At 33.1% G+C, this 53,158-nt stretch overlaps 1 protein-coding gene across 2 annotated transcripts; it reads left to right on the top strand.

The window, feature by feature from the left end:
* Positions 1-402: 402 nt before the first annotated feature.
* On the top strand, positions 403-51,748 carry LOC110995955 (AT-rich interactive domain-containing protein 5B-like). 2 transcript variants are annotated; one of them, XM_022263413.2, is made up of 13 exons: positions 403-681; positions 8,429-8,570; positions 12,825-12,934; positions 38,535-38,739; positions 39,189-39,364; positions 39,921-40,103; positions 40,630-40,783; positions 41,527-41,653; positions 42,186-42,598; positions 42,889-43,031; positions 43,841-43,922; positions 44,523-44,659; positions 49,363-51,748. In XM_022263413.2, exons 1-13 carry the CDS (start codon positions 661-663, stop codon positions 50,452-50,454), a joined length of 2,985 nt encoding a protein of 994 aa, XP_022119105.2. In that variant the 5' UTR covers positions 403-660; the 3' UTR covers positions 50,455-51,748. The 2 variants fall into 2 exon arrangements, with proteins under 2 accessions (XP_022119105.2, XP_045489556.1); XM_045633600.1 differs by having other exon boundaries at positions 38,535-38,730.
* Positions 51,749-53,158: the final 1,410 nt, after the last annotated feature.

The following is a 53,158-nucleotide window of genomic DNA, read 5'->3' on the forward strand; positions in this document are numbered from 1 at the left end:
TATTTTCATAATAATTTAAGTATAAACTACATTTTATATTGTCACACTTAAAATTTTGTACAACAATCTTTAAATCGAATCTTATCTTATAATATACAACGGAATTACAACTATTTAAGATTAACAAGGAAAAACCTCAATAACAAGTGTTAGGTTAGCTAATATGTGTATGACAATTAGTAAATGATATTTAATGATAATAACTGATTTGTAAACATAAATATGGAACGCAATGGTTTCTTAACAAAGTTAACGACACATCTTAAGTATTTCGAAACTATTTTTGATTATTAATAGTAAGTAATCAATAAATAATAATAATTGGTTATTAAAATTAAATAATTTCAACCCTAGAGTCTCCGCGTGTGAGCGAATAAGGTATACAATGGCACACAGATGCGGTCCTGCCGTCCGTTGAGGTGGCCGCGTTACGTTTTCAAAAATGTATACGCATTCGAAATTTGAATTATTATTTTTAAACGCCATATTGTTTTTATAACCGATAACGATTCGTCGCCGCGATTCTGTGATGTGTTTTTGTTTTAATTACGTCAAGTGACAAGTGAAAAAGTGCGCGTATAATATCTGTTAAAAATAGACAGTTAACAATGCAGCAAATTTTTCGTTGCATTCTGTGATTTGTGATTTGGATTACCGATTATGGAAAAGCCATCGTATAAGGTACATGTTTTTTTATGTCTCTGAGCTATTTTAAAATAGAAACCATGTGGTCATTAATAATACGGAATTTTAATAGACATGCCATTGTTCTTCAGTCTTATTCTTACACGTAATTGTCAATTATTACTGAATAATTTGAATTAACAATATTTGTATTTTCTCAAACATTGTTTAACCTTTACATAAATTTTATTGCTGTAATAATTAAAGATGTTGTGACGTGTCTTTGTGTGCAAAAGGAAAGAAATTATTATTAATTTTTGTTTGTGTGAGTGGATGGCGGAACTAGGGCTGTGCCATGTTTTATTTTATCGATTTTTATCGACATTAGTTAAATATTAAAATCGGTACTTAGGTAATGCAAATTAGATTTTTATAATTATTTCGGTTAATTATAGTTCTCGATTTCAAAATAAATCTATTATTGTACTCGCTGAGTGCGATTTAGAACGATTTAGAATGCGGTATTTATTTTTGTGGTTCTTTGGAACTAACTAATTTAAACCAATTGTGTAATGAGTAAAATTTAACTGTTCTTTATATTTATGGTAATTGTAAAATGTTAAGGCTTTGGTAAAGTTGAATTTTCTTTTCTAAATAGTGACTTCATTTTTACAACAATGGTATATTTGTTTATCTTGTTCACACGGTTCACTCATATGAATGATTTTGTCACGAATTAGGCTGAATTTGTTTAGAAGTCATTTAATAATGTTAGTCTGTACATTATAAAATGACAAATAGTATTGATTAAAATAATTTAAAAACAGAATTTGTTGACTTGATTTAGTTAGTTAGGTAGTTTTTACTGATTGTTATTTAAAAGGTAATTTAATTATTATTAAATTGTTATATTGACGTGAGTTTTAATGTTGTAATAAATCTACTGTCGTAGCAAAAAAGTCAGGATTAAAACTATATTTTACTTAAAATGCTTAAAGTCGACATTACGTAATCAACTTGATTCTATAAACTTTCACTTGTAACAAAAACTTGGTAATTCTACGTAAACAAAACAGTTATAACAGTCCATCAATTTCATATCTGTGACCTTATCTAAACGACTCGGCATATCTTGATGAATTTTATTAAATATATCTTAAATGTACAAGGCGATTGAATTTTGATAGATAAATTATAGAACGTGAACGTGTTAAAAGTGTTTAGTGAATATTATTAATTGGTCAAGCCGTTTAGTTCAATTTTCGAGATAATAATTTAGCGTTACTTTTGTATATCACTAAACAATAAAATAGGACTCGCAAGTGCGTTGCCGGCATTTAAATTTATACGCTCTTGGTACTTCCTACGTTTGTTACATTGTTTATGTAATATGATCGACAATTACACTTCAGTATAATTAACAATAACGGACTTCTAGATTCTTCCATGATTGTTTTACAGGTTGCAAATATATTTTTAATATAATTTTAAATTTAAACAATTATTTTCGTTACGCTTCTTTACGATAAATCGGATTACAACTCTATGGCATTGAGTATAGTATATACAATTATAGTTATTTATGAATACCTAGTACATGATGTTATCAAACTCGAAACATTACATATTTATACTTCGTAACATGATATTAAGTTATACTAGGTATTTAATACTAGGACATAAAATTCAAATTTAAATACGTATACGTTGTTAGTATTATATGTTTTAACATTAAAAAAATATGCAGTGTTTTGCTAAGCTCAATACTCGAAGACGACTGCACCAATTCCAGTATTAATTTATTCCCTAAAGTCTGAGGAAGGTTTTTATGGAGAAAAAAATATAGTTATTGTTTATTTAGTACTTAGAGCAGTCTGTATGGGGTAACATAGCAAACTGTTCCATATGTTGGTATGAAGCTTATAAAAAGGTAGGCTAACATATTAAGGCAAAACGAAATTGGCAGCTAGCTTTGCAGTTGAACATATAATCCTATGTGTGTTTATAAACATTAAAACAATACATAAAGGCCCTGCCACATGTTACTATTTACGTACTAGGTACGTACTCGTAACAGTTTAATAAGTGATACGTTACTGCTATAAATAACAGGTTATTTTAATTTTAGGTCAATAACATGTGCATCACAGCTAAATTTAAGTATTACGCTATTTCCGATTTACGTTTATAAATTATTTTCTTAATTACATATATATACGCATACTACTTTAATAAAATATTTAAGCCTAAATATATAAAGTTTAAATGTTTTAGTTAATCGCTCATTACGGTTTACACATAACTTACGTCTAAAAGGTAGCTTTACTTTTCGAATGTATTGTATATATATTTTTTAACTATTTAGGTATCAAATTGTAATATTTAAACTGAATAAGTGACGCCGGGTGGTTGCAACTAGCGTGAATTCTGTCGTTTGCGCTTGGTTATGCGTTAGTGGTTCTCAAACTTATATTTATTAAATGCATTTTTACAGTAACATATTTTTGTATGGTTGGTAGGTCGATATTCTGTAAGGGGGCAGTGCTGGCTTCAGCGTGCGACTCTCATTCCTGAGGTCCAGGTTCGATCCCCGGCACTGATGGATTTTTAAGACAAATTTAATTTATATATGTCAAGTTTCAAGGAAATAATGAGCTTTGTTTGTTTATATTTTTTTATCATTAATTAGAGCTTAGTAGCGTTCAGCTTGTGACTCTCATCCCTGGTCATGGATCCTTGCCTGGTTCATTTAAGTTAATATATATATAAGCATATTATATCTGAAAGTCACTTTATAGCGGTCAATGGTTCGTATATATTTAACTAATATAGTGTATTGTATTTAAAATTAGCGACACGAGATAAATCTTTCATAATGTAAATAGAATAAAATAAAACTAATTATTTGCATAAGAAATGTATACAAATTATATAATGCGACCTAACTAAATTTTGAGAAGCGCTGACCTCATCCAATATACGGTCGAAACATTATACAGAATAGGGTGTTAGTGTAGGGCTGCCACATTTTTTTTTAAATATCATATAACATTGTGTTAATTATAAATAAATGCGAAGTGTTAGTCTTTGGCCTAAAATCATCTAGTATAGTTTTATCTGTTGTCTATAATCACAAAACTTCAAGACTATATTGTAATTTAAAAAATAAACTTTTTAAACAGTCTTTATCTTAGATTTCTTTATCAATATATTTTAACAATAATCGTTATATTTTAGACAAGTTACATAAAACCATAAACTTATATACCTCGAAGAATCTAGACTATCTTTTGATGAAAACTATCAAAAAAATTCGTTCGGTAGTGTTTGAGTTAATCGCGAGAGAGTTATATATAGTGGAGTCTTCATTTAATAACATGTAGTAGTCCTGTTTTAGTAAAAGCACAATATACAGCTAGTCGTATAAGGCGTTTTTTTACTATGCAATAGTTAGCTATGAATATTTAATTATTAAAACAATCATACATTTATTTATATTGTAGTGAGGCAGATACATTCCTGCGGCTTCAATTTTTTAATTATATTTAATTATTGCTTAAAAAATTTACATCTATTACACTGTCAGCCATTTTGCTTACAATCATATAAAACATTAGGAATATTGACAACCCTGACTTTGTGAAACAAAGACGCTGCCAGAAACGGTACGTGCGCGAACGGGACGGACATATTCATAATACGCTTTCCTTTTTATGTCAATATTGAGTGGGAAAGAATTGGTTTTTTTTTGTGCAGACTAAAAACTAAATAGATACGTAGTTTTCATTACATTATCTATGATTCATAGTCCTTTGTAATTGTGAAGTGTTCTATGGCAAGATACTGGGCCTATCTTAAACACTTAAATGTTTTTGTATGCAATTTCGATGTTAGTTGTCTTTAAACCATAGACTAATATATAAATATCCGCTGACGCAACCTTGACATTACATTTTATTTAAGGATCACTATGATTTAACTCCGGCATACTGTCAAAAATCGGCAATTATTGTGTATTATAAAACATTTTAAAAAAATATATTGATTTTAAAGTAAATCCCTAAATTATTTTATTGCTTTTATGTTTATTTATTTATTTTTATTACTATGTTTAGCTTAAGAATATTGTAAATATTGTGTTATTATGTCAAATTTGATTGACATATTATATATTACTTCATAATTATCGAGCTCGTTACAAATATCTTTACAAAACTAAAGTCTTACATAGCTTTATCAATGTATTTTTCATTTTTATTCAGTAAATATGTGTTAAGCAATTTTAACCCTCATTATAAAACATTTTAAAGATCTGTTCCAATATTAAGTAGCTAAATATCGAAAAGAATAATTCGTGTAATTTTTCGTTTCTCATCTCTTGAAGATTGGAAGAAATTGCATGGAAATACCTAAAAGGCTGTTATTTTGAAGACGTGAACATCTATGGGGTAGCAAAAAATTCGATATGTTGGTATGTACTAAAATATACTTTTGCGGGGGCAGCTGTTTGAATAAAACCTTCGCACATGTGTATAATATACAATACAATTTTATATGTCTATCACATATATGTATAAACGCAGTACAAAAAACCAGAATCCAGAAAACCTTTGATATCTTCAGATTTCTGTATTTGTTTCTCAATGTCAATGACATAGGCATGTACATCCTTTGACACACACCTTCATGATGGGTCTAGCAAGCCGGTCCCGTGACATTTTTCTTTATACTAGTGAATACAAAGCCGGTGCACAGCCGGGGATGGAACCTACGACCTGTTAATTAAATTAATAAGTAGCAACGATTTCTTTTTTAACGAAACAAAAGACGCTGGTGAAACTTATTCTTGGTGAAACGTGATGATGTTGCCAAGCTATAGGATATATATTTATATATATGTATATATGTTACGCCCATTGAGTTCAAGTCAGTCTAGCTAGATGTAGGACATCTTAGTTTCCTGGTCACCTCGCTTCACCGTTTCTGTTGGGAAACCACGGCTACGCCAGGACTACGTGGATGGAAAATATTGATTTCTCGTAATATGATGTTTTAGACATTTTCTATAGTTTACTCGGAAAACGTCGTTTTATCATGGATATTATTTCTAGGAAATATTTTTTTAGTTCAATAAAAAAAACTATCTACGATGGTAAAAAATAGGGGTTAATCGTAGAGGGTTGAAAAATGTTGTATCAAAAAAAAAAAAACAAAAAAAAAATGGTTCAGTAATATTTTTTTTGAGGTGTACACTGGACACTTCTTATCACTTAGGGATTCGAAAGATAGATAGTAGATGCCTAAAAATTTCATAAGAATCGTTCGAACCGTTTCGGAGGAGTATGGAACGAACACGAGATTTTTATATAATTTTGTTAATCTGTAGTCTATGCCTAATCTTAGTCCGTCTCACTCGCACATTCACTATCTGCCGAGCTGTTTCAATTTTATACTTATTGATTCAAAGGCCGTGCTTGGTACGGTTAGCAAATTATTTCAAACCCCTAAGTGATAATAGTTTTTTTGTTTTTTAGACAATTTTTTTGTTTTTATATTTTTATGATATAGTATACAAAAATGCATACAACCCTTAATTCTACTATCAACTCCTTTCTTATTTGTTAATAAAATCTAATAACTTGAACTCTGAGGAGAGATAGAGAAAAATCACAGAACAACTTAATAAAGTTATTTCCGGAAAACCGAACAGTCTCTGATAGCATAGCAAAATGTTCTATGTTGGTGTGTACTAAAAAGGTAGGCTAGGCATTAGGCAATAGCCTACCATTTGTAGACTCATTTATCACTACTAATAATCGAATCGTACATATTAATTGATAAAATGTTAATTAAAGAAGGCTGGTAGAGGGAAAAATTCTTCGGCGGGAACCATACTTTTTAAGTTTGTTTTAATTATCTATTATTATTATTTAATGTAGGTTATTAATATTGTAAATACTGTGTATTTGTGTGTTGTGTGTATAGATCTAGGATTTTTTTTTACATACAAATGTCTGAAAAAGGTTCGTTAAACTACAAAACATTTCCTTGATTTATTACGATAGTCTGATTGAAGGAAATGTAAAACAATATTTATTCTTCATGATTGGTTTTGTTGACGCTACATAACAAAATAGCCATATCCGCAGTTCGTATCAGAATAGGCCGCGTCCACATAACGCATGAATTATATTTTTGACTTAGAACATTATAGCTGACTCGGCTAACTTTGTTTATAAAGTACATATTGTCTTTTATTAACATAACTTTTACACATTTAAAGTAAAACACTAAATTAACTCCGGGGAAATAAATAATACAACATTTTCTACAGCTGTGATACTTTTTGACATTTAACACCTTTTTAAACGTCGGTTAAATTTAAAATTATGTTTAAATAATTATAAGTTTAAATACAATAATACATAACTATAATCCGTAAAAAAGTGTTTTTCTTTAACTTCGTTTTGCCTGATTATAACTTGTTTTTAAAACAAACAAAGGCTTTATTTAAAATTATGTTTAAAATAAACTAGCGTTCAATGTTGGAATATGGAATAGAAATGTCCTGAAAAGGATCGGGATTTGATATTTAAAGGATTGGGTAGGAGTAGGCATACATTAAGGGAACAAACAATGTCATTAACTAATCATAACTTATCATTACGTAAACAAATGGTTAAACTAATATAAGGTAAAGAAATAGTAATTAGGTAAATATACACAATGGGGACCACATAACACTGGTGCCGACAATAGGGGGTTCAAGTATAAAGTAAGCACCATATGGGGGGGGGGGAAACTTTGATTTTGTTATTCTGAGATTACGTCAACAGTAATTAGGAAGGTTTTGCTTCAAAACGAATCACATATTCGAGGATTACAAATGAAAAATTACAAGTACATAAAGTACTGTTATTTTTGAGAGTTTTGCTTACTTTTGCTGACAAAAATAGGGGGGGGGGGGGATAAATTGCAGTAAATCTGCTTACGTAATACTTGAACAGACCCTAGGACTGGTAGAAGTCCTGAGTACCAGATCATAAGTCTTCCATCGCGGACAGAAAATATACAAAGTCTATATACTATGATTTATATGATTGTGGGTGTTTGAATGTATAAGGGTGTGTGTATCAAACGTGTGTGTAAGAATTATTTAAAGTCTCCAAAGGCTAATTACAAATTTTTAGTATAATAATGGATGTTTTAGATATTTACAAATAGCTTTTTTCACTGTTTATTTACAATTTATTATACAAATTATGGCAGAAAGCATTTTTTAGGAACATTTGTTTATTATTTATTTATTTATTTACATAAATACATTTATTATCCTTTCAGACATGTATACGTACTTCTGTTCATCTTCTTATTTTCTACCTTTGTTTATTCATTGGTTTTATTATATAATAATAATTATGAATAACAAGACAGTAGTTATTAAATCTTACATTTAGAAAAATTACAGCGCAGAGTTAGTTAGACGCCAATATTTGTAATAATTCTTATCTAAAAAATACAACGATTTAATCGTTAGGCTTCTTTTTCTTGTATTTAATAACATCTGAAGTGATGTTATCCGCGTTAATTTCAAACTTATGATCTAGGTAATCGCCCACGCTATAAAAGCACCTTGCCTTTAAGAACCCAATCACCTTCCCCTTGAAAACATTGTGAATCAACATTGTGATCGAAATACGTTTGGCAATTGTGTCCTTACAGACAGAGATGAAAGACTTATCCCATTTGTCCAAAAAATTCCATAAATATCACAGGAATTTTATCGTAAATTATCTTTTTATAGCTCGTCGGAGCGCCGTGCGGTCATCATGGGCAATACACCTTCTACAAGGCACTGAGATTGACTGGATCCTTGGAGAGGATTATCGCAATTGGAGACTTCTTCTTCGTCAGGATATGGCAGGACTCGGAACTGGTTTCCATAGGTAGGACATACCAATTCTTAAAAGGCCGGCAACGCACTCGCGAGCCCTCTGGCATTAAGAGTGTCCATGGGCGGCGTTATCACTTAACATCAGGTGAGCCTCCTGCCCGTTTGCCCCCTGTTCTATAAAAAAAAAACTAAAAGCTTAATATATTGGCATTATTAATAATTCAGGAAGACAAATAAGTTTGGAAGTAATGTATTTATATGTAAATAATAACACGAAATAGATTAGCAAACATTATATAAAATGATTTATAATTTGTATGGATTTTTTATAAATAACTAAGTATCGAATTGAAATATGAGGTAAAGCATGTAAAAACATAATTTCTAACTTACAAACACTACAATATTTTAACAGTAATAAAATCTACCAAGAAACCAAACTGATGACGATTAAACAACTATATGTTTATAGCACCTGTATCTTAATTTAAAAAAATTAAATAACTCTATCCATAGTTGCTTGTCGTTTCAAAAAATCAAATACATACACAACTATGTACACGCAATACTCGTCGAGCGAGTTTTCTTATCTTGCTGAAGCCGCGTACAAATTATTTGAAGAAATCTATTAGGTATGAGGGTGTGCAATTATTTAATGAATTACCATCTCAAATTCGCAATATTGGTGTGTTTGACAAATTCAAAAAGGCATTAAAGATGCATGTTAGTGTGAACATAGTAGACTAAAAGTGAGACTGCTAATGGCGACGATTATCTCGCTCGTATTAATATTAAGTTTCTCATGTAAACATTAAAACTAAAAATATATATGGCGACATTTTTTTCGACAAATGAATGTCTTAGACCCATTGGGGGCTGATCACCTACTTGCCTATTAGATTTAAAAAATGATCATGAAACAGATTCAGAAATCTGAGGCCAGAACCTAAAGAGGTTGTAGCGCCACTGATTATTATTATTAACTAGCGACCCGCCCCGGCTTCGCACGTGTGCAATGCTGATACTAAATACACTAATCTGTGAACGTTGTATATAAAAATGTGGGTTATCCATAAGAGATAGACATATACCATCACGGACTTTTCTGTAGACCTTTTCATTGTGTACAATACTTAGTACATTATTTTGATAAAACTCGTAGGGTTCAGCCTGCGTTTGCAATGTAAGCGGAAAAAATTTAATTATTTACGACATCACATTAGAAACTTCAAAAATAACAGTACTTCTCTACTATTTAATGGATGTTATTATACATATAAACCTTCCGAATGACTATCTATTAAAAAAAACCGCATCAAAATCCGTTGCGTAGTTTCAAAGATTTAGGCATACAAAGGGACATAGGAACAGAGAAAGCGACTTTGTTTTATACTATGTAGTGATCAGAATTTACTAGTAAATTAACTAAATTTCATACATTTACAATTCAATCTATAAATAAAAATTAATCTCTATTTCCTCGGTCACGGCATCACGAGTTCGCTAATTCTTTTTGTTGTGTTTGTCATTGTCAGGAGAAGGTTCTTATGAGAAAATTCATCGGAAATTAGAAAATTTAAGAATACTTAACTAACACACAATACAAACTTTTTTGATTATATAACCTTATGGCGTTTGACATAACATTGATAGAATGCGTGCTGCAAATATCGTCAGAGGATGTAAGAAAATTATTTTGATACAATACATGTATAATAATAATCAATAAATTTATTTAAAAATGAAATATGTGATTATACTTTATTAAGGGGGACAAGACAATATGAGCCCTCTGGCATCGAGAGTGTCCATGGGCGGCGGTATCACTTAACATCAGGAGAGCCTTCTACCCGTTTGCCCCCTGTTCTATAAAAAATCGTATTGTGTAATTCTCTTATCTTGTTTATGTTTTTAATTGTAATTTTTTTAATTCCTATTTTAGCATAACATATGTTTACTACAATACATGTAGTATTGTCGTACATATTAGATATAAGATTTTATAAAATTATCAGTGGATTTAGTAATATGTATGATGTTGTAGACTTAATAAATAAATAAAAAAAACGGCTGCATCGCTTAGAATTTTGTTTTTGTTTGTCAATTTGAATGTTATTATTAAAAAAGATTCACTTTTAACATGTGTACTTTGTATGCACGTGTTATAAATTTTATTTTAAAAAGTGTAGATATATAATTAGAATCTTGTTTATTATTAGGTATTAAGGGGAAATATAAAAAAAAGAATTATATTCATAATCACATTTTATTTGACCAGTGACTATCGCATATAACAATATGCCAATCATAATTAACAACAACAAGTGTTTGTATTAACCGTAGTTTTAAATACACCAGTCATCACTATATAATGACATTTACATAATAACATTAAGTATATAATTCATCAATATAACATAAATGTAAAATATACATCATCATCTAGCAATTATTTTTAAATATTATAATTAGTTATAATAATTACATGTATATATTGCACTATTTTATTCTTTAAGGGTTCCAAAGCCATTGTAGTATTGTAAAGAATGATAAAAAAAATGCAGCTGTTTTAAAGAGAGCCGTGATTTTATAAATTTACCTAAAAATAATTATAAACAAATATAACATTTTCAAATCGAAAACCATTTATTATTAAACATTATTAACTAGATGACCCGGTGAACTTCGTATCACACATATTGTGTCAAAGCTAATTAAAATATGTTTTACAAATACATTGTAAAACAGAATAGATATGATACACAAATTTCTGAAGTCTAATACTACCTAAAATACGCACGAACTACGGCAAAAAAAAATGACTTACGAAGGCGCACAGCTGTATAATAAACTACCCACAAAAATAAAAATATTAGTTCTTTCAATGCATTCAAATCGAGGCTGGTTGAATATGTCAAACAAAATTACTTTTAATATCTTATGATTGGTTTTTATTCGTGTGTCTTTTGGTTTGTTGCATGTACTATTTGTGATTATTTGAAAACGACTACAATGTTATGTTTACCTGAAGTATTGTTCTTATATAAGTGGCATTTTTGCCTTTTTTAGAATAGTCTTTAAACCTAACACTAATAAAAACATTGCTTACCCCGGGAAACGAAGTCGTAAAATACGGTTTAATTTTTTTTATAGAACAGGGGGCAAACGGGCAGGAGGCTCACCTGATGTTAAGTGATACCGCCGCCCATGGACACTCTCGATGCTGAAGGGCTCGTGAGTGCGTTGCCGGCCTTTTAAGAATTTGTACGCTCCTTTATTTCAATGTTTTCTCATTTTTGACTTATTTGAGTGTTATACTAGATCAGTATTTTTTTCAAAATTTTTTGTACGGAAATTATTTCTGTGCACAAAATACTCGATTACCAAATTTGAACCCTTTAATAGGTCGCAAGAACCATAAAAATAGTTAATTCTATAAAATAAACATAAAGTACTGTGACAGTTTAAAAACGAATAAAACTGGTACCTGTCATCAAGGTCATAAAATTTAATAATAGGCCCGAAAATAGTGGTAATAGACATTTGTCAAAATTACTGTCGTAATGTGCGGTTTCTGTGTCTGTCGTAATTAAGTTACTTCGGAAGACATAGTAACCGTCTAATTAGATGAATTACTGAAATATTGTATTAACTATTTTCACTGAATAAAAACTAACAACAATGTTTGAATGCTGCCCATGCCTTTTAAGAAATGTCTTTAAACTGAAATTTGAATTTGAAACTGAAATGTATGAAGTACAAAGTATGAGATCCAGATGAAGGCGGTTTTTAACTCAAGTCTTAATTGGCTTTAACAATAATAATAAATTTAAAAATTGTCACATTCAGATGAATTAAGAAACTGCACAATCATTATAAAATTGTCACAAGTATAATAATAAGAAGTTCTGTTAAGTTTGCCGTGCCGGGTTTTGAGTCCTTGTTATCCCGAATAGATGCTCCTACGCATGTCCCACAGCAAGTTTTATGTTCTACTCCCCACCCCACTTCGGGCGGATGTGCCAAGTAATGTAATTTAATACATGTTTTATTTCCTTTACAGTGGTTGCCTGCAAGAAATCGCTCGAAAGCGATAAGGCCGCCAGTTGCTTTTCATTAAATTATGCTCAATTTTTTTTTGTAATGCACCAAAGTATATAAATAAATTTGTAATTAACAGAACCACTGAAATGATTAACTATTTGGTGATGTTAAGATTCTTAAGAATTTTATACATATTTCATAAAAACTGTGTTTCATTGTCTGTGATTTTAAAAGAAAATGACTATAATAAAAAAAATTCTAGGAGAACTTCAACTCCTATGGACGGATCGTGTCTCCGATCAGACCCTGGTCTCCTTGAGGCTGTACTTCCTGCCGGAGAACACCCCTGATGGACGAGGACAACAGGGCCAGGTTGGTTTAGATTATAAACTAGTTTAGCAGGGGAAATTTCCAAAATGGGGGAACTTCATACTAAAATAAGCAATCAGCTATGGATCCGTTCAAGTATGACGTAAGCACTATAGGGGGGAGGGGGGTATTTGATTTTATCTTATTTGGTGGTTACGTCAACAGTATTTTTTACATATTACCCACACATTGAATTTATTATTTATGTATATTATATTTTTTCTTATTATTTATTTATTATGCTTGAAAACGCAATGGATTTTCGAGGATTCTTACAAAAATTAATATGTGCTATTATTTTTGAGAGCTTTGCTTACTTTTGCTGACAAGAAGGGCAGTCAATCTGCTTACGTCACACTTGAACGGGTCCTATGTCAAAATGAGATGCAAGCGTCAACATATAGTGAAAAACAGTGAAAATTTTTATGACATATCACATAATACGCCAAAAATCTATCCGTAATTTTCCGTAACACAAAAATTTACTTTGAAATAATCTTAAACTACATAGTAATGATACATAAAATTAAATCGTTTATTTGCAAATGTACAATTAATTATAAAAATCCGCACAATCAGCCATATATAACTTGACATGCAAAATTTCATATAATACAAACATTAACATAATAGGTAAGTTAAATCTAGATAATAATTGATAAATAGAAAATCAAAACAGATTGTAAAAGTTTGGTACCCGTGTTGTGACAATTGACGAATAAGATGTGCTGCGATTTGAAACAGCATTTGTATCGTCTCATGTGAAACTAAAAATTATATAAGTTTGTAAATAGTTTAATATTGATAGACAGATAGGGGATAGTATTGTCTTATATTAACATAGCTTTTACACATTTAAAGATAACACTTTTGTACCGGATTGAAGCTATGTATTATTGTAAATCTTAATATATATATTTCTTGTGTGCGTGTGTATGTGACTGAACTCCTCCTAAACGACTGGACCAATTTTGATGAAATTTTTTGTGTGTGTTCGTGGAGATTCGAGAATGGTTTAGATTCACAATTTTGTCCGCTGGACAATGTTTTTTTTAATTAATTAGTAGTTGTTGATTTTGGAATGTTTTACATTGGATCCGACGGACGGCGCTACCATCGCAGTGTCAAATTTTAAATAATATTCGAATTTTAATTTTAGTCTGTCCCGAAGGTTAGCGCTGCGATCAAATTAAAAAAAAGTTTTGTTATCATTGTGTTATTGTAGACCATGTGCTGGATCGTTAGATATTGCCATAACATTTGAATAATAATTTTCATCAAAATGGTCCAGAATGTTTTAGCTTATTAAAAAAAGTTTGAAATTTTCAAATTAAAGACGTATAGACAGGACAACGTCTGTCGGATCCGCTAGTATTATTATAATTATTTTGACATCATTTTAAATTTATCCGACGTTTCGCATGCTTTACAGCGTGCGTGGTCACGGTGACTGAAGACAAAAGGTGTTGAATGTCAAAAAGTATCACAGCTGTAGAAATGTTGTATTTTCTGTATTTATTTCCCCGGAGTTGTTAAAGGGTTTCTGCAGAAATTGCTCACGGATCACGGCTGACTCCATTTTCGCGGATTATTTGTATTGAGATTTTAATTTGGATATTATTGGTAACAGTAATTACGATGTCAAACAGCGATTCTTCCGCGAACTTGATTTTAATCGAGTTAAAAACTAAATTAGTCCAATAAAATATTCTCCTCTCGTTCTGGCAAATTCAATTTACGCTTTGATGAAAAGAGTCAGTCATTTGTATTTGAAGTTGTATGTTACTAGGAACACATAACATTATACTAAACATGAGAGTAATAAGGACTATACATCAGGCTTAAAATGAGTGAGAATAATAATTACTAACAATAACTTTACATTCGAATTTCGAATTACAATAGACAAAAATTTTAAATAAACCGAAAACACACGTCTCTCTCTAACATGTAGCGCTGTCTCCCTCTAATCCCTATTCGGTAACGCCAACTATTTCATGGATGAAATTATTGCTGTTTTTGGTATGTACTACGAGATGTAGCGATTCTTTAGGATTCTTTAATGCAATTAATTATTCCATGTTGTCATAAACTGAGAATGTTGCAATACACAAATTAAAGCTATAATTTTAATCGCATTACGAAATAAAAGAATTATGTTTGAAATTCTTTGTGTTCGATTTTTATATTGGCGCCTTTGCGGCATCAAGATGGCGTCCGTATTCGCATCCGATCTTTGTTATAAATATTCTATATTTATTTAAAACTGTATGAAAATTAAAAACGATGAAATTACTGTAATGTTTTGGACTTAAAATTTGCCTCTTGCCACGTTGTTTGCTCAAAATATATTACGATATTTTAAGTACACGACTTTACTATTAAATTCCTAACTACTATCACTGTCTTTGTAAATTACTGTCAACCACTGCGCAGCGGGGAGTCTACTACCTGCCAAATTAAAAAAAATATCAAAAATAGAACAAACTTATTTTGACTCGCACCACAATCAGTCCTAACTGGCACGCTCAACGCAAAACAGACCCTATCTCAAAGAAATAACGGCGATATCTACATAACGCTGCGTCAGAGTAATTTTCTAGTACGTTATGGGATTTCGTACTAGGATTTACTGTTTTGATACTTTGATGACAATGTAAAATTAGAAATAAGTAATATAATATATATTAGTTCCATGTTAAGAACAGTCTACTATGTTATAAACGAACGTGCTCTAAAATAGCAACGTTGTTCATAAAATAACTTACATTAATATAAATATAACTTACTCTGTCTCTTTTCATCGCAGCGTTAATACAGTTTTCAGAAAAAGACAAAAGATTTTTTATTCTATATTATTATTATTATACTCAATAAGTTCAAAAGATTGATGGCATTTAAGTCTGTCCCTTTATATCTCAGCGTAAATGCAATCTGAAAGAAAGAGATGAAAGAGGTCTTATGAATAAGGATGTATGTCAGGTTGGTGTCAAAACGTAGCGCTATCTTTATGACAAAAAGTATTTGTTTTGAAATACTATACACATACATACTTATATTTATACACATAATATATAATAATTTATATGATAACAATATTGTGGTGAACTCTGTCAGATATGTCAAGCATCATAATTGGTTTGAGCTCTTGAAATTAGATTAAGGATTGACATTCTGGAATACGTGCCTTAGAGCTAAGCCGACACTTAATGCAAAATAACTTGTTATTATTATTAATAAATGTTACGTAATACTAAATTGTAATTACGGCTCACAACTGTTTAAGCGCAGTATACAATGCCACGTCGCGTTGACTACATGAGGATTTTAACAGATACGTCCATAGAGTAGCTTTCTAACTAAATTTTTTTTTCTGCCAATTACAAAATGTCAAAGTTTATTCATTACATATTATCAATTACGTAATATTAACGGATATAAACATAATTACTTCGAAATAACGGTCGTATTTAAATCCATAATTTTAAAAGTCTTTTAAAAATCTATGTTATATATAATGTTTTTACATTCCGAACATTTGAGACAAAGTGGAAGAGAAAGACTTCCAGAGAGGTTTAATTGCTGGAAGTCCTTCTCACTTTCTTACGAACTGTGGAATCGAATCCCTGGGAGACAGACCTAAAATTGTTTAAAGAGTACTGCTCCATCAAAAGCAGCCCCTAAAATGCGTGACCAAAGGCTTCAATGCTCGTCCGCCGTCTCGTAGGCTAGTTTGCAGTTTAGTATAAAAAATCAAGATAAGATTGTCATAAGAAAATGTATAAGCGTTTTATACAGCCTGATCTACAGCGAGGCTTATAATTTACTGACTTGAAAAAAATTAGTGCAAACCCAGAGATTCAAATGGGTGACCTCAAGGTAGAGAAGAAGTTCACGAAGGCTTGAAGTAATGAAAAATGTTACTAAAGTAAAAACAAAAAGGAACTCTTTTGTCTCTTTCTGTCAAATTACGTTTACGCTGCATTGAAAAGGGACAGAATTAAATAAAATTTATTGTATGGAATTAGTTTAATTGAACTCTTTTCACTACTATTCTTATTCGCCTCTTATTCTTCGTAAATTTTATTTACGCTACGATGAAAAGAGACGTAAGAAATCTAATAGAGGTTAAAAATTTAATAATTCTTGTCCCATTTATTTCGGATCTAGGCATTCGGCTATCTTATCGTGGGTTCACTCTCCGTAAATAACTGATAACCGTACAGGTACAGTCGTGGACACAATTGGATTGAATTAATTTAATTTGTTAAGTTTTTATTTTGCCTTTCCGATTTAAAATTTTAAGAGCAGTGTTGGCCTAGGCTTCAGTGTGCGAATCTCATTCCTGAGGTCGCTCGTGTGAAGGAAAACATGCCAAAACCGACTTATCCTTAGACCCGAAAAGCCTTCAGCGTGCGTCAGGAACAGGAGGCTAATAACGTACTTGCCTATTAGATACATAAAGAAATCTAAAAATGTAACGTTGTTGATGTATTTTTATTTACTTTCTATTATTTCATTTTAAAATTGTTATTTCATGAACTTAGTTAGCTATGCCTGTAAGATTCTTACCGCTTGTTAGCGATAAGCCCGCTGCATCCTCATCATTACGTAAATCATCTAATGATTTCCGTAACTTGACTTATACAAAATATTATAATATAATTTAACTATAGTTAACAAAAAATAACCTTGGATACACTTTAATTGACAATATTATACATACTACTTTAATTGACAATATTATATTTATACATAAAATATGAAAGTTATCTGTGGAATTGTATATTGTTAGGTTGATAAGATTAATAATACTACTATATTAATTTATATGATAAAATACTAAATTAATACTACACTATTAACGATTATTTAATGCATATTTGTTGTATTTGAACTTAAAAATAAATAAATATTTAATTTTAGTTATTATTATATTAGTGTAGGTTGTTATTATTAATTTTCTTATTAATTAAGTTTTTTGGCTATTATTATGTTTTTATAGGTTTAGTTATTATATTACACCTTAAGTTATATTTTTTTTTGTTTTTTTAGTTTTTGTCGTATATTTTTTATCTTGTGGTTGTTTGTTCAATGTTTTCCCTTTCTAGCTTGCTTATATTCCAATATAACTGATGTGTATCTGTGTAAAATTTGTGATGACACATTTTCTTGTATAATTTTATGCATACACGTTGTTTTAGAAGTTATAAATAAATAAATTATTCTGTCAAAACTTGTGTGACGCTATTGTTAATCTATATATTTTTAAAACGTGATTTTCGACTCGATTATACGCAAGTAATAATACTTACAAACGAAAAGTACCTTTAACGTTCGCGTAGATAAGATTTCGTTGGTCGGAATTATAAAAATTGTTATTTAAATTATACATAATAGGCCAGTGTTGGTCTAATGGCTTCATGCGACATTCATCCCTGAGGTCCTAGGTTGGAATGGCTGTGCACTAATGGACTTTCATGCTCATTTAACATTTGCTCGTAAGGAATATATCATGAGGAAACCGGTTTACCTTAGAGCCTTGGCCTCACAAATGAGAAACATACATCGCCCTCTGTTATATCTACCTCTGACTGGTCAGCAGATCCTCGTCTACTCTGTTGCATCAGCAGTATTTTTGGTACATGAAATTAAGGTGCCCCAACTAACTTATAGTTTTGTTGTATTGATTGCTAGACTGTATTAGAGAAGAATTGCATATTTGATTTTATTTTACGATGTGTTTCCCTTACATATCAATTTAACGTTTTGTATGGGAGGAATAAAAGGTATATTTTTTAATAGAAAATATTGAATTAATCAAAGTTGAATATCCTCTAATTTGGTAGCAGTCTTTTGTGCAGTGTATGGTCTAGTGTTGTCGTGAAGCGGTAGTGGCCTAGAGTGATTAACCTGACTTGGTTGTTTAGCAGCTTTATTTTCGATGATGGTTTGCAGTTGCTGACAATAGACATTTGCCGCATGCGTCTGGCCATATTTAAGAAAGTATTATTTACTCGTACATAAAACGTAGATATAAAATGACGTGTTTGTGTTGTTTTTTCCTCATTGAAAGATAATTTAAACTTGGTTTTGCGATAAAATGTGTGATTTGATTGATAAATAAATTGTGATGATTAGACGCCTTAGTTGTTAAAAATACAGATAAAACAGTCACGTAATTGGTTATTTGATTAACTCCATTGTTTGATTTATTGACGTCGGCAATAATGCTTTAACAATTCAGTCAATTTACATAAAACCATGAATAATTATACACCTAAACATTTTTTAGATATCAGACTATCTGTTCTTCGAACCATGTAAAAATCCGTTCAGTAGTTTTTGAGTAAATTATGTTCATATCAAACGTGGGCATTCGCACGAATAAAGTGGCCCGTAAACTTAAATTATTCCATTAGTGACTGCAATACATTCCTTGCTAAGAGCATTGACAATTATATACCTTTAGGTTTCTTAGAAATCAGACTCTTCTAGACAGAATCTATTGGTGAAACTACATAAAAATCCATTCTGTAGTTTTTGAGTTGTTCGCGTGTTATTATTAAAAATCACAATACTAACGTTGTGATTTTTGTTCATTCATGGGCGCTATCAAACATGTCCTGGAAAAATGGTATGACAGCTCTTGATGTCCTAAAATACGACTATACTGATGATCTGACACTAATTTTTAGTAAAACATTTATAACAAAACGACTCCATTGTACTATTGTTCTGTTCAGTAATTATTTATGAACATAGCACAGGGCTGCCAATTCACCACAGGGTTGTCAGTTTAGCAAATTTATTTTAGTATTGGTAAAACATTACTATTGTCAATAATAATTCAATATCGCTTTGGACATTTCAGGTTTACTTATCCTGAACATAGATGGCGCATTTATTAATTTATATTATAAAACAAATTCAATAGATATTGTTCATAGATCGCTTATTTTATTTAAATCACATACATAAGATACACATATACATACAAGATAGATACTTAGTCTACCTTTTAGTAGCTCCATACCAACATATGGAACATTTTGCTATGCCCCGTCGGGACTTTTCTATTCTCCAGAATATAAACTGGTTTTTAAGGATTTCCCAGTAGTTTTTCCAATTTATATTCCCATAAAATCTTCCTCAGAGTTAAAAAAAAGCTGAAAAAAGTTTTCGAGATTTGGGCATTTTTTTTATTTACCTATATTTTATTAATTTTCTATAAATATAAAATAAAATAGTATGTCGTTAATTTACATTAAACAATAATGAAAATACTGAAAACTTCCTAGGAAACAGATAAGTGAAATCTGCATAAAAATCTGTTCGGAATATTGCGTTTATATAAACGCGTCATACTTTATATTTAGATATTGTCTCAATAATGTTCAAAATTAAATATAGAGTTTGACACCTGTCAGATGTTTATCGAACAGGCGTAAATTTAAAAATACATTTTTGGTATAGTTTGTATATTCAGATGTTATGACTAATGTATTGTTGACAACTAATTGGATATGACGTCACCAATAGGCTATGGTCATAGTGATATTTGTTAGGATGTTTTGTCCTTTTCTCTATCGTATTAATGATATATATTAATAACGTATATACGTTTAAGACAGATTTACTATTCGTATTGTACTAACACTGAACTGAGATTCAGTCATTACTATTTTACACGCCATATTTTTTTAAGAAGATTAAAACACAATTAAAAAATGTCAAACAATAGAAGTTCCAAATTCAAATTTATCAATAGATTAGCTACAATATTAGATAATAATCTGCAGTTGAAAACGTCATCGAGCCAACCCTACCGAAGCTAAATGTATCTTAAACAAATTGCGACTTTATCGCCCAGTCATTAAAATTCGAATTTCAAATCCACATTTTACAGATTCAACTCACGCTCGACCTGTGAGATTATTCCATTTTTGAAATGTTCTAAATTTTCGCGTGCTTAAATTAAATTCAACTTTATTCCAAAGTTCTTAAGTCCGATATCTATTGAACAGGGATTCAATGTGTGCGTGACCATAAAATTTGTGCTGTGTGCGTATATTAAAGGTTGGTTGCGTGCTTGGAACAGGATTGCAACTTTTTAAATGAAATATTTGTTTTAATTATTCCTTAAATAATTAAATTATTGTGGATTTGGTTCTATATCTACTTTTAGTAAGTTTTTATTAAATACAGAAGTTCTTAAAAGTATTGGTCCCTAAAATGTCGAAATTTATCGAAATTATCGATATTTATCGAAAATATAATCTATGACTATAATTTTATACTCAACTTTTTAACTTCAACTGTGTATTATGATGCATTCAGCAAGATTTATTTTTATGGTAATTACAGTTTTTCTGATGGCCCTTTATCATATAAAATAAAGGGCCATCAGAAAAACTGTAATTACCATAAAATCAAAGGTATTGGAAAATTACCCGATGCCCGATCTGTATATGTTATCGAGAACTGCAGTATGTGTACATCTCACTTCTTTTATATATACGCCAATACTTTATATACAATACTATCTCTGCATTAGCCTCCAAAGATATCTTTTATACGATTGCTGAAAAAAAATAGCGGCTAGATTTGATTACCATAAACGAGGTATTTTCAAATCAAAATGATGTAGGGTCCTTTGAAAGGCCATGAAAAGGCCGATAACCGACCGAGTCTCTCATGTGTTGTGTGCCATAAAAATATATAAATTTCTATAATCTATGGTTTGCGAGTTGTAACCTTTTTCCCAGGCGGCGCATAAATATCAACAATGGAAGGTAATTTCTCTGAACACTAGATATGCACCTGGCTTTTCTTATAGTGTCTTCAATATACCGTGTTTTAGAAAATAATTGATGCTATTTAAGCGCGAAATCGGAAGTCGCCACTTTGTCTTGTGTCAATTGTTAATATAGTCTATATTTATTTCTCAAATATTTAAAACATATGTGTACCACAATGACGATGACCTGACACTTCAAAACGCACTAACGTAGTATGTTCAGCTGTGCATATAAGTATACCTTCTCGACCTTAGTTCTAGTCACGGCTGCCTGCTAAGTGAGCCATTGTCTCCTCGTGCTGCAGCTGGAATAGACCATAAATAGCCATTCATATATTGTTATTGATTGTATTATATAACTGCCAAAAAACGTGGATCTCGAAAACCACTTAACCGAATTCGATGAAACTTTGATACCATATTGCAAAATTAAAGTCTGTTTAGTAAAATAATTATCATTTATTCATATTAAATATAAAAAGACTTAATAATAATTAAACATATGTAAAATTCGCAGTCTACGTCATGTTGCGTTGTCTGTCAAGCTCTGACAACATATTTATTTACAAAAAAATTCTTAACAAAAATCTTCTATAACATTTTGACAATTGACACATGAAAAATGGTTCCTAATTATTTAAGATGTCATGTGGAACATGTTGCAATGGTTGCAGCTCATTACAAACGTTGTGTTTGTTGTGTTGTGATAGAAGAGTGGCTGAGAGTTTATTGACACTTCTACTCTTCCGTTCTACGCCCTTGATTTGAGAACTGGCAGTTAATGTAAAATTAGAAGCATTCAATGTATATTTATTTTATGACGTAATATATAAGTGTAGATTGTGTTACCTAAATGAATAAATTTTTAAGATTGAATTTGAATTCACTCTGCCAGTCACGATAAGTTATATCTGGATCTATAACAAAGTGTCAGAAGATGTTTTTTTATCTGTGACCTTTTTAGTATGGATACTTGTCTCAGCTGTCCCGAGAAATCCTTAGAACCCGCCTCCAAAACAAAATTTCCAGAGATAGCAAAGTTAAAACTTATAATTGGTGTGTGTGTATTAGCGTTACTGAGATGTGTATATTTACTTTATTAAGTTGTATATCATTTTTGTAGGACATTGACATATTTAATAAAATAAAGGCTGCTTTATTAATAATGTCAAATTAAATAATAATACACATATTATATTTATTAGATAGTTACTTACACAATATTGCTTCAGTGCTTAAAACTAGCAATAATAAAATAATTAACAAGAAAATAAAACAGTTGCATACATCAGAGCGACAACCCTTCTATAACGTGGGGGACGGAATTAAGCGTGCGAGGGAGACAGATATAATCTTTGCGCTAAAAGGAGATGGAGTCGATTTTATTGCTATTTTTAAAACTATTTTTTTTTAATTTCGTATAATAAGGCATATATATAGTTTGCCCTAAAGGGTAAATAAATGAATATCTTCCCAAACCTTATAAAGAAATTATACTCCTATAAGTATTATTTTGTTTATTTCTGTCTTAATGTACGTGTTGACGCTGTAATCAAAAGGATAGGGTATAAATATTTAAGATTCATAAAAAGTTTATTACGTACGTCAATATTGGCAAAATTGATAATTTTGATGATTATGACACTGATTTAGTGTAAACACTCACTTATTTTGACTTATTGACCTATATCCTATCCATCATCTACAATAAGTCTCCATCGCATTTGGTCTTGAGCCTCGTATTTCACCTCGCTCCAAGTCTTTCCAGCTCTCTTTGCCTCATTTGCCTTTCAAGCTTGGGTATATGATTGGAATCTATTTGGAGTGTATTGCATATCTATTTCCACTGGTGTCGCCCGATCTGCTGGCTACAGGCAGCTGGCAAATACCTTTTACTCAAAACAGCTTAAACCTGATTAGTTGCGTTTCTGTATTTGTAATTAAATTACTTTGTAAACAAAAATGAAAATTATTAATGAATATTGAAAAAAATAAGTGTATACCGACTCATTGTTTTTTCCGTTCCGTTGTAAAAAATGAGCGCACACTCAGGCATTCAGGGCTGTCAACATAATAAAAGAGTAAATAAGAAATCGATATTTTTTTCTATTTATAATCTATGAAATAATGTAGTGCCTTTCTGCGTCTGATTCGTCTGTATTAAATTTGTATGTAAGTTTCGGTAGGAAATTCCCGTCACATTTTTAAGAGCACTGTGTGGTGCCCTGTTACAAAGAATAGCTTCAGGTACACTATAATTAAGTCTGGGCTGTTGAAGAAAGGACTTAAGATGAGTTGCGTTCTCATGCCCTACTAAAAAGTTAATTTCAATAAACAATTACTTTAAAAAATTTGCTGTAACGAGCCGATTATATTATTACTTAGCTATCTTTTCCAGGCAATCCAGGTTTATAGCTCAATGCTAAAAATCCTCATTTTAATGATCTATTTACAAAGCATTCTAATCATTTCATTATTGTAATTCATCAAGAGAAGGTGATGTGAATATTTAAAACGCGATTTATTTTTACGTTATACGTAAATAAAAAAATATAATTTTATAAACCATTATTAAGTTTTTGACAGCCCTGTGCCCTCGAGTTTCGCTTTACTTAGCACGCTCTGTGGCAATATCGGTGCAACTGAATTTTTGTTTTCTTTTTATTTTAATGTTGAAAATTCAAATATAATTTTTGAGTTTTTGTATGTTCTGAGAGTATGGTATTGGTTAACTTTATTTGTCGGGAATCGATCACTAAGTGAAAATATTAATTTCCACTTTAAATACAATTTCTATGACATTTTCTTTAACTTTAATCTACCTTGGAGCCATAATGATAAACAATACTTTAATATGAAGTTTTATTGATATGTGTAAGATATATCCTTAAAACACAGTTTTTATATAACTAATAATATAAAATTTATGAAGAATAAAACTCAGTGGCGCATTTTTCTGCTGCGTCCGATAATGTTTCGTAAGCAAAATTGTGTAGCGCGACCAGCTAGACTTAATAGTTTTTTTATAAATGTTCTAACCCCGATTTTTATGTCAACTATTGTGTTTGATAAATAGATTTATATTAAAAGTATAAATGGGGTTTGGGGCGAACATTTTTGTGTTTTATTGTTTAACAGAAATCGAAACTGAATTTAATAAAAAAAAATATTTGTTGTTTTAATATAAAAAATAAAATAATAATGTGTTTTGTTCTTTTCCGGAAAATTAAACTGAATAAATTAATAAAAAAATTATAAAAAATGTTTAAGTTAAATAATTATGTAAAAAGGTCGTTGACCTTGAGTACTTGCGTGACAACATTAACATTAAAATATGCTTTACGCAGTGGTTCAGTGGTTAGACGGTAAGAGGTACTGGATTCGTTAATAGTGTAAGCGACTTCAAAAGGAGTTAAACTAAGCACGTTTCATTTGTATCCACAAATTTCTCTTAAAAGTTTCATCTAAAGCGCCATTGGACACCCAAATGGGCAGTAATTTTTTGTGGGTATGTTACCGGCCCATAAATGTCCTAATATATATCATAATATACATTATATATAGGTACATTTTGTGTTGATATCTCTGGATCACAGGATCGATTTCAAAAATTCTTTCACCAATACACAGCCAGTTTAGTTGTTAATCATAGGCTGTATACACAAATGCAACACAGCCTTAATGAGAGATATTTAAATGCTAGAGAACCGTATAGCTTGATAATCAACGGATTTTAATGTTTGAATGCCCTTGTACGATATGAAAGGAATTTACTCGAAAACTACCAAACGGATTTTTGTATAGTTTTCACTTATAAATCGTCTGATACTTAGGTATCTTTATCTATGCAAGCTTAAAGTATATAATAGTTTAGTATTTTATGTAATTTTACTGAAAGACAGAAATACAGGAAAATAGTATTAAAATATTATATACTTAAATAATCGTTAGCGACGACTCGTATCTTTTAGATATATGTAGTATATAGATTAAGAAAGGTTACGGTTGCAAAAAATTGAAATTTTTGACTAAATTCGTTACATACAAACAAAACGGTTATGAATCCATTACTATTTCCAGTATAGAATAGCTATGTAACCCCTTTTTCGCAGTCGGTTAACACACACAAGGATCGTCACATTTAACTCGCGTTATCGATTCCCTACTAATAATAGAAGTGTATTAATTCTCCGTCCAAGTCATGAGCGGAGCGATTTTTTAAAATTAAAATTTTAAAATTTATTTAAGTACACATTTATGTTCTTTTCTATATAAATTTTAGACTTCTATGTCAGTATTTATAATAATTTAACTTAAACAAGGCGAAATATTGAACAGATTTAGATCAATTTCAATATAGTTGTATAGTGGCAGAAGGCTCACCTGATAAGTATTAGCGCCTATAGGCAATCTTAAAGCTGGAGAGGGGCAGCTATGGACAATATTATGGGTGCGTTGCCGTCTTTTAAACGCCTTTAAGAGGTCGTATCGCTAATATTGTCTACAGCTTTTAAGCTATCATATAAGTAACATCTGCAAGTTCAAAATCGCTACCGCTTATAACTCAATTGCAATCCGGTTTTAAGCAGTATGAACAGGATTAATGTCCGCCCAGTTGATTTAACTGGGCTCAATATTTGGACTTTACGTTTTAAACAAAAGTGAATTTGACAAGGTTCTATAAATGTATTTTGCTAATTTAGCGAATTAGTTAGGGTGCAGATAAGTTAAGTTTAGATTAATGTAACAATTAAATAGTATTTATTTCCAACATACAAATATACTATATAATCAACTTAGTAATAATAATTATAATATGATAAATATACAATAAATACAAATTGAAAACGTGTGGCCCGCGTTTTGTACCTTTTGGCAGCATTTCCACGCTGTATTGCGATACTTATTTCTTGAAGAACGCACCAGCTAGGGTTACCAGGTGACATTATATAAAAATTATTAAATTGAGTTCATATACTAAGTTAAAGTTGAATCAATAATTTGACGGACGCCATCTTAAGTCCCGCCTATTTCAAATAGATTTGAAATATTCTGCGTTTAGTGCAGCATTCGAATGGCTGTGCACCAATGGAGATGCGATGAGCGCAAAATTGTGAGAACATCGGCTTTAGATCCAAATAGTTAATGTGTGTCAGATACATGAGTCTGATGATCTTTCCTATGAGATTGACATTGAGAAATACATACAGAAATGCTGTGGTGGTATTAATTTTTATTATCTGTGAAGCGACATGTGAGAAATTGATTCAATTTGCTTTCTTAGCCGTTCAAGAATTACGTAAGCATTATGAGGGGCTTTGATTATCTTAATTTTGTTGATATGAAGAAAGGTGGTGATTACGTCAGTAGTAATTTACTGTTTTCACATGGCAACCCACTGTATTTGAAAACGAAAGGATTCCTACAGATAATGAAAACTTGACTTTAAATGTACTTCCTTATACAAAGGGAAGTTTTAAGAACTTTTATTCTTAAAAGGCCGGCAACGCACTCGCGAGCCCTCTAGCAGCGAGTGTCCATGGGCGGCTATCACTTAACATCAGGGGAGGCTCTTGCCCGTTTGCCCCCTTTCTATAAAAAAAAAGAATCACCATCACGCCCTCACACACCATCACAACACAGCCGAATTAGGTATTACTTAGTTTAATGTATTTAATCATTTTAATTGATATTTTCCTTTCGTACATTGAAAGACAAAACACTGAGACAATACAAAAAGCCAAAACAGATTATATACGTAAACAATATATGTAGGTATATGAAACAGAAAACATGCAAGTACATGAATAGACAAACATACCTAAAACAAATACAAATAAAGAAATAATAAAATAATAATACTTAAACAAAATCAGAGTCTTCCTGCTTCTTCAAGTACTTCTTCATATCTTTTTTTTTGAGGTGGAAAAGATCACACACAAGATGATGATAATGGATATTATGTGTGTTTTATCTTTATAATTGTTACATATTATAATTGTTAGCTGTAGGATTACGAAGCGCCCTGTCATGTCTTTATACAGAATGGTTTTGAAGTTAGATTTAAACGTATACATATTTAAACCCATACATGAAATTAACATTAAAGAAGTGAAAAAGTCTCTGTAAACAAACCCTTCACAATCTCTAGTCAATAACAAAAAATAGCGATTTCCTAATCTACGAAATTCTACGTTATTAATAAGCTAAGTAAACAATGTTTTGAATCTTATAGCAATAGGATAAGGTTGAAATCGCTGTGGATATTTGAGATTGGACTTCGGACGTTATCTGAAAACTTTGAACTGTGTACTGCAATTGAACGCCTTTGATATATTGACTTATTTATTTAATTATAAGTAATCTTACAGCTTATACTTATACATATTATAAGAATAAACACTAAGACAATGCAGAAAGCTAAAACAGATTACATCGATAAACAATACATGTATGTATATGAAATAGAAAACAAGCAAGTACATCAATAGACAAAGATACATTAAAAAAACTAAAGTAAACTGAAATTTAACTTTTCAAATAACAAATAATACTTAGAATTTTAAATTACTACTTAAACAAAATCAGATCTCCCGCTTCTTCAAGTACTTCTTGACATCTTTTTTTTGTGGTGGTAAAGATCCTGATAATGAACTTAATAGTTATAACTTCAGCGTGTGACCCCTGAGGTCGTAGGTTCAAATGTGTTTTAATGTGGGCTTTTAATTCGCTCATATGAAGGAAAACATAGTGAGGAAACAGTCTTTTGCTTCACAGTCGTGTGTCAGGCGCAGGAGGCTGATGACCTTGCCTATTAGACATTGTGAAACAGATACAGAAATCTGAGGTTCAGAGCTAAAAAGGTTATTCCGCCACTGATTTGTTTTTATTTCTTAATCTATTTGATGTAGCACACTTGTACACATGTATGTGTTGTGTTTTTGTATCTTGTGTGTGTTCTGTTAATGTCTGTGTTTCGTTAGTGTACCTTTTTTAATCAACAAACCTATTTCACTGAGTTTCAATAAAATACGACTCGTATTTTTTATTATTTTCGATGTCAGTCAAAGAATACGAAGTGTATTCTTATCTTCGAAAGAATGTAAAGTAATTGCATTAGTAATTTGCGATACGAAATTTCTGAATTTCGATAAAAATATTGGATATTTATATTATAAGATACTATCATCGATATGAAAGTTTTGTTTGTATGTAATAAACAGAACTATGATATAAATATTCTCTACTAATTTTTTAAAGAGCCGGCAAAGCACTGCCAGTTCTTAAAAAGCCGGCAACGCACTACCAGTTCTTAAAAAGCCGGCAACACACTATTAATTCTTAAAAAGCCGGCAATGCACTATCAATTTTTTTCAGGCCGCCAACGCAGATCCATTTCTTAAAAAGACGGCAACGCACTGTTGCCTAAAGAGCCGTTACGTCAATGGCTCCCGGCGTAAATTTTGATGCCAATGTCATTGTTTGTATAAAACATCTATGAACAAATATTTGGTAGTCTGTAATGTCGGTTTACAGACGATAATTTTACGTGATAAGAAGACATTGAAAAATTGCATACTTTTACGAATTCAATTGAATTGTTATCACTAAATTATCATTATTTTGTGTAATACAAAAGAATAAGTTGAAAAATATTTATTTTAATTAACATATTTTTGCACTTTTAACTCAAATATTTTTTTCAATTATCGAAGAACAATATATTAAACTATATCGCTTATCAAATTCTTAAAATTATTTACGCTTTTTGCTGCAATTGTTATTATAAACAATACAATTCACATCAACTTTTCACTTCACTTTATAAACAGTTGACAAATAGTTCACGTATATGTTGTATTGCCGCTGACTCTAAAGAAGACACGTCGGATATTTAAAGCGATTAGATATAAGGATATTAAGCAAAGTATGAAAATACCTACTGCAGTGCCATCTGCTGGGCTGATTTGTGAATCTAAACCAGCTAGTGGACGAAACGTATACAAAAATAAAAAAGTGCGTGCGTACAAAGTACATCTAGAAGTGAAACTTCTTTGTAAATTAATTATTACTAAGGTAAATGCCCCAATAGATGATCATGTACCTGCGTATGATCACTCCATGTATTTGTATATCTATATTCACACTGTATACGTGCTAATGATGCGCCTAAAGAAATATAACTTAAAAATCATTCAAATCAAGGGGAGTTCAGTGACGTACACACGTACAGTAGAACTATATACATATGTGAGCTATAATATCCTTTAAACCAGCACACAGTGTGAAAATGTAATTGAAATTGGTTAAGTAGTTTAAGAGTCCGTAGCGGACAAACCACGTGTCACGTAATTTATGTAAAAGATTAGAACTCTCAAGTGTTTATTTTGGGTATTCACAAACTAATTTTCGATTCGTGCCACTAAAGTCAGGTGAAGTCAAAGCTAGTATAGCTTCGTGTAGATTTTAAAAACCTCGAAAAGATTTAAAAAAAGTTAACAAAAGTTAACAAAAACATCGAAAAATGAGTAAATATCAAAATGTCCCAATCGTAGTAGGCGACCCAACTCTCATCTTTCACTGCTTAGCAGGGACGTACTCCAAAATTTATATTTGAAATTATTAATTACATAATCACGGTTATTTGAACATGGCGGTTTACGTTATTATAAGATAAGTTGATTTACATTTAAAGTCCTCTGTCCCCAAGTGGGGCAGAGGACAGCGTAGACAACCGACCTGATCGGTTTTGAGCAGCTCTTAATTTGACTCCATGTCATTCCTTTCCTTGTGTCTGTCATGATACTTCATTGCCATGTCTCTTTTGAGGCCACATTTTCTTTTGTCTTTTCCACTTTTGGCGTTTTATAGAAATGTCAATTGCTTACTACTAATTATGAATACACAACGCAAGCTGAACGATTGCTTTTAAATGCTCAAAAAAATTATAATATCTTATATCTCTATTATATTTATCGAATGTAATCTATTTCTATGTCTATATATGAAACCGCGGTTTATATTAAATGCAACATTTATCTCCAGAGTCTCCAGAGATGACGTTTTTCCAATTTGATCCCACACCCCTTCCCATGCTTCTTTCCAAACAGTTTAAATGCATATAATTACCTCATTAACACGCAGACTGACACAGTATCAATTACGTAATAAGGTTTCGTGGGTCGATTACATTCTTACATATGTTACTATGTTGTGCTTTTTGCACTTTTTAAATAAGGGCGTTCAAGTATTAAGTATTTTGTAACGAAATTTTTGCAGATGTTTGATTTATGAAGTAACAAAAAACTGTATTGCATATAATAAAAATAACACAATAACACTTACAATATTAATTACTACTAATTATATATTTGATAAAGCTTTAATATAAAAAAGTAGATCAAACCCCTCTCCAGCCCTTAACCCATTAAAAAAGTTTTAAAACCCCTCAAATTTGAAACTAATATCCTAGAAACTAGTAAGTGCACGACGTACGCTAGCGTAAATACGACCTGGAGTTCCTGCCATAACCCAATGGATGAAGTTGGCGTCCCAACACGTTAGTCCTTCAAGACAAAAAAAAAAAAAAAAAACATTTGTGCAATTCACACATGGTAGAAGTGAAACCTTCAAAAACAAAGTTTTTATAAGTAATCAAATATAAATTAATCATTTTCCACTATCTAAATGTGTGTGTTCTTTAAAAACAGTTAATTATACATTTTAATTTATAAGTTTAATATAAATCTTTAATTTGACAAAAACTAAAACAACGAAAGTTTGAAATTCGATCAAAAAAAAAGCGGCAGTAAAGAGAGGCTGTATAATGCCTCCTATCTCATTTTCTCCCACGTTAAATCTTATGAATTGATATTTCTGTCTCTCTTTACCGCTGCATCCGGTTTGAAATCACGACGATTCGAAAGAAGTTTATCTATCTCATTTTCTCCCACGTTAAATCATATGAATTAATGTTTCTGTCTCTTTTTACTGTCGCTTTTCCGTTGCATCGGGTTTGAAATCACAACGATTCTAAAGAAGTTTCACTTCAACATACATTCGTTAATACTCGAATGCTTTTCCTAATTTTCCAACCAATTGCCTGTATTAGTCCCGTGTGACGTCAATGCTTAGGTCACGTGGTCATGCCCTGTCTATGAATCAATGTTTTCTTGTGTCTCATAATTCCATGGTTATGAAGAACATCGTGAGGATGCTATGTCTTTTACAGCTAACACTTAGCGTTTAAAATAACTGTGGTATTAAAAAAAATGTGGTAGATAAAACTCATGTAACATCATGATAATTTTAAGAAGATTATTTTGTTTTTCATAAACTAAATATAAAAAAAATATTTAATTAAAATATTCAAATTGGCAGTCCAGTCCATCTCTGTCTTCCCCTCCCGCACCTCATTTCGTGTTATTGAGAATTTATGTCCCTAAAGCTGAGTTCACAATGCTATTGTTAATTTTTTATTGTATAATTTTATTTGTTACCGATTTTTACGTGTGACGTCCCGGCTTTGACTAGATCTTTAATTTGGTATATTTTGGAAATAAAAATATGTAGCTTTCTCTAACTACATATCTTTATTTCCAAAATATACCTAAGGCAAGCTTTGGAATACAAATTGCCAGCCAGTGTTAAATGTGTATTTAAAGTTATATCTTATAAATGACAGTAGTGTCTTTGTATATGTAGTGTGTATTAGCAAGCTGCACTAGATAAATAAATATATGAGGATATGATTTATATGAGAGGGTGGTGAAGAACCTCACAAGCCTACAAATTCCCGTCCGATACTATATACATATGTGAATATATAATTTAGTGCGGTATGTCTGCATCAAGAAACTTAAGGTTACTCTAAGAAGATCGGTTAAACTAAGAACCTAAAGTAAACTAAAAAAAAACTTGAACGAACAGAGGTTCAAAATGAAACAATTATCTCAAAGCTCAAAGCATCAACACGATAATTAATGAGTTGGAGAAGCCTTCACCACTATGGGAAGAAGTGAGAAATGAATAAGACAGCAAAATTAGTGAGCACTTGGTGTATTGCATCTTTAGCTATTAAATTATGTATCAGCCACTGTCAGCAGTTGGTTGAATGTTCAGATGAAAATCATCATTTTCTAATATATAACAAGAACTCATTAGAATGAATGAAAGCTTCTAGAAGAAGCTTAATTAGCCGGGCTTTTAAGTTACTGAGAAGTGTAGTTCTGTAAATCTACAGACAACTCAAATTTCAATTATGACACTAAATACATAACAACAATGTTTTAATCTTCGAAAAATAAGCTTTATATATGTATATAAAAAGTAAGTACTAGAAACATACTAGTTTTTTTATAATATACTAGATGGCTTGGTTGGGAGTTGACATAAATCAAAGTCATCGCGATTTAATTCAATATTATTTATTTGTAGGATTATTGTATAAAGCTCAAAAACGATTGATAATTTAAATAATAGAGTGTTAATGTTCTTTTAAGTTTAATATTGTAATTAGTATAGTGTTTATGTACTTAAAAAAACTGTATTTTCAGAGAAACACAATTGTTTATTTGATCTTTAAATTTTAAATAAAATAAAGAAATATTATGTTATATATATATTTGTATATTATGTATTGTACTATGTATAGTACATACTGTATAGTATGCTTATTTGTCCAGAAAAAAATAGATTTTGCTTTTACGATTTTGTGAAATAATCTAATGATAAAATAATGCTATAGATTTAATTTACGATAAATGAATCTCAGACGATATAATATGTCCCAAACATTTGACCCCTTATAGTATTGACTTTGTATTTTTTATGTGCACGCGCCTTTACGTCAGGGGCGATGCACTCGCTAGACTCGAAGCGTTATCATTTGTATGTGTGTGTCACGACAAATACAGGATGCTCCGATTTGGTGATTTATTAAAACTTTGTTACATTAACACTAATTCTTAATCAGGAATCGGCATCGCTTACAAGCGATGTCTTCCAGGCGACCCTAAAATAAAATTATATAAAGAGATATAAAGGCGCAGTTTAAACAGATACAACCCCAGCGTGATAACACGCTTGGAGAATCAGACCTCTGCGCGTCCATTATGGAAACATTTAGCATTTGGTAGTGGCTCAAAACTGTCCGTCAAAGGGCGTACCGATTCTTAAAAGACCGGCAGGGTCAAGCTAACCGCTTAATAGCCTGTATAACCGCGGTAGACGAACCAACAAAAATTGTTAGTTCAATGTCAGCTATATTAATAATAATAACCTTTTTCTGTTTTTTTTTATCGGACATTTCGGCGTATTCTTTATTTTTATTTTTCGTAGATTGATTCTTTCTTCCATTTCTGCTTGTCCGCTTGCCAGGTGGCAAAGGCCTCCTACAATCTACTCCATTCTGGCCTTTCTAAGGCCACTCTACCTCATGTTGTTCCGCGACTTGTCTAATGTCGTCGTCCCATCTTTTTTGTGGTCTACCTCTTTTTCTCTTTCCATCTCTTGGGTACCATTGTGTACCAGCTATATTAGTGGTTTTTTATAAAACAGAAAGCAAACGGGCTTGATGTTAAGTGATACATCCATGGAAACTTAATGCTAGAAAGCTGGCGAGTGCCTTTTAAGAATTGGTACATTACTTTTTTTTTCAGAAATACTTCAGTGGGTAGCTAAAGGTTCTAAAGTATACTCTGAATTGAGTATCTAGTATATAATATACCGTTTATTAAATTAAAAAATAACAATCAAATATATAATATATACAATTGTCTTTTTTTAAGAAAGATAGTAATCATAAAAAGTAAACATTTATAAAAATAAATTTATTAAAGTCAACGCTGGTAGCATTTCCTCGCTGTATTGCGATACTTATTAGTTGATCTATGAATGTCTTAACTCTATTATTATGTGTTTTGTTGTCATATTTTTTTTTTATTTTATCATATGGTTGTATAAGTGTAACCTATTGTGGATGCGTCCAGTGTGTTTGTTTTGTGTTTTATTTTTGACTTTCTTTTTATTATAAGGATGTTTCTGTTTGGTTTCCGAATAAATAAATAAATAAATAAATCCAGTAAAGTGCCAGCTCTGGGGTCACTGGTACTTTCTACCACGACAACTTATATCTTTAATTAGGGCCTCCAACAGTACTCCAAGGAAACAAAACCGAAGTTGGAGAAAATGGAGTTTATTATTTTCCGCCTACGTATACTACAATGTGTTTATTTAAAACAAATAACATAATACAGAAAAATATACCTTATAACTAACCTTAAAATTTAATTATTAAAAAATATTATTAAAAGGAGTCCCTTTAGGCAAGGTTCCGAAGATACTGGCAGCGTTCTTCATCATATTCCGAGCCTAGACCTGAATATAAATAAAATATAAATATATTTTTTATATATTTAATAATACATATACTACAATTAAGTATATGTATTTCATATGTTTTTTGATACATATATACTCTATTAAAAACGGCCTTGGAATGTGTGAAAACACCATGTATGTATTCGAAGGAAACGCACACTAATGCAAACTATTTGGGGTGACGCACACATAAAAGTAACTTACAATTACAAATTTAATTAATTTGTCCAATAAGTATGAAGAAAATGATCCGATGGCGGTATCTTGGAGGCGAATTTCTGCATTTTCATGGATCATAGACAAGTTTTTTTAGAGTTTTATAAATTTCAAAAGTGATATATTTATGACAAAGACTTCATGAACATTACTACAGTGAGTCTTATATGCAGTTGTGAGAAGTCATATGGAGCATAATTCAGCGATTTGGGCTCGCTTCGCTGACCAAAAGTTGAGACTTCCGGCTCAGGCTCAAAGTTTCTTGCTTGGATCCCGTAGACCTAGTCACAGAACCTAAATAAGTGTACTCACAAAGCAGACACTCTTCTGAGTAGATGGTCGGGATATCGTTCAATCGGTCTCCTACAAAACCTTTTGAATTTTTTTGTCGTCTAAAATATCGAAAATGAATGCTCTCAAGTAAATTTTTATGTTGATCTCTGTATTGACGTGATTCAAAATCAATTTTAGTCACATTTTTGGTATATGATTGTTCATATTTCACTTGAACTACTGAAACGGTTCCGTTCCGTACGGCTTCCAAATTTTAAAGTTGAAGATGCTATACACCATCAGCTCGCGAATATTGCTCTACCAATTTCCTCTAAGTGGCGAAGACTCCTTCAAGCCTTTAAAATAAAGATTATTATTATTATAATTATCTATTATCCTGGTATTTTTTTACATTGAAATTTAAATACACATTTCACAGTCCACTGGCTGGCAAGCTGTGCATTAGTCCTTCGAGCCGGAATTAATTGAGATGTAAGAAAGATGAAGTATATAAACACAATACTCATTTATCGCATCTTGTAGGTGTGATGGAGAAGAGTAAGTGTGTATCTTGGTCCAAAATCTTGGGGAATTCAATGGATAGAGTATCAGACCCAGGGTATCAGAAACCGGGACAATAGTGTATTTGTTAAATTATTTCTAATATACTGTGATTAATCTATAATACTTTCGACAAACTGTCTATATATATTTACTTACAAAATGCCGGCTTAAATTGGAAGACCTATTCTGATTCGACTTCGAGATTTTTGATGCTAGATTCGATTGTCATTAATTGTGATATAGTATATATAACAGGATAAACATAATAATGTTTAAAATGTAAAAAAATATAATCTGTATATTATCTTTGTCATGATTGGAAATTAAACGGGATTTATTATTATTATTTTAAGGTCGTTAATACAAATAATAATATAACCTTCAAAATATAAACTATTAAAACACTGTCAAAATCAGTTATAACGACATCGAATGAATTATGTCGTAAAAACCGATAGTCGTAACAGCCGATGACGTGGTTATTAAGAACCTCATACAATAAAATTCAGCCGGATATGTTGTTCTAAGCGATATCGTTATCAAATTCTCGTAAAAAAATTAGTAATATAAAGTCCACTACAATAGAAAAATTTAGTTTACCGGAATAACACCGCTGGCTGGTTATTTATTTGAAAGCAATTTTAGTCCCCCTTCATTTAGAATGGGACAGGGCCGTACTTGACGTTTCTAATGGCGATTCATTTGATTTATGTCATTGGGAGGATCAAATCTTTTATTATGAAAAAGAAGACAAAAAATCCATACAAAAAAATTAAATACATAATATACACTATATCGCTATTGTGAAACACTCTGTGAACATATAAATATATAGTCAGAGACAACATTCAATATCATTTATTCATTTAGGTATGTATACTTATGAACGTCAATAAAGAAAAACATATTAAATACTTTAATTTTACTGCCAGTTTTCGAATCAAGGACATAGAACGGACCATGATAACTGGCAATAATCTCTCTGTACTGTCCCCTCTCTCCACTCAGTAGCCAATGTCTTTGTTAACGGGGATCTGTGCAACAGATTTTGGCCCTTGGTATTGTTAAAGAAACAAACAAAGAAACCTTGATTTTAGAAGAACGCTTAGGTTGCTCACAAGGTTTTTTTTTAAAAAAAAGGGGGAAACTGGCGGTCTTATCGGAAACGATCTCTTCCAGGCCACCACTGTGAGTAAAATTAAATTTAAAGATAATACAATTAATTAAACAAACACTGAAACAAACCAAAGCAATAAAAGCAACTGTAGACAGAGTCAAATAATTTATATTAATGAAAACCGTCTTATTATGCTTTAAATCATCTTAAATGTAATTAATTTATATTTTTTTAATAGTTCAAAGTCAAACGCTCAACATGACTCATACACGGAACCCCCAGTTTAATGTGTGAGTTGCTAATAACACACAGATAATTTCAGATAATTCGTCTTAATTAAATAACTTGGTTGTTTTATTTCTTAAAATAAACGTAAATCAAATCAAATTAATTTAATAATAAAAAGTTATTAAAATTTAATTACAATTAATATTTATTTAGAAATAATTTAAAACAAAACACCAATTTAATACAGACTAAAGAATAAGACGTAGTAAGTATCGACATTACATTTGTGTTAGTATTCTAAACATATCTTTTTGGCTTTTCTTAATTATTTTTAAACTTTGATACAGCTGACATAATTTTATTTCTTTTCTTACTCTGACGTAAATCTGGTAATAATAATAAATAGTGAAACGATTATTGAAAATACTAGTCGGTTTCGAGTATTATTAACTAAAATAAAAACCTACACATAAACTAAGGAATCTTATCAATCCGTCCCTGTTCACCCCTTCCCCCCTTTCCACCCCAAGCGAATAAATCCACAGGCCCGCACTCGAGTGAGATTTGCTGTTAATTAATTATTTACGAAGATAATTTGTCTTTGAGTTTTAAGTGTCACCTCTTGGTTGCAATTATTTCAACTCTCGCCATGTTTTAAAAGCCAAGTTTCATAATTAACAAGTACCTAATAACGAAGGTAGGTTTCCGGGAAACTAGCGAACTGTGGAATCGATTCCCTGAGAGATACGACCTCAACTCTTTAAAATTATGTGTACTCTTCCCTTAAAAGCCGGCAACGCACCCACTATGAATGGGTATGCTGGGCTAAAGGGCAGTCCCCTTTATGGGTCTTACGTAGACTCGTTTTCCTGCTGTTTTATAATTTAAAAAAATAAAATTGGGAGTATTTATACCATGTGCATAGGTTATATATAATTAATTAGTAATTAACTAATAAATATTTTTAAAATTAATTTGATTACAATCTTTGGGCTAGATTTTTAAAAAGCATATATTTATTCCAGGACGAGGTCCTAGCGATAAATGAAAAGGTGGTGCTTCGTGCTGAGGACCTACTCTCCTGGGTCTGTGATGGAGGAGGCTGGAGGTGGGGCATCCGGGCCGTTTGGAAGGAGGCTTGTGCCCCCCCTGCTGAGAATAAGCTGACGTCCCCCCTACACCTTACAAAGCTAGATTTCAGCGATGTGGAGAAAGAGAAAAGTACTATGTGTAAGCTAATTATATTTTGGATAGTTTGGTCTAAGTGGAAGTTAATTAAACAGATCAGTGGGGCTGCAAGCTTCTTATTTCTGGGACTCAGATTTCTGCATCTGTTTCATGATAACTTCGCAATCAAATAGGCAAATTCTTCAGCCTCCAGTGCCTGACCCACGGGGTCGACTTTGGGTCTAAGTCAAGCCGGTTCCTCACGATATTTTCCTTCACCTTTCGAGCGAATGTATTTTTCTGTAATAATAGGCAAGAGGGCCACCAGATTTTAAGTGATACTGCCGCCCATGGACACTCTCATTGCTAGAAGGCTCGCAAGTGTGTTGCCAGCCTTGCAAGAAGTGGTACGCTCTTTTGTTAATAGGCTCAGATTACTGAGCCCTTTAAGAAAAGCTAAGAAGAGGCAAGGTGTATGGCTACTGGTATATTAATATCAAGTTAATTTTCAGCCCTGGATGCAGACAGTCCCGGTGTGGTGGTGTTCTCGTACCCTCGTTACTGCAGATACAGAGCGATTCTTGCCCGTTTAGAGGGCATCCAAGCCGACTGGTTGAGAGACTCTCTGGTTGCCGCTTTGGGAGGGTATGCGGCACCCACAAATAACACTAGGATATTGTATTGTAAGGTGAGTTATCAATATCCAAGGATCTCGAACAATTGACTTAAGGTCCTTCAAGGAAAGAGCGTACCAATTCTTAAAAGGCCGGCAACCCACTCGCGAGCCTTCTGGTATTGAGAGTATCCATGGGCGGCGGTATCACTTAGCATCAGGTGAGCCTCCTGCCCGTTTGCCCGCTATTGTGATGAGATGGAGAAATGTAGAAGGGCCACATGTATATGTCTGACGACATACCAACCAATATAGCTTAAAGAAGTTATAATCCTTAAAAGCCGACAACGCATTTGCGAGCCCTCTGGCATTGAAGGCGTCCATGGGTTATCACTTAACGTCAGATGAGCCTCCTGCCCAGGGAACGATTTTGGTTTTTGGTTTATTTTAGTACCAATGGTAAAATCCATGTTGCCATTTTATAAAAACAGAATAAACAGGTATAGTAAAGATCCCACTAAAAATCCATTTCAATTTGCCTTTGACCGGCAGCCAGCTGATAACGTTGCCCTTCGCATTTTGGCGGCACCAATTTTTTCTATCTGGATAAGACATAATCAACCTCTTCCAGGACACCTTCGAATATCCAGAACTCGAAGGTCACGAATTCGTGTGTAATCACCTAGCGCCAAAGATGAAGGGCCGGCCACGTGGGCGGCGGCGAGCGCGGGCACGCGACCGTGACCACGATCCTGACAGTGACCGTGACTCGCGGTCAAGTGACAGCGATGCTGCGTCTCCTTCGGATCCTAGGGTGAGTGTTTTGGTGATGAAGGTCATCGTGAATGATTAAATATAGTTTACTCTTAGGATAGCACCAGCTCTGGATTTACCGGTAGTACACTGAATTTTTGTTTTTTTTTTAATAAATAGAAAATTAAAAAAACCTGTGGCACTCGGAGACATCTATTGCATAGCATTTTTTAACAACTTATTCAATTATAATTATTTATTTATTTTTATTGATGCACTCAACCTAACGCGCACCGGCCTTGCTTACGCTACGTCAGAGAGATGTGAATACGCAGTATGCGTTCTGTCCCGCTCTAACGTATATTACGTCATCTTGCTAGGTTCATTTTCCTAACGGAATTTATTGATTCGATTGCCGCGCTCAAAGCCAGTGATAGAGCTTAAAATTGATTAAAAGAAAATTCAAAGAAATTTATAGTTTGATATTCAGAGAATATCGATGTTGCATCTGGATCTCTGTGGAATTCAATTTAAGAACGTAAAAGAACTGGCAAGAAACTCCGTCACTCTTTATATGCTATTTTCAGATACAACGGCGGGTGTCTCTCCGAATTGGCGCAGACAAGCCGAGTGAAGATGATGAAAGGGGAAGGGAGAAAGAGAAGGACGAAGCGTTCCTTCTAGAACTTAGGGAGTTTTATAAGGAAGACGTTAAGATTGTACACACCAAGTATAATTATAGTAAGTGTTCTTTTGTAGATTGTAATGGGACAGAACATTACTTCATAAGATACATTAAATAATACGTCAATTTTATTTATATTGTACCACCCGCTTATATATAGGCAAAATGAAGAAATAATCTATTTTGTGTGTCGCCCTGCTGAGGCTGCAAACCTCAAAATCAAAATCACTAAAATAACAAATCAATAAAACCTAAAAGTTGCTATTTATGTTGTGTCAAGTATTGGAAAGTCGAAAATAATATTAACAAACGTATAATCCAATCCCCCAATACTTTTTATCCCAACTCCTAAAGTTTTAAACCTCAAAATTTACCCCCAAGGTTTTTCCTCAAAATTCTCCTCTTAAAGTCACTTCGAGCTCTTGTATCCCAGAATTTCTGAAGTTTGTGGACTGGACAAAACCGTTTAGGGTAGCTTCTAGAAGGGGTGCGTTACAAAGGGGGGTAGCCTACGTATTCTACTGGGCCGTATCATTTTTACTGACATTTCATTTATTTATTTAATGATTAGTAATCTTACAGCTTAGGTATATACAATATATAAATATACTGCGAGCGGCTCTTGTATCCCAGAATATCTGAAGTCTGTGGACTGGACTAAACCGTTTCGGGTAGCTTCTAGAAGGCTGCGTAAGAAGGGGGGGGGGAGTAGCCTACGTATTCTACTGGGCCGTATCATTTTTCGTTCCGTATAATTCTGATATTTCCTATGTGTTGAAATTCATAATTTTTTTTACAGTCTCCCTACGAAAACTGTATTCGCGCGTGAAGTCTTACGGCGGCTATGAGACAGTATGTCGGGGGAGGATTTGGTGTTTGATATATGAAGGAAAACAAGCGCCGAGGGCAAAGAAATTATATGAAAGGTAAAGCAAAAGAACGTACCGATTTTTAAAAGGCCGGCAACGCACTTGCGTGCCTTCTGGCATTAAGTTTTCACGGTATCACAATCAGTTGAGTTTCGTACTTTTCTTTCCCTGATTTAATTTTATAGGTGTACCAATTCTTAAAAGGCCGGCAACGCACTCGTGAGCCTTTCTGCATTGAGAGTCCATGGGTATTACTTAACATCAGATGAGCCTGCCCGTTTGCCCTGTGTTCCATAAAAAAAAGGTATAAGTATTTTATAAGAGTAGAAATTATTTCTGGACATCTACGGAACTGCAATGGAGCATGGAGTGTGGGTCTGATTCTCTCTTCCTTATCAAATCCTGGGTTGCTGGTTATGGGCCTCCGCAAGTATTATTAGTCAGCGAAATCTATCTATCTATGCTTCGAGGTCCTTCACAATTCCAACCTGCCCATGCAACCTTGGTCTACCGTCTCTTCTCTTTCCTGTTCTGAGTTCTGTAAAGACCTATTCAAACATATAGTATATATATGATTAATAAATTTCAGATACCTCTTGCCTATGGAAAATCACCAACGCCGCCAAAATTCCCGGTTCCTCCCGAAAATCAATGGCAAAATAGATGATAAAACCATAGCCACAATAGACGTCACAGAGTCGCCTCTACGTGACATAGACAAACCCATAGACAAAGCAGACAAACGACTGCGCACGCCGTCGCCCAAAGACAAAATTATTCTAGACAATGAAACCGGAGAAATATTAAAAGACGAAATTAATGTGACTTCAAAACCGGCTGAAGAGCTGAACAGGGAGTTTCTAGAAGCTATATCCAAGCAGAAGGAGACGGAGGAGAGAGAAGAGAAGGAGACAGTGAAGATTTCAGTGAAGCCCGTAGAGAAATTGATTGAGAAAGATGATAAGGGTTTCCTGAATGAATTGACTCAGAAGTTGCATTTGGGTGAGTGTTATTCTTATAAAACTAAGAACGGTAATTTCCTAACATTAAAACAAATTTAACCAATTTGACTTAGGGTCCTTCAAGAAAAGAGCTTACCAATTCTTAAAAGGCCGGCAACGCACTCGCGAGCCCTCAGGCATTGAGTGTCCATGGGCGGCGGTATCATTTAACATCAGGTGAGCCTCCTGCCCGTTTGCCCCCTGTTCTATAAAAAAAAAGAACGCTTGCGACTAGTAGGGCTTTAGCAAATAAAAAATTGTCAGAATATTTAAATGTAATATTATTTTCAGGCAACACTGACACTACAATATTAAAAGAGCTGTCGGACGCGCAGAGCAGTGTTGCCAGCAATGCGCTAACTAGCCTATCGTCACTGAGCGAGAAGTATGCTGTGAACGGTCACAGTTCTGTGCCCGCGCTGGGAATTGATCAGGTACTAAAGTTTGAAGTGAAACTTCTTTAGAGGGTAAAATTTTTACGGAACGTCACGAAGATGTGCAGCGTTTTTGTTGAAGGGAGAGAGCGAGTGAGACTGATTCAGAGAGAGTGAGAAAAAATTACTATTGGTTGATGTATTCATTTAGTAGTTAGATATTAGATTTTTAGATGGCAAATCTGTCGCATGACGTCTTGTGCGGTAAACGCAGATTTTTTATTTATTTATATTATCATTAGCACGTATACAGTGTGAATATAGATATATGATTACATGGAGTGATCATATACTGGTACATGATCAAAGATTGGGGCTTTTGCCTTATTAATTTAGAAAGAAGTTTCACTTTTGACGCATTATCTAGTTAAATATCACAAAAATACTAAAACGTTGACTATAGCTAACTTCAGGGTGTCGCTTTTGTGTGTCGGTGTGCGCGTGCATTGTAAGAATTTATTGCCATCATTTTCCCAATACGCCAAAAGAAGTACAACTTCAAAAAGAAGTCCCAAGCCTTCCTCCCTTTTATTATGTGATATAATAGAAGTATTAACATAATGTCCTAATAATAGGAAAGTTAAGTTAATTAGAATTGGTGTCAAACTAATGATCTTGAATCTACAAGCGAGAATCTAGATACTCGCCCACGCTATAAAAGCACCTTGCCTTAAAAACCTAATCGTCGTCTTGGACAGAAAAACTGTTTTGTGTTCCCACCACACCAATAAAAAAATAATATTAGAATTTTATATAGAATATATATAATAGAAATAAAGAATTATTATAAATTTATGTGTAAATTTCAGCAAAAATCTCGTCCGGTGGGGCGAAGCTCCCTACGCGCAGTTCGAGTTAAGCCGACGAGACCACAACTGCCGTCGAGTACACGTAAGTTTGCATCACGCTAACCAAACATTAAGCTGTCAAACCATTTGACGTTTGACATATTTGACAGTCCTCTGTAGATTATGAAATGTTGATTCCTCACAATGATATTCATCGATATTGTGACCGATACAGCGATTGTGTTCTTTATTCCTACATAACTCACATTGTATTCGCGGATGCTTGGCGGACCTATGATTGCGAGCTACTCGATCGAGTTGCATATGTTTAGCGCTGCGCGTTCTTAAGTTTTAATATCATCAGTATAGGTATATAATTAATTTCCACGCATAAGCAGAAAATAGAAATCAAACTTACAGAGAAAGATATATATTATATAGATTTGTAGATTTATACCTATTTTTGATTTTATTTATCTGCTTTATATGTCTAGAATGAAAAAAGGTGGATTTCTTTTTCGCCCTAATTTTATAATTATTTTTACGCAAAGATTACAGCAAGAGTTGACAAGTGACAACTGACAGCTGACAACACAGTTGGCGCTTTAAAAAACATTTGTGATTTATATATTTATATATTTATTTTGTTAAAAAAATTGTTGATAAAATTTTGTCTATTATTTAAAATAATTTTAATTTTCAGCCCCTCAATCATCAGTGACGGAAGCTTCACCGCCCCCACCAGCGCCCTTGACCAACTTCGGGATCCATCACCCCCCTGCCCCTCCCAAACAAGTGCCCCTCAAAACTACTTCGCATAGTGATGACGAAATCGTTGAGGTATATCTACAAGCAAGTTTATCACGTATTTAATCCGTTTTAACTGATTTTCCGCATCATCCCAAATACATCAGGCATCTTAGATGATGTCACAAGGGTTTTTAAGGAACTACAATTATTATTATTAATTTAATTAATTAATGAATCAATTATTAAAATCTATATCAGCAGTACTTTAAAACTTTCTCCCACGAATCGACAAGGTATATAGAAATAATTAAATTAAATTAAAATTAGAATTTTTTTTTTTTTTTTTTTTTTCTATATACATGTGTCTTCACTGAGACATCATGGAACATTACGATCTAGCCTAACTTAAGACTAATAAGTAATTTAAGTCTAACCTAATTTACTAAAAAGGATTATTATATAAGTGAGTGTCCAATAACACTACTTACAGTCTCTATTAAAGGGAAGAAGACACTCTGTTCTTGTGTTCTATGTTGCAGACACTCTTTAGCACTTGATATTTACGTACATTATCACTAAATCACTAGTTCAAATGGTTTTGTCCTTTTCAGTCTTCTCACTAAGCCCGTGGTGTCAAGGAGTTGGATAGCCTCGACATTCACGTGATGGTAGAGCCTATGTTCGTGTGCTCCAGCAGTCTTTTTTATTACTGTAGCGACGTCCTCAACATTAAGGTCCCGGTGGAGGTCGTAATTGCGAATGTACCAGGGAGCATTGACTATTCCCCTGAGCACTTTGTTTTGGAAACGTTGGATCACTTGGATGTTACTATTACTGGTGCAGCCCCACAGCTGGCAACCATAAGTCCATACAGGTGTCAGGACTTGTTTGTATATCAATAATTTATTTTGTACTGATAAGGTGGAATGCCTTCCGAGCAACCAGTACAATTTAGTGTAACGGAGATCCAACTCTTCGCGCTTCTTTTTAACATGGACCTTCCATCGTAGTTTAGTGTCCAGCGTCATACCTAGGTACTTAGCTGAATTTTCGAACGGAACTTTGTCGTTATCAATGTATACTGGCAGGTAATTTGATGTCTTGTTGGAAAAGTTAATGTGAACTGATTTCGACTGATTTAGTCTTATCCGCCACTTCTTGGTCCACAAGCCAACAATATTTATAGCTCTTTGTAGTTTTGCTACCGCTTCCTTTTCAGTAGCTGCCGTAGACATGATAGCAGTATCATCGGCAAAGGTCGCGATTATGTTATCTTCTAGTTCAGGGATATCGCACGTGTATAAGAGGTACAGGACCGGACCTAATACACTCCCTTGCGGCACCCCAGCTTTTATTTGTTTCAGTTCTGAATAATCATCTTCTTGTCGTACCCTAAACGTTCTTTGTGTTAAATATGACTCGAGGATATTTGAAAATTGACGAGGCAGTAGTTTCTTCAATTTGTAAACAAGTCCTCGGTGCCACACTTTGTCAAAAGCCTGAGCTACATCTAGAAAGACCGTGGAGCAGACTTTTTGTTCTTCTAGTGCTATTTCAATATTATTTGTAATTCTATGGACCTGCTCTATGGTAGAATGTTTATCTCTGAAACCGAATTGGTAATCCGGTATGAGCTGCTTTTTGGCAATAATGGGGTTAAGACGTTTGAGAAAGAGTTTCTCAAATAGTTTTGCTATAACAGGTAACAGTGAGATTGGCCGGTAAGATGTTACTTCGTGTGGTGGTTTTCCTGGCTTGGGAATCATTATAACTTCCGCAACTTTCCACATACTGGGAACATATTGAAGTCGAAATGTGGCATTAATTAAGGTTGTCATTTTAACTACGGCTTTACGGGGGAGATGCTGTAGTACCTCACCCGTAATTAAATCAAAACCTGGCGCCTTTTTCTTAGTTAAACATTTAATTTCTCTTATAACTTCTTTCGGTGTGACTAGACGGATGTTTAACTCTTCTAACGATGTTTCTTCGAAGTCAAGTGAATCTTCTTCATCGATTTGAAATATATTTTCTAGGTGATCAGCAAACCTCCTAACTTTTTGTATGTTACTTGCAGCCCAATTCCCATTAGACTCTCGTAAGGGAGGAATATGTGTTGTAGGTTTTTTGATATTTCTTATCGCTTTCCAGATGGAGTAGTTGGTGGAACCATCAGATGTTAATTGGCTTAGGTATTTATTTATTGAGGTATCTTTATATATTTTTATCTCTCTCCTTAGTTGTTTAGTAAGATTATTCAGATGTTTTTTGTCTTCAGGACATCTTGTGGAATGCCACCTTTTTCTTTGAGCTCGTTTTGTCTGTATGAGATTTATAATCTCTTTTGGAAAGTAGTTGTTTTGTACCTTTTTCTTAAATTTAGGAGTATTGCTCCAAGCAGCTTGTTGGATGTTCTTTGTAAAGTTATTTACTTCAAATTCTAATTGTTCCTCAGTCTTTAAAGGTACTCTTAGGTCTATCATATTCTCAAGATAAATTTTGAAGCTGTCCCAGTCCGTATGCGGGTTTACGAGAGATGGATTCAGTTTTCGCTTTATAGGGTCTTCGCCAATTGTGAGTAAGATTGGTGAGTGATCTGAGTTCATATCATTGGCTTCCTCTATTTGGAGAACATTTGGTGATACTTCTCTAAATATGAAGAAATCTATAAGATCTGGTATTTTATTCTTGTCTGTTGGCCAGTAGGTAGGCTTTCCTGTCGAAATAGTATCACATCTCAAATCTTTCATAGCATTGAACAGTTCTTTTCCTTTAGTCGATATTAATCTTGATCCCCAGTAGGTATGTTTTGCATTGAAATCGCCTCCCAACACAAATCTATTTCCAAGACTTTCTAGTAGGCTTTTGTACTGATCATACTTAACTGCATGTCTAGGTGGGCAGTAGATAGATGAAATTGTTAATGGGCACTGTTTCATTGCTACGCTTACAGCCACAGCTTGAATATGCTCTTTTTCATATTTAAATGTCTCATGGTGTTTTAAACTGTCCTTTATTATAACTGTACTTCCCCCACTGGATTTATTACTGGGATGAAGGGCATGGTAGGCTTGATATCCTTTAAGTTGAATGTATGACTCCCTGGTAAAATGTGTTTCCGATACCAAGCAGATGTCAATGTTTTCATGTTTAAGAATAATATGAAGTTCTCTTTGGTGTTTTAATAACCCATTAGCATTCCATGCCATTATTTTTAAAGACATCATTGCTTCAGACGTTTAGAAGCTGCTATTATGGTGCCGCTTTCTAGTTTTTTAAGTCTTTCATCAAAAGATGTCAATAATGAAAGTATGGTGTTGATCTTTTCATCTATGCCTGTGTTAGCTTTCTCGTTTTGTTGTGTTGAGGATTTAGCCTTTGGTCCTTTAGTGACCTGAGCAAAAGAAACAGTCTTGGAAACTAGTTTTTCTGGTTTTACAGATTTGACCGGTTCTGTATTTGATTTTGATTTTAAGACGTTTCTCATTTTTTGCAGTTCTTTTGCAACTACACAGCCTCTATAGTTAGCTGGATGTGACTCACCACAGTGAACGCACTTCGGTTTCGCGTCTCGAGGCTTGTTACAGTCTACTGTGAGGTGCTTTGCAGTACATTTTACACACCTCGGCTCCTTGGAGCAGTATTTCTGTGTGTGCCCATAAGCCTGACACCTCTTGCATTGAGGAATCAATTTTGGTGATTTCAGTGGCTGTACATCAATTTTGCAGCCAAGTATCGATTTGATTTGATAAATGTTCTTTATGTTTTCCTCATGATGGAAAGAGAGAATGAACATGTTCAGCGGTTCCTTGTTTTTCCAGCTATATTTAACGGCTGCGTCTAAAATTTTAAATCCTTGGAGGATGAGGTCTTCAACTATCCTATCAGGCTTGCAAGAAGCATGCAGATTTTTTGCCATAACTCTTATTGGTCTGTTCTGCTTGTTTTCGTAAGAGAACCACGAGGCTTCTTCTTCTTTTAGATGTTTTGTGATACATCTATAGGTAGCTTCGCTATTGGTATTGATCTTCACCGATCCATTTCTGAGCATTTTTACTGTAAAGGAGTCTTTATTTAATTCTTTTTTCATTAAAGTGTCGTAAAATGATTGGTATTCAATCACATTTTCGACGATAATCGGGGGTGGAAGGGGTTCCTTTTTGGACTTTTGTTTGGCTACTTCACTACAAGTAACTTCTTTCATGGGGGAAGGGGAGGTGTTTAGTTTCCTTTTCTTTCTGCTTTTTTGTCGCACCCATTCCGTTTCTTTAGCCAGTTCTTCTTCGTCCGTCTCATACTGGATAGGTTCAGCGGCTGCCGCATCCCTTTGTGTTAAGGGTTGATTTTGCTCGAGCTGAGCTATCCGTTCCTTTAGTTCATGGACAATAGTTTCCAGGTCTGAGCATCGGGCTCTTTCCTTTTTTAATTCAGCTATTAATAAGTGGGTTTTAATTTCACTGACAATTGGAGATGCCATGATAAATTTAAAATAATTAAAATTATAAAATCAAAAACCTTGCCTTAATTCATTACACAGTAACAATTAGGTCAACGATTCATCGTAGCGCGACCGCAGCGCTGCGTCAGCGCGTTGCACTTTTTCGATTACAATAATAAATACGCGTCGTTTCTAACCGAAATGGAAACTACGACTGAAAAAAAATTAGAATGAATATATGTATATGTACACACACATATACATCATCATAAAATATCTCTAGGGCTAAAGTAATGTCGACTATTGCCTTAAAAAAAGTAAAAATGATTTAATAAATTTTGTAATATTTTCACAGGTCCCATACATACCAAAAACACCAGAAATAATAGACCTAGATGAATATCCCGAAAGTCCGCAAGGTGTTAAAAAGAGAAAACTAGATATTCTCAAAGAGAGGGGCCTAGAAGTGACGGCGATACCCCCTGCACCCATTTGGCCTCAAGTGCTAGCGACCCCCATAGCGCCCCTCATAAATCCTACCCCCGTTATACTAAATCCTGCGGTTCAACACCAAATCATGACGCAAGCGCAGCTGTTTCAAATGTACAATATTATACCTCCAAATTACAACAATGGCGCTGTACCACCCAGAGTCATCCAAGCGACTAGTGCGTTCGGGACGTCGGGCCCCGAAAAAACAGTCTACGGTAACCCGAAGGACCCGTTCATGCCGCCCCCGCACGTCCTACAAGGCACCCCCATCAAACCCCAAAGAAGTATACAAGTCACCGGACCGACCCCCCAAGATATTCTGGATCTTACGTGCAAATCTCTGTCTCCCCCACCGCAGAAACCAGCCGTGGAAATTGTCAGACTACCCCCACAATCGCCCTCAAAAACACCGACTCCGCAGAACTTATCCAAAAACTACACACTGGTGGATGGAAAAGCAGTTGTCGGCTCCAATTTGGAGATAACGCTAGTTAACCCCAAAACGCCAACGCCGCCAAAACGACCCCCACAAAAGCGGTCCTCGAACGGCAAATTCATCTCGACAAAGACGCCCACGCCCCCCAAAGACTACACAAAACCATTCCCGCCCCCGTCCCCGTCGGGCGTCAAAAAACCCCCAATAGTAGTTCCGAATTATCAAATTTCCCGCGACGACGTCTCACCAACGAGTTCTACGGGGTCCAAGGAGTCCCAAAACAGTGTTCAGAACAATTTAGCTAACGTATTTAAGGGGCAGAATTTGACCCAAATGATGGATATGCAGAAGAATGTGCCCCTTACCCCTTTTATGGACCCGATGTATATGAACGCGTTTTATAGCAGTCTGGGCCAAATGGACCAACGTCAATTGGCTCTGTATAGAGACTTTATGGCGAATCAGTTTAGGGGATATTCGGGTTTATTGAATATAGGAACGCCGACAACGAAAAATTAGTGTAAATCTAGTCGTTAAGCGGATTTGCGTTATGAAAATGGCAGCTATCTGAAGTTTTATAAATAGGTCTGACAAAGTTTAAACAGACACAAATGCAAAGTATTGTTTTAGTATTACTTAAGCACGAATTCAAGCGTACTCCTCCCTTAAAGGCCGGCAACGCAACTACTAAAAATGTGTGTCTATGGGCTGCGACGACTGCCCTTTTTGGGCGACACGCAATCTAGTTTGTCCCCTATTTTATTTAAAAAAACACTAGGGGAAAGGGGGGGGGAGGAATCTTTGACTTTCCTATTTATTGATTACGACAACAGTTATTACACATTGTCAATGCTTAAAAACGAAAAGCATTTACGAGGATTCCAACAAAAAATTAATACGTACCCGTACTAATATTTTTAAAGGCTTCGCTTACTTTTACCGACAAGAGGGGGGATATATAATAACTAGAGGGGAGTAATAGTTGAACTGCCTCTAATAAATCTTATCATAACTAGCGCTGGCATATTTCTTATACTGAAACACATTTAATAAGTACTTGAGATTCTAGTTTATACGACTCTTGCGAGCCTCCCGCGTTTCCCCCAGTTTATATAAAAAAAACTCTCAGACACTGTCTTTAATAGCCTTTTTATTCTTAACAAGAAAATTGTAAAGAAATTCTGAATCCATTCCTGTTGATCGCGTTATACACACGCGTTGTGTTTTGTTTTTTTTTATATAACAGGAGGCATACGGGCAGAAGGCTTATAAAAGTGATACCGCCCAAGAGCGATCAGATCACCAGAGGCTCGCAAGTACGTTGCCGGCCCTTTTGCGGAGTATAGAGAATTTTAAATATTTGTGTAAAAATTTTAAAAAATTGATTCGTTTGTCAGACCAAAGATTAAAGAATGACGTCATAACGCAAATTATTATTGTGATAATTGTCATGTGTGTTCCGATCTCTTTATTTCCAATGCGATGTTATACGCTCTAGTATTCCAATTGTAAATAAATTGTGTAAATAATGGTTTGTTTTCCTGAAAACGGGATTTCTCGTGAAATGCCGATTGCAGCTTTGTTTTAAACGGCATTCGTTTTGGGACGATTTAGTTGAATTTCCAGCCAGTTCCTATTTTCAACTTACGAATCGTTTTGTTGGATGTAAGAACGAATGGTTTAGTTAGGTTAGAATAATATTGTTCCTAGGGTAATTTTTTAATTCGCAATGGTATTGCGCTGACAGCTGTCAGTGCACCGTCGATGACATGCGTCAGTCACTCGCTGTACAAAAATAAAGTTATTAAAATTTGTAGGTTTTTTATTTCGCATTTTCTTTGCAATACTGATACTTGCAAAATTTCATCCCAGTGAGTATATATTTTTTTTATAGAACAGGAGGCAAATGGGCAGGAGGCTCACCTGATATTAGTTATATAATAATATAAGTAATACCGCCGCCCATGGACACTCGATGCCAGAGGGCTCAAAGTTGCCGGCCTTTTAAGAATTGGTACGCTCTTTTCTTGAAGGACCCTAAGTCGAATTGGTTCGGAAATACTTCAGTGGGCAGCTGGTTCCACAAAGTGGTGGTGCGCGGCAAAAACTGCCTTGAAAAGCGCAGTTGTGGAACGGCGGACGTTGATATTATCATAAATACCAAGATTTTGTTTTCTTTTTAACTTTATTCCGCAAATACGGTTTGTATCAAAAATGTTAAACAGAGCTAGATTAATTTTGTCATAGACATTTATTAAGAAACAAAATTTATGTATATGTAAGTGCTTTTTCCATATAGATTTTCGTTTTATTATTTTATACGTGATGATTAGTGATACCAAGTTTTAATTGTTTTTAGGTATTTTTCTATAAAGTAGTTTTTATTGAATAATGTAAAATAATACAAAAAGCTCTATACTATATATTGCTCTTTATATTGTTATGAGAAATTGCGTTTAACATAAGTAGCTACATATTTCTATTGCAAATATTTAAATTAGATAAGTTTTCTATGTTCAATGAATTCAGTCAGTATTTTTGTATAGTAAGTAGTAGCTGAATTAGAGGAGGTAGGTAGATAAGGGTTTCTTTCGTAACCAAAAATACTTTAGAACATACATATAAAATTCAATATTTTGATAATGAAAACTAGTTTCAAAAGTAAGATTAATTATATATATGTACTCTATTTTGGATATTAGTTTTACTTTGGGTTAATTTTGAGTAAGAATGAAGAAATTATAAAATTCATCTACAGATATTTAGTTGAAAATCCCCTTCCACTTAAGATGTCAAGTTTATAATTTTCTATAGATCTACGGCTTTAATTAGTTAAAGAATTCAGTGTACCTACAAATATGTTTAATTACATTCAGTTAATTAGGTATGTAGATAGTATACAGAAACGATTAAATATTATTTGTCACCAGCTTCCCTCCGCGTTGATTAGGTACGTGTATTTTACTAGTCTCTTGCGACTTCAACGATAGGTTCGTGCATTAATATATATAGTATTAATTACACACAAACTTTCTTTAGGAACCTGTATTATAGGTATAAAACTACAAAAATAAGTGCCGCCTGATTCTCAATTATACGATAAATAATATTATATAACTTTTCCTCACTAAGGGCCGGTCATCTATTACCTAAGCAAATGTACTAGAATTTATAACCTTCTCTTGCCATCAAAAGTAAGCAAAGCTCTCAAAAATAAAAGTAC

This window comes from Pieris rapae, chromosome 24 (genome assembly GCF_905147795.1).
Source record: "Pieris rapae chromosome 24, ilPieRapa1.1, whole genome shotgun sequence".
In the NCBI taxonomy this organism is placed as follows: Eukaryota; Metazoa; Arthropoda; class Insecta; order Lepidoptera; family Pieridae; genus Pieris; species Pieris rapae.

Bases quoted from the DNA above. Each gene is read 5' to 3' on its own strand.
- LOC110995955 (XM_022263413.2), top strand. From the start codon at position 661: ATGGAAAAGCCATCGTATAAG. The intron at 682-8,428 runs GTACATGTTTTT...ATCTTTTTATAG, and splicing joins TGGAAAAGCCATCGTATAAG to CTCGTCGGAGCGCCGTGCGG. The intron at 40,784-41,526 runs GTAAGTGTTCTT...TTTTTTTTACAG, and splicing joins ACACACCAAGTATAATTATA to TCTCCCTACGAAAACTGTAT.